Source organism: Lactuca serriola, chromosome 1 (genome assembly GCF_051521515.1).
Source record: "Lactuca serriola cultivar US96UC23 chromosome 1, Lser_US96UC23_V15, whole genome shotgun sequence".
NCBI classification, from domain to species: domain Eukaryota; kingdom Viridiplantae; phylum Streptophyta; class Magnoliopsida; order Asterales; family Asteraceae; genus Lactuca; species Lactuca serriola.
In genome coordinates this window covers 22,253,331-22,325,419 of record NC_136408.1, presented here as the reverse complement: position 1 = coordinate 22,325,419, position 72,089 = coordinate 22,253,331, and the positions used below count along the sequence as shown (strand labels likewise).

At 36.5% G+C, this 72,089-nt stretch overlaps 2 protein-coding genes across 4 annotated transcripts; one reads left to right on the top strand and one right to left on the bottom strand.

Moving 5' to 3' along the window:
• Positions 1 to 31,283: 31,283 nt before the first annotated feature.
• On the top strand, positions 31,284 to 42,189 carry LOC145069918 (uncharacterized). Of its 2 annotated transcripts, none has more exons than XM_079016935.1 (15): positions 31,284 to 31,422; positions 32,069 to 32,377; positions 32,457 to 32,534; positions 35,312 to 35,532; positions 36,775 to 36,867; positions 39,963 to 40,046; positions 40,294 to 40,410; positions 40,542 to 40,647; positions 40,750 to 40,863; positions 40,953 to 41,010; positions 41,090 to 41,166; positions 41,254 to 41,324; positions 41,408 to 41,528; positions 41,602 to 41,664; positions 41,841 to 42,189. In XM_079016935.1, exons 2-15 carry the CDS (start codon positions 32,096 to 32,098, stop codon positions 41,955 to 41,957), a joined length of 1,602 nt encoding a protein of 533 aa, XP_078873061.1. In that variant the 5' UTR covers positions 31,284 to 31,422; positions 32,069 to 32,095; the 3' UTR covers positions 41,958 to 42,189. The 2 variants fall into 2 exon arrangements, with proteins under 2 accessions (XP_078873061.1, XP_078873012.1); XM_079016886.1 differs by having other exon boundaries at positions 31,321 to 31,459.
• Positions 42,190 to 44,018: 1,829 nt separating this feature from the next.
• Positions 44,019 to 46,382, bottom strand: LOC145069755 (Maf-like protein). Of its 2 annotated transcripts, XM_079016735.1 has the most exons (10): positions 46,226 to 46,382; positions 45,897 to 45,968; positions 45,727 to 45,801; positions 45,546 to 45,629; positions 45,276 to 45,350; positions 44,933 to 45,002; positions 44,767 to 44,858; positions 44,617 to 44,658; positions 44,437 to 44,517; positions 44,019 to 44,337 (listed from the first exon to the last, which is right to left on the bottom strand). In XM_079016735.1, the coding sequence occupies exons 1-10, from the start codon at positions 46,250 to 46,252 to the stop codon at positions 44,260 to 44,262; spliced, it is 696 nt and encodes a 231-aa protein (XP_078872861.1). In that variant the 5' UTR covers positions 46,253 to 46,382; the 3' UTR covers positions 44,019 to 44,259. The 2 variants fall into 2 exon arrangements, with proteins under 2 accessions (XP_078872861.1, XP_078872925.1); XM_079016799.1 differs by lacking the exon at positions 45,276 to 45,350.
• Positions 46,383 to 72,089: the final 25,707 nt, after the last annotated feature.

Here is a 72,089-nt window from a genome sequence, read left to right as displayed (position 1 = left end):
TGACTTTCTTACCAAAGTTCATATTTCTGATACGAGATGCTTCGATAAGCCTTTATCTAAGCTTCTCAAAGTCATACACCTTTTCTTAGATAGCACACATGTGTGTCTAAACTATTTCAGAGCTTACAGCAATAAGTTCTGAATGTTTAGACCTTTTGCCATTTCTCACAATTCGAACTATGAAGAGGGATGTCATAATCATAATCAAATTTGAGAATGCAAATATCACAAATGCTATCTCCTTAAAAACTACTTAGCGAAAGCATTTCCTCACAATCATTTTCATGAATTGGAGAGAAACCTTATGACACTTAGATTTTATGGCGTATATGTTCCTATCCATGTGAAATTGTCATAACCATAATCATAAGACAAGGCTAGTGACAAATCCAAACTCATATTAATTCCTTGCCACTCGATAGCACAAGGGCCTACCATGTCTTCCAAGTTGTTATGCAAATAATTAAGAACTCATAGAACTCACATGCATAGTCAACTTTAACTAGAACGGGCACAAAAATAAGAATATGTCAACAAGATAGGTTACAAACCTCAAGTCGTGTGCTAGTGATTCACAATAGGTTAAATCATGATTAGTTCTTAAAACTTTTCAAGATCTTTAAGACTCCCACTGACCTCTTGACATATAAGTTTCTCTATGTCAAGAAACATTACTTGACAAACAAATATTCAAGAGTTGGTGCGATTTCTTATCAAGACAAACACCATTGACAATCGGTCTTAGTTGATCTTTATTTTATCCAAAACATTACAACTTACCAGTTTCAAATGTATAAGAGTAAGAAAACGTTTTACTCTACATTTGTTGATCTGTCACTCAATATACAATCTTGGAGAATGACTCTAAGATTTGATTTTGGAACGAAGTATGATTCATCTTAATTGATTTAACAGTTTCAACAATTCTTGATTCCTCTTCTTATCCAAACAAATGCACTAAGGCGTCTTTAGAGGATCAAGTTGTGATATGGTATTCATAATCATTAAGATGATCATAAAACATGATACTCAAGTATTCTACCATCTTTTCAGATTGGAGAAACTTTTATCTTTCTGCCTAATTTGATTCTTCTTATTCATTCTGCTACACATTGAAACTTTTCCAATGATTCAGAATTATACTTAATCTTGTAAGCATGACCATATTTACTAACTTTAGTAAACCATAACAAATAGTCTTATCGTTCTTTGTGGTGGACCTGACCAACGCACAACCAAGTGTACCTGATCCCATAGTCCTTCACTTAACTTACCTTTGTATGTGAACAAGGAATTAGTCCTAATTTCCTAAAGATGAAGGTTCTCATTCATCATACAATACAAGTTGCATGCTTCCAAGTTTCTGTCCAATTGAAACTTGGGTGATGAGAATCTTTCTTTATTTGGTAAATTTAGACACTACCACAAACGAAAGAATCAAATCCATATTGCTAAAATAGAAACATACAAACATCAATTTTCACAAATGCCATTGCAAGGAAATATAAATAAGATAAAAAAAATCAAATTTTTATTTATTTATAAAAGGTGCGGAAAAACTTTTCCTTACAATACAATTACATATGAAAACTATGTTATTACAAATTTCTAAGCAATTTATCATAACTCTTAAGCAGCAGCTCAAAAATCCGATCATCGAATCAGGCGATCAAAATCCATCTTTTCATGATCAAATTTAGCTCACTCTTCTTTTAAGCTTCCTTTCTTTTCTTTGATCCTACAAAACATCAAAATGTGACCCTGTTACATCATGTATTAAGAATCTCCAAATAGGAACTTAATAGAGTTAAATAGTGGACTTACCTGAAGTAGAGTCATACATTTTGACTTTACCATCCTTATGGTCCTTCAAGTAGATACGGCAGCTTCATAGCCAATGCCCCTTCTCTTGGCAATAGAAACATATGGACTCTTTGGGAATGGTACACGTGACAATCTCAGACTTAGCCTTTCCTTTTCCCTTGGAAAGAGAAATATTTTTTGGACTTCCAATGCTTCCATTGTCAATGTCCATGATAGTATGGGAAGTAGATCTTCTAATCAAATTTGCTTTACCAGTGTGCCAAATCATTGCTGATTCAGCAACAATTAGCAAATATGTAAGATCGATAAGGGACATGTCGCGGTCTTTCATATAGTAGTCTTTAACAAACTGACTATACAACTCAGAAAGTGACTAAAGAACCAAGTCAACAGCTAACTTTCTTGAGACATCGACTCCTAACATTCCCAGACTGGCGATGTGTGACTTCCTCTCCAAGACATGTGCACACACAGACCTTCCATCTTAGTGTTTGCTAGCCAATAGGCTCGAGTGACCTTGAACTTTTCAAGTCTTTGAACTTGTGGGTTAGGGAGAATAATTGGAGGAGGAAGTGAAGTATGATATTATGGAATAACATCTTCATGTGGAAAACCTTTTCCAACAGATTCGGGAAGACCATAATTGTCTGACCTAGACATCTATAAAGGGAGAAATTCAAGTTAGTTGATTTAAGTCCTTAATATAACACCCAAAACGAAATATTAAGGCTAGGACCCAACACAATATTTTACAATTGCAAAGAGGGATGTCGTAATCCAATTGTAAAATAATTGAAGGTAGGTAAATGATGATTTTCTAATTTCCACCATGAAAAACGAAATAGATTATTAAGTTTTAATTGGTTTGAAATTCCTAGATCTTTGAGATTCATTGAACTTTTCAATGGCATGTTTAAATCTCGATTGTGCCCTTCAAGTTTGTGACTGGGATGTCGAGGATCACAAACAAGGTGTGAATAACCATGCAAATTAGCTTGGTACACCCAATGTTACATATCACCTAATCAATGTGTCGGTTAACCACACACGCTCCATTGATGTATGATTAACACCAAGTTACCCTTTTCCACAGATTGTCAGTTCTGGATTAGTGTGTTGGTTAACCACACACGCTCCACTAACGACTTAACAAGGTGCAAAGTGTAATTTCATGGATTAGCACCATTTTCACATTTTTCCTAAAGTAATTAAGATTGGGAGTTTAATAAAATTTAGTTACTTTATATTTATCATTATACTTTTAATGAGGGAGAATTAATGTCTTATCTTACCCGTTCGGCTAACGACCCTCCACCAGTCAAGGAAGCGGTAGGTGAGAGTGGACACCCATTAAATCACCATTTTATAGGCAATAACCTTATACCTCCCTTATAGACCGGCTTCGTGAATGAGACCTACCAACGGTAAGACTGACTTGTCTTATATATATATATATATATATATATATATATATATATATATATATATATATATATATATATATATATATATATATATATATATATAAGTATTAACTTTTAATATTATAATTTTTAAGGGTTGAATTTTAAACTTTTAAAATTCTAAGGTTTGGAATTTAAATGTTTTAAAAGTGAGACTTTACAAATTCCAAAACTTGAGGGTAAGTTTTGAAACTTGTCAAAACTCTCTTCATATCCATAACTTATGAGTTTAATGTGTGTTTTATGAAAAGACTTTTCATGTTCCAAAACTTGAGGACAAGTTATGGAACTCATTAAAGAATATTTAGATCAATTCTAACATGGAAAAATTATCATATAATATTTTATTGATCCAATCTAACTCATGTAGCAAGGCAATTCATATCAAATAATACAAATAATTAACCTGTTATCTTAATATTAGACAGTTGTCCTTTCATTTTCATAACATATGAGTTTAGTGTCATTTTAATGTATGAGACTTTTCATTTTCCATAACTTGAGGACAACTATGGAGGTCATTAAAATTCATTTAGATCATTTTCTAACAACTAAAATTATCACATAATTTATGATCTAACTAAACTCATAATCAAGATAATTTCAAGTCAACAATTTGAAAGCAATTTTGTTTATCATATAAACACAACAATTATTTTAAAACTTTGACAATTATCTTATGGTTGGATGAGTGCAAGCACTACCATATCATAAAAAACATTTCCAATGATCCAAAACAGTTTGTGGTAGTGTTCCTAATCCAAACCAGACCAAGAAACTCAAAATTCTACAAACAGAGCCTTCAACTTGTCGAGTGCATGAATTGGAATTAGCGAGTTGCTTTGTTACTAAGTGGACTCGTCGAGTCTATTCATGGACTCGTCGAGTCTGTTCATGGACTCGGCGAGTTCACCAATCAGAGGCCAAAATTTTGACTTTTTCAGCTTTGAAAAAACTAGTAAGCATCAAATATAATAGAAAACAATCATATGCTCTGATACCACTGTTGGGTTTTGAGCATTATAACACTCCTATGGTGCACATGCAACCCTAAATGCTTTGGATCTATGTTTTCTCTAATTATACATGCATTTTGTTTTTCCAAAGCATTCACCTTAGCTAACATACAATTGAAGCTATATAATAAAAACTTAGTTTGGATGCTTACCTCTTGAGTAGGGTAGAGTTCTTGACCTTTGAAAGCTTGAGCACCTCAAGTGTGATGCCTTTATTGGTTCACAAACACCCTATGCAAAAGGAGGCTTGAGAGAATAGGTTAGCAAGCTCAAAATCATGTATCACTCTCTTGGAATGATGGGGCAACCAATTTTGGCTCTAGGGGGCTCTATTTATAGTGTTTCACATGTTAGGGTTACACTTTGTAAACCCTAATGACCCATGACTTTCCACATTCTCATGCTCCATGGATTTAACCTCCATGGACTATCCATGGATTAGTATAGCCCATCTACATAATCATGGATCATTGGCCCACACTACAAGAATCATTGATTTACATAATCAATCCCCATATATTTAATTAGTCTCTTTTGACCACAAAATTAATTCCAAATTAATTCTTGATCAATACTAATTAAATAATATGATTTCATATTAATATATTATACTTGTAATATATTAATAAACCATAAATAACCTTATTCTCAAAGTCCATCCTATCAAATTGCACTGGTGAAGGCAACCCAAAAAGGACCATGCTACAATCGGGTCAAGTACATCCCGGTTATAGTTATGGGCTTAGACACTAAATCCAACACAACTTATGACTGGCTTGCCTCTTTCAGTCCTATGACTAAAATATAACTAATCAGCCCTCAGTGCGAGTCTGGCATGCTTCCCTGGCCCTCAACTCGCAACTGGAATGCTCAAATACCCTCAAGCCCTCAGTACGAGTCTGGAATACAACTCGGTCCTCAAATGGTATCTGGTATGCTAATGAGTCCTCAGTATGAGTCTGGTATGCCTTCCCGGCCCTCAGCTCGCAACTAGAATGCTCCAATACCCTCAAGCCCTCAGTACGAGTCTGGCATACCACTTGGTCCTCAGCTTGTATCTGGTATGCTAATGAGTCCTCAGTATGAGTCAGGTATGCCTTCACGACCCTCTACTCATATCTGGCATACTCCATGATTTGTTGGTCACTGCACGAAGCAATGCAACCTCAACCCTACCCACACAACATGTATACATATACAGCTAATTGCACATATAGATAATCAAGCAGTAACATAGGTAGTCCTACAGGTCTACCAAACTGGCATAGCAAACTAGCATGTATAACTATCTCATACTCACCACATCATCGACTACTGGGATATCAAATCCGATGGGACGGCATTGGTGCCTTCGACCCTTTAGTATAGTAAGGATAACTCACCTTGCGAGTAGTGTTGAAATGAAATGGAAGTCTCCGATCACCATCTCACTGAAAATCCCGAACTATCCAAAATAATAAATACTAAGTCAATACATGGGATATCAATCTTGACTAAGGGTCTACATAATCCATTTTGTCTTTTCTCTCTATTGGGCCAGGGCCCAAATGCCCAATTCATGCTCTTAAAAGTCTATATATCCAAAGCCCATTAATGACCCAATTTTCCCAATTTGGCCAACTTCCTAATTAGGCCTTATTTTAGGATCCCTAATCAAAACTGTCCCAACCTCAATTATTCAGAGAGCCCAGCAAGGCCCATGTCCAATTAGTCCAAAAGCAGCCCAATTTATCCAAAGTCCAATAGAGGGCGTACGCGGGGCGTACTCCTCTGGTACGTTGGTCGTACTTCCATTTTGCGTTGACCACCATCATGGTGGTTGACTTAGTACTCTGGGAGTATAGAAACTACGCGGGGCGTACTCGAGTTTTACCAAAACAACAATAAGTGCTTAATAGCTAAGCACTTAAGCCCAAACTTCAAATCCATTGACCAAATATGACTAAGAATCATAAAGTCTCGAAATTTAACACTTTGGACGTCCAGAAAGTTCTTAATACATTGTCTTAATCCATTAAGACCTTCCTACTCCATGCATGAGACACATTTAGCTATTGGGACGTCATTTTTATCACTTAGGACCTCTTCAAGCGTCTAAAAGGACAACTTATCTCATCCAAATCATATCATGCACCAACTTGGGGACTTTTGGGACAAGAAAATGGCTCCATCAAGCTAGCATGGCAAGATCTACCTAATACAAGCATAAAGTTTGAAGCTTTTTACCTTCTAGAGCTTCTAGGGCACAAAGCAACTTCAGATCTACAAGCTTGTTCTCCTTGTCCAACTTCTTGATGCAAAACTTTCTTCTCTAATTACTCAAAACACACTCTATAATCTCACACACTCAAAATAGAGGCTAGGGTTTGGGGAAAATGGCTCAAAACTATGGAGGCTGGAAGGATAGAGGATAATGAGCTCATAAGGTGATAAGGACACTTATATACCACCCAAAACCTAAATATTAAGTTTTCATCCTGGTACTCATATGCCTAGCATACATATGTGTACGCCCAGCATACTAGGGCACACCCTAGTACGCTTAGCGTACTCACATGTACGCCCAGCGTACAACTCAAGTTTCCAAAATCACAATTTTGCCACTTCTTTCCAAACCAAAGGCCAAGCATGACATAATTCAAAGTCCAAGGGATGAACTTGAAGTTACTTGAAAGATGGGTTGTTACATAAAAAAACTTTACTCAAACAAAAAGGAGAAAGAATGTCACTAAACATCGCCAAAAATAATTCAACCCAAAAAATTGAACTTGGTATGTTCTCTTCTCTCCTTTCCTTTTTATACACTTTTAAACATCGCCAAAAATAATTCTACCCAAAAAATTGAACTTGGTATGTTCTCTGCATGAATGTTGCTTACTTTGTGCTTTGTGGGACCCTTAATGATGTGAATGAACTATAAAGTGAATATGTTAAGTCACATGTGGCAAAGGTTAAATAATATCATAGTAATTGATTTGGCCCTATTCCACAACTCTCGTTTGAATCTAACCATTGTAGGGTTGAGTCTTTTAGTTGAAGTATTATCTAATCTTTGTTACATGTAATTCTATTCAAGAAGTAGTTAGCTGACATTAGTGAGAGTTCTTCAGTAACTGATGGCATGGTGAGGAACCTAGGAACTGTTTTAGTAGGTTTGGATGCACTGTTTAGCGAGTACTTGGAGTACCAGGTTGAGAAGGTAACTTAGAGGATTCAGGATAATCTCGAGGAAAGTATGGATGGGTGTGGAAGGTAGTATTGGGCATGTACTACTGAAAGCATAGGATCTACACTTGAATCAAGAAAGCCATGAAGATTCTAGAAAGCCTGTAGAATGAGGAATTTTGTGGGTATGTTCTGATTATTGTACGGTTTCTTTTCAAAATGGTGATGAGCACTCATGGAGGAGGATCTGGTTTAGGCTCATGTGTTGGTGTTCAGCTGATTGATAAGAAAATGAGGGAGTTCATCTCATCGGATATCACCCACGGTATTTTGGAGCTGGCTCTTGTGATCTTCGGTACAGTCAAGGATGGGATCATGCAAATTTTGGATGAGCATCTGGGCACATTTCGAATTGAGATTATGGTGATTGTGGGAGCTCCCACTCTTACCATCCTTGAGTTTTGTGCTTGTGGGGCTCCCGATTTCTTTGGGGATAAGAACCCCATTGCTAGTAGGAGGTGGTTAGTGAAAATGGTGAACACTTTCCGAACGAGCTTCTGCCCCGAGGGGTCAAAGGCCATATTCACACCCTATCTTCTGAAAGACAGAGTTCATGACTGGTGTGAGAAGGTAGATTTTTCTTTTGGAGGCGAGGTCATTGAGATGATGAAATTGGATAAGTTGGTGACTCGGTTTAGGGCGGAGTTTGCACCAGCTATCGAGATGCAGCAGTCAGCGAGGGAGTTTTAGGACCTTCTCCAAACGATTGAGACTCTAGCAAATATCACCTCCAAATTCAATGAGAGGGCCTTATTGGTTCCACAGTATGCTACGGATGAGGATATGAAGAAGACAATGTACAATGATACATTGTAAGATGATATTAGGGAATTTGTGAGCATGTCTAGCTACAAGACCCTGGAGGACATGATTGTTATAGCCTGGGAATGGGATATTGAGTTGCAGCTTCGGTTGAAGCGCTAGCCATTAGCAGGTTCAAACTGTAGTGGGTCATGCGAAGAGGCCCAAGTCTCAGGATTCATGATTGTGAGGCCATCAGGGTAGGGGGCCATTGTGCCAGGTATGGGAGGACTCACTAGGGGAATTATCGTGAGAAAGGAAGGGGTTGTTTCAGTTGCAGTTAGACAAGTCATTTTAGCAGGGATTGTCCTCAAAGGCTCTATTCCAATGTGTTTTCACTATAATCTGGTGGGCTATAAGAAGGCCAATTGTCTGATGTTGATGAGTAGAGTAGTGATAGCACATGTTCCATCTACATTGAGGATTACCGACGGCTGTGATGGCAAGGTGGAGACTCCAACAAAGAGGAGTCAAGCATTGTAGTTGCAAGTAGGGGAGATCTAAGTTTCATAAGATGCTATCTCAGGTATGTTTCATTTTCACTTTCTTTGTGCTTTATTATATTATTGCTTTTAGTCATATGTTTGTATATGTGAGACGTTATGTTCGGTTTAGTTAAGTCCCCACTTAAGGATCGTAATTCTTTATGACTAACTGATTATTATTATTATCGAATGATCGTCATATACCATTTTTCATACCGCAGGTGTCTGGTTGATCTGAAGATAGGCGTCAGTTTGGGACGCGGCGAGCAGCGATGGTGTGAGTGATGCTTCATTTGTGCGAGTTTGTTTAGCCGTTGAAATGGTCAAGAGGATTCGAACTGTATCTATTGGAAGCAATCCAAGTGCATCAAACTTTCTGTAGGTGAGTTTTTGGATTGCTGATTAGTCCGATTCAATCAAGAGTTTATTTGTCTTTTGTCATCAGTTAAAGTTACTCAAGGATTTGGAATTGTATCAAGGGAAGGTACTTGAGTGTAGTGATGTTTGTCCTGCAAGGGTAGTAAAGTTTCTGATCCAGATCGGGGGTGGATACCCTAGGCTATTTTGAATTAGAATCTTTTCTCTTGCAAGCTCAGGAGGATAGTAGTGAAGTGATAAGGTTGCGAGATGGTTCGGAAATCTAGCGATTTCATTTTTGGAAGAGAGCAGTTGAATCTAAGTGGGGAGAACCATTTGGACTAAGGTTTCCACAAGGAATAAGGATTCAAGCTATCTTTCCTAATATGTGATGCATCAATAGTGACGCATGTCAGATATGTGATTAGGTTTAGGTTAAGGGTTGTGTTAGGGCCTCTCTGCCTGTTCTTATTTGATAAAGAGCTTTGAGATTCAAAGCATGACCTAAACACCTGATTGGGGTATAACCGGATGAGGTTTCAGCTCATGATTGATTATGGTTATTATGGTAGATTGAGGGCAAGACCATGGGTTGGGCCTATGGTTGTTATGGAAGTTTTGTAAGACTATGGGTAGACGTAGCATACACAAGGTTGATAAGCTATTGTGGAAGTATTGTAAGTCTATGATGGAGTCATAACATTCACCAGGAAGAGATAAACCATTGTAGGAGTGGTTGATGAAATGTAAGAGTGTATTCATGGGTCAAGTCAGCCCGTTATTGTTGGTTGACCACTCCTTGTTGGGAATGAGGATTTTTGGAGTTGTGACGGTGTTTTAGGCTTGTATAGCCCTAAGTTAGGTGATACCCATAGGCAAGGCCTGTTTGGTTATGTTAGAATGGGTAAGACCCATGGGCGAGGCCCATTCGACTATATAGATTTGATGAGAACCATAGGTGAGGCCCGTTTGGTTATGATAGATTAAGTGAAATCCATGGGTGAGGCTCGGTTGGTTATGATAGTTTGGGTGAGACTCGTAGGCAGAGCCAGGTTGGTTAGGTTATCTTAGGTGATCAGACCATCGAGATGTTCATGAATGTGCATAGGACAGTAAGTGATGGCCGTAAGTCTTCGTACTGGTGTTGAAAGGATGGCAAGATCAGGGTGATCTACGAACTTGAGCATCCTAGCGGATTAAATGGTATCAAGGTTGATCATAAAGCAGTAGGTGAGTGACTCCTAAGGGTGGAACCCGGTAGTAGTTGGCTTAGTTAAGGTGTTAGATCACGTTTAGAGTAGCAAGACTCTGTGACCAACGGATTCAATCCATGTGGTAATTAGGCTAGGGTGTCCTTTATCAATTAGACTCTTGGGCGGAGTTTTGTTATGCGACCATACGTGAGATTGTCGGTCTTAGCGGTCGGTTAGGGATTCTACATCCCAGTTTAGTGGAAGGTCAACATGGATGCAAGAGATTTCGGATAGATCAGATATGCAAACCTTGATTATCAGGATGCGATTGATATTTAGGTTTGACACCTATGGGTGAGACTCACGTTGGAAGTCGCCTTGTTTTCAAATGAAATGTTTCAACCGCGATGAAAGGTCAAGGATTCTGTTTTTCCAATTGTCAGCAATATAATTCAGGTACGTAATGGTTTCGTTCGGTTTGAGACAATTAGAATCTTTATGGATATGGGGTGAGATAGTTATGTATACTGGTAAGTCAGACACTATTTATGGTTTTAAGTTTTCGGGTAGGATAGTTAGAATATTGCTTAGTTGTTTTGGGAGGATGATTGAATTTTGATTTTCCATCAGGATGTGTGATATCTGCTAAGATTGGGTCTTTGATAGAAGAATTAGAAGGTGGTCATCTGCACAAGAAGACTTCTTAGTCCAAATGGGTATCCGGGAAGTTCTGGCAAGGTTGTCGTGCATGGCAGAGTGAGTCTTAAGGAATGATTTCGAGGACGAAATCTGATTTAAGTGGGGGAGATTAGTAACACCTATGTTCTAGATTGGTTTAGCTTTATATTCTTAGGGGCTAAAGAAGAAGTTTTTAGGAAAAACTTTGTGTCACGACGTGGGGCAAGGATGCTCACTGCATGGCATTGAATAAAAGGCACACACATTTTATTGAGCCGCCACGGCATGACCAGGGATTGTCACGACACGACACCTGTTCTGGCCCAATCCCATGATTCTTTTATGGTTTCCTTCATGTTTAAATCACTCTAAGCCATTTCTAGGGTCCGTTACAAGCCTCCAACGCCCTTATACCTCAGAGAAACCCTATGCCTCATTCCCTTGGTGATTTGTGGCTTTTTGGAGCATCGATAGCTTGGAGAATAAGAGAAGAATGAAAAGAAGGAACTTTATTGTTGGATCTTGCAAGGAGACAACACCATCAACATCTCACATTGCTTCTGGACCTTTGTAAGTGTCAAAGGCTCAAACTTTATGGCTTGAAGTGGTTAGTTCTAGGATATTGTCCCATGTTCTTCATGTTTAAGCAAGTTTGAAAGGAAGGAACACATAAAGTTAGCAACTTTATAACTCTCTTGAGTCCCATGAGCAACATATGTTTTACATCTAGACTTTGGTTGGAGATTTTTTTTATTTGCATGAGTATTGGTTATTTTAGCTCATTTTGACCTAAAATGAATTCTAGACATGTATTTCTATAAAGCTTTCATCTTTTGCATAAATATGGTATTAGAAACTTTTTTTCTGGAGTGGTTACGTTAAGGACATTTTATGTTAAGGGCTTAAAGGTTAAGATATTGTGGTATTTTGCTTTATTTGAATCTAGGGTTGGATATCTTGATCTCTTTGGGTGTCTTAATGGATAAAGTTGGAAACTTTATCCATTTAGACCATAGAATGGACCAGATCTGAGCATTGGAGCTCTTGGAATCGAAGAAAGTAGCTTAATACATTAAGTTGTTGGAAACCTAGTGCCCATACCATGGTCATAGGTCGCCACTGCCTGGCGACTGGGAAATGCTCGTTTGTTCGATCATATGAGGGTCACAGTATGGACAAGGAAGGCCACTACATGGCAGTTGACAGAAGTCAATGTTGACCATTGACTTTGATTGTTGACTTTTGGTCAAGATCGATGGCTTTAATGTGTAGACTAAGGTTAGACCTTATATGATGTGATATGAGTGATGTACCAGCGGTTGCGAGGCTTTGATTTGTGGTTTAGTTGATTTGTGAGTCAGGTGAGTCTCTTCACTGCACCCATGGGTTTAAGGCCCCAATGTCGGCCCACTATAATATGTTATGTAGGATACTAGTTGTCTTTGTGACTCTCGTTTTGTATGTTGGGTTCGGCCCATTAGCATGCATGTAGAGTTTGGCCCATTAGCATGTATGTAGAGTTGGGCCCATTTGCATGAGTGGGCAAGGCCTATTGTATGTTATGGTAAGCCCATTGTATGTTGGGCTAGGCCTATTTGAATGTTGTGTTTGGCCCATCAATTAGAAAAGGCTAAGCCAATTATTATGGGTTGGGCCCAATGTGTGTGTTAGGCTCGATGTCATGTATGGTATGTGGTATTTTGTGGAACTCGCTAAACTTTGTGTTTATGGTTTAATGTTTATTGGTTTCAGGTACTTCCAGTACGAAAGGAAAGGGCCCAGCGTGACTACACAACATATCCCAGGGTTTTTCGCATTGGCTAATCATGATTTTTACTCTGATGTTTAAATGATATAATCATTTTGATTTGTTTTGGAACAACCTATTTTTATGGTTTAAGTGCTTTTAGAGTTAAAATTCTACTATGAATTTTTGGGACGTTACACACTCCTTCGTACAGTATAAAAAATAAAGTCATTTATGTTGGTCATAGTTGGTTCCTAGATGCTAATCCATCAAGAATGAGTTTGGAATTTAACAGGCAACACGAGACAAGACTCGCTCCTGGATGCTAATTATGCTATACAAGAGCAACTACGTCTTCTATTACTTCGTCTACCATGTAAACATCCTAAGGTTGGAGATGTTATGATAATTCAGGAAGGATGTGACTTGAACTAGTCGAAAGGTAGCATATTTTTTGAACTCTAGTATTAGTCTTTTCTGTAGCTGAAGCACAACATAGATGTGATACATGTCGAAAAAATTATGTGTGACAGTGTGTTGGGTATTGTTGTAATGAATAATAAGAGTAAAGACACATCAAATGCATGGGATGACTTGAGAAATCTGAATATTCGACATAGTCATTGGTTGCAAAGAGGGGGTAACAAGTTAACTAAACCCCAGGAAAGATACTCATTCAAGAAACTTGACCAAAAACTCTTTTGTTAATTTACTAGAGATGTTAAACTGCCAAATGGGTTTGGATCTAACATCAATAAGAAATGGTAGATAATGATACTATCATTATTGGGCTAAAATCTCATGATTGTCACATTCTTATGCAATGTTTGATACTTATTGGAGGTAGAGTGTTATTGGAAAAAGATACTTTATACACCAATTGTAGAGTTTATTTATCCTCCAATGTTTTTTGACATTATGGTTCATTTAGCTTTGCATTTACCTGATGAAGCGATTGTTGAAGGCCCGATATGTATGAGATGAATGTATCCACTTGAAAGGTATATGCAAAACCATGTCAGAAATAAGGCGAGGTTAGAAGGTCGTATAGTTGAAGGTTATGTTGTTGAAGAAGCTTTATCATTTTATTCGATGTACCTTCGAGATGTGCGGACTCAAATCAATCGACATGAAAGAAACGAGGATGTTATCGTTGAAAATACAAAGTTTTGTATATTTGAGTCTAAGTGTCGACCGGCCAGTACAACGCAAATCAAATATCTTAATCTTAAGGAAAAACAAAATATATAATGATTTATACTGAAGTGTTCTTATCAGTCAGACAATATATCAACTAAGTGTTCTTATCTTTATCTTTTGTTATATAATGTTACTTTCTTCCATTCATTAATTCTATATATTTTTGTCATCAATATAGAAAATTCAAATCTGAGCATACCGAAAGTAACGAAAAGACCAAATTTCTTAATTGTTTTCTTTAAAAGGTAATACTAATTAGCATACTGTAGATAACTTTTCTGTTGTACAGAGACAATTAATCTTGATGAAAATGATGAGTTTCATGATCTAAATGATAACTTTTCTGTTGCAGGATCTGAAAATGAAGATATGTATGAAGATGCACCATTAGAATTTGATCCTAATTTTCCACCACTTGAGAAATGGACAAGAAATCATCCAAAAGAACAGGTAATTGGCAATCCACAAGAAGGTGTGTTGACTAGAGCTCAAATTCGTGCGAAAAATGAGGTACTGAATGCGAACCAAGAACTATGTATGTTTAATGTCTTTATTTCGAAAATAGAGCCAAAGACAGTAAAAGATGCTATGGAACACTCAGATTGGGTTGTTGCTATGCAATCTAAACTGGCTGAATTTGAACGAAACAAGGTTTGGAGATTAGTTTCTAAACCTTCTGATGTTTCAATTGTCGAATTAAAATGGATTTTTTAAAAACAAAACCGACAAAGATGGCAATATTATTCAAAATAAAGCTAGACTAGTGGTTAAAGGTTATTCGCAACAAGAAGGGATAGACTATGAAGAAACATTTGCACCTGTTGCAAAACTTGAAGCAGTTCGCATATTTTTAGCCTATGCAGCTCACAAAGACTTTGATGTTTATCAAATGGATGTTAAATGTGCATTCTTAAATGGAGAACTAGAAGAAACAGTGTATGTTGAACAACCACCAGGATTTATAAACAATGAACATCCTAATCATGTTTATATTCTAGACAAAGCTGTATATGGATTAAAACAAGCACCAAGAGCCTGGTACGCAACACTTACAAATTTCTTGAAACAATCTAAATTTAAACAAGGATCAGTTGACCCCACATTATTTCGCAAGAAAGTTGGGTGTCATCTAATGCTTTTTCAAATTTATGTTGATGATATTATCTTTGGCTCTTTGAAATGAGCATGATGGGAAAAATTAATAATTTTCTTGGCTTAAACATAAGACAGAACAGGGATGGAATCTTAATCAATCAAGAAAAATATACGAAGAACTTGCTTGAAAAGTTTGGAATGTCTAATAGCACGAAACTCAGAGTACCAATGGCAGTAGGAACCAGACTAACTCCTTCGTTAGATGCTCCTGCTGTTGATTTAACACTTTATCGAAGCATGATAGGGTCTTTATTGTACTTAACTGCAAGTAGACCTGATATTATGTTTTCGGTTTGCAATTGTGCTAGATATCAAGCTAATCCCAGAGAACCTCATTTGACTGCAGTGAAAAATATTTTTCGCTATCTTAAAGGAACAACTTCTTTAGGACTTTGGTATCCTACGAAAATGGGGTTTTTCATTCAAGCTTTTTCAGATTCTGATCTAGGAGGATGTACTTTGGATAGGAAAAGTACAAGTGGTGGATGTCAACTATTGGATGGGAAGTTGGTGAGTTGGCAATCAAAGAAACAAACTTGTGTGGCTATATCAACTGCTAAGGCAGAATACATTGCTGCTGCTGCTTGCACTTCGCAAATTATTTGGATTCAGAGTCAACTTCGTGACTATGCAATAAACATGAAAAAGATTCCTTTGTATTGTGATTCGCAAAGTGCAATTCGTATTTGTCATAATCCAGTACAACATTCAAAGACAAAACACATTGCTCTTCGATATCATTTTATCAAAGATCATGTGGAAGATGGGAATATTGAAATTCATTTTGTTAAAACAACTGAACAACTTGCTGATATTTTTACAAAACCTCTTGATGAAAAATCATTTGTTAGAATTTTAGCAGGTTTGGGGATGATTAATGGGAATTCAATTTCAACAACACATGCCTCAAAGTCTTGTTCAACGGTTAAGAGTCAAATTTGTTCAGATGTTATTGTTCATTCAGAGGCTTCGCATGGCTTCGCATCCACATCTTTTCGCATCTGAGACATAACAACTAAGGTAAGGTATACGACTAATTTTTTTTTAATTTTTGAAAAATCAAAAATCCAAAAAGATTTTATTTTGTTATGTTTTTAATTTTGAAAAATTAAAAATCCAAAAAGATTTTATTTTGTTATGTTTTTAATTTTGAAAAATTAAAACACCAAAAAGATTTTATTTTGTTATGTTTTTAATTTTGAAAAATTAAAAATCCACAAAGATTTTTTTTTTTTTTTTTGTTCTTTAATTTTGAAAAATTCAAAAATCACAAAAATATTTTTGTTTTCTTTGTTCTTTAAACTTTGTGTGCTAAGAATTTAATACATGGCTAAAATGCGAAGAGGTCATACTTATTTGTTTTTATGGGAAGGTATTAAATTTCTTTTAAAAACTAGTTAGGATGTCCCTAGAAGCATGCTGTTGTATGTAGATCAAAAGCCTCAACACGACTCTATGTGTGAAAAGAAAGCCTTAATGAAATTATCACATGAAAATTTCTTCCCAAAAAGGCTTATATTCGCATAAGTCAAAAATAGCTACCTTACTCTTCTCAAATGAGTTAAGAGTTTTCTGTTTTGTCCATTATAACAGAGGTACATTTCGATTCTTATCCAATCTTTTTATACCAAACAATTCTTTTAATCCAAATTTTTTTTGAAAAGATTTGTCCTTGAGGTCTTAGATCAAACCAATCAAAACTTAGACAAATCACAAGTATGTGTTTATGATCTAACATCATGAGTCCGTGATGGTGGTGAAACCCAAATATCATAAACCTTAAGGAATTGACGGGGAACTATGTTCCAGAAATTACGAAACATTTGTTTCAGTACCTTTTATACTCAAAATCATATTCATTATTTTTTTAGTGATCTTAATCAAACATTCGAGACCCACGATGTTTGTTCCCAACAAGATCCAGCATAAAAAATTTTTTATGAATATGATTTATGTGTGAGTATATTTCGCAAATCCTAGTCATGATAAATATTTTCACAAGCCAACTTGTCACTGACTACACTGGTCAAACAAGTAATTTCATTTACAATTTCTCACCTTATGTTAAGGCCGATATGTAATGAAATTTCAAACCAATCCAAAATGTCTTTTAAAAGAAGCCCTTCGATACTTCTCTACAAGTATTCGATTGTAATTCACGGGAAACTACACAAGCTGTTGATTATCTCTCTTGATGATTAACGAAGCAACCTTTGCCTGGGGTTTTACTGCATTCATGTCAAATTAAATTTTTGACATCGCAACATTCCAAATTTTCTTGTTTCTCATCTTATTCTATTGACACAATGCACACACGAAATCCTTGAGGTTCTGAGTAAAACCAACTCAGACTGATGATTTCGCAAATCTGGCATATGACTTCACTTTATATCCCAAAAGTGAAAGAGCCTTGACTCCATGTGAAGGGTTTTAACGGTTCAGATTCTATAACGGGAAACTTGACAGGCTGTATACTCAATATGGTTGGTATTCTATCCGGTTTTCAAGGAGATGTGACAGTTACTTTTTGAAGCATGGTTATCTTTTGCAGTCATGATCTGATTTTCAAGGTGCCACATCAGATAACATTAAATGTATCCCGCTTTAATTTCAAATCAATTTGAGTAACCTATAAAAGGGGGATCAAGAACACTATATACGGTTACGCAAACAGAACTCTCACAAACCTTCAAAGTTTCAATCTTGATCAAAACTTCATCTTTTTCAAACCCTAAAAATGGCAGCCACTCAATCCAACACTGATGAAGTTCTTTCTCAATCCATGATGAAAATCCAAAGCACAAACTATCAAGTTGATCCAAATGTATCTTCTTATCCTGAAGGCTTGAAGATGCTCATCGTTGCCCTGAAACGATCACCTCTGTCAACTGCTATGTTTAGTTCCTTCTCTGTTCCGATGACATGGCTATCCTTGGCAGCTTCAACGACATCATACAATCATACATCAGATGTGATCACATTCAGCTTGATCAATAACAAACGGGTCAAACTTTCCAAGAAGATGTTTGTTGAATTCTTGCAGATTCCAAACAACCCTCCATTTGTCAAACCTGTTAACTCTCAAATTATCCACATGTTCAATGAGATGGGCCATCAACCAGAGATTGAGAAGATCAGTGACTTTCGAAAGTCTGGGTTGCCGTGCATATGAAATTTCTTATTTGGAATTTTTCTTAGATGCCTAACAGGAAGATCAGTTGGACTGCATAGAGGGCGAAAGGAAGTATATGCCATGGTTATGGGCCTATACTATGATGTAAATGTTGATTATGCAACCCAATTATGGAAGGAATTTGTTAAGAGTCTTGAAAACACAAATTCGGAAAAGGGGATTTCGTGTGCAAGATATTGGAGCTTGATTCTGGAGAAGGTCTATGAAAAAGAAGCAATTCCAGTAATGGAGGATGTTGAAGTTGCTACATTTTCTTTGTATCAGTTTCCAAAGGCAGTAGAAGATGATGAGGAAATTTTCACTCATGTGGCTCGCATTCCAGATGCGATGCTTCGCAAAGTATCTCAAACTCACAAAGTCTTGGTGAGATATTTGCGAACAATTGATCAATCAGAGCAGACTGGAGTATTATTGGATGTTGCTGCTTCGTCAAAGAAGAAGAAGCTCATAAAGAAGGATGCGAAGGGTTCATCCTCACAACAAGTTCAAGATGAAGATATTCAGATTAAAGGAACTTCATCTAAGTCAAAGAAAGAAATAATACCTTCTAAGTCTGGGGTATTGAAGAAAATTCGCAAGGCTGAGGTGAGCAATAAAGGCGTTACTATTCGCAGTATTCCAGCTCTGGTTTCTCCAGGAAAGAAAAGACAAAGAGCTGAAGATGTTGCCAAAAACATGCAACATACTCTTATCAAAAGAAGAAAGATGATGATTCGCAATGAATCATCTGATGAAGAAATTGTACCAGAAACTCCACCAATGACATCTACGGTAACTGTTTCATTACCTATCATCCATACTTCGCAAATTTCTACCACCTTACCACTCACCAAACCACTCGAAATAGTCACTACCAAATCAGTTTCTGAGGAGGTACCTATTTCTGATACGGTTGTCAACGTATCTGATACGGGGGCACCTATCCTGAGTGTTACAACCACAATCTCAATCTCCTTACCTAATTCATTACCAATTGTTTCAATTCCAATTACAACTTCTTCCACCACATCAATTTTTGATTATGCTCTTCAAAACCCATTTACAACACTTTTTCCATCTCAATCACCCGAAAATCCTCAACATTCGCAACCTTTATCTAATGATGAAAATGAAGGAGGTGCCTTTGGAGGGATAATTGAAGACATTCATTTTGATTCAGAGGAGGAGGATATTCCTGATCATATGCTTATGACAGGAAAACAATTTACAATCCTGAATCAGAAATTGAATGCTATTATTCAGTCGCAAGCTGATTCTGGTAGGATGTCTTCTATTTCAGCTATGGAGGTTGATGTAATGATCAAAGGTGCTGAGAAACGTATTATGGAGAAGGTTGATCAATCCGACAAGAATAATGAGCTTCGCATTCAAGCACAAGGGAGAAATTTTTCTTCAGTAGTCAAGGATTTGAAAGTTGTTGCAAAAGAACGTCATGTTCTTTTTGTACAAGATGTGAAGAAAGTCCGGGAAGATGTCAAGTTTAAGCTTCAAGAGTTGAAATCTGAAATTGCGAAGGAGCTTCAGGATATTCATGCTCAAAATGATGAAGTTCAAAAACAGATTGCGGAGGTTTCTTCAAGAGTACAAATGTTTGTTGATGTTCCTGTTCGTGAAGACCATAATGAAGAAACAAAGGAGAAGCTTGATCAGCTAACCAAGTTGGTGTCTGAGCTTAAAAAGGTGGTTTCGCAATCTTCAACTTCACAAGTTCTTACTCCTGAGTTCTTGTCTCTAAAGATCAATACTTTAGAACAGGCAATTCAGAAAGCTCTTGCTCCACTCGTCAATTTTACTTCTTTACTACCAAGGAGTATCCCACCTGCTTTCACAGGGGTGCAAGGGGGAGAGAAAAGCTTAAGTAAATAAGAGGATGCGAAGACTGTGGAAAGTTTATATCTACTCAGCTTATAACTACTCTTCCCATACTTACGAAGCCAATTTCCTCAACCACAGTAACCACAAAAACGATTGCCAAAGGACTCGTTATTGGAGAAAACGAAGGAGGTTCAAGTTCAAAACCTCAAACAGATATGGTGGGAAAAGGAAAAGGGATTTTATATGAAAAATCAAAGGAGGAGAAGAAAGATGAGGCTAAAGCCAAGTTGGAAAGAATGAGGCAAGTACAGAGCATTATGAGGCAGAGGGCAAGTGATCCTCCCACGATGAACAAAGGAGATCCTGCGAAACTTTACTCTTACGAAACTATAGAGTCAAAAGTGGTCGGAAGGGAAATGTACGAATTTGAGAAGAAGCCAAAGAGAAGTTACGACATTCCGAATTCAGACAATTATCAGCTGGATTTTCCAATCAATGAGATGTTATTCATTACGACTCAGTACAAGATCAGTGAGAAGTTTGATAATCATGATGATTATATACACATGAAAATCAGATTTCATGTTGTCTTGGGGAAGAATCCAGATGAAGTTTGGTCTTTAATGAAGATCAAAAAGGTGCTGACAATCAAGAAAGATGTATTGTTTGAAGACATGCTTCAAAATTTTCGTTATTTTGTTATCCGAGCTGACAACAAACAGTATGATTTCACGGTAGTTGATTTTCCTCTGATGAACTGCAATGATTTAATTCAAGTGGCTCTGATTTTGAAGCATATGGAAGAAAATAATCTCAAAGGCTCTGAGACTGAAGTGTTCAAGATAGGCTTCGCACATGTGAAGACATTCATCGACAACTACTTCGATTGTTTGGCCCTTACAGATGAAGAACTGGCTCATGTGTTGGGAAGAGAAGTAAATGTTCCTTGGGAAGAAACTTTATCTCAATCAGCATTATCGAAATATGTTGTTGGAGAAATATGTCTGAAACCGTTCGGCATGGTGTTCTCTGGAAGAGATACAAAAGGGAAACCTAAGAAGTTCTTGTTTAAAGTCTCAGAGATTGAAAGATATAATTCTTCGCAATATATGCACTTTATTGTTCGTATGAACAATTGCAAGAAGAATAGTGAAGGGGACAAGAAAGATCTCAAGAAAGTGATCTCCTGGTATGGAGAAGTGCGAAGGACAATCCACTTAGCTATTCAAAAGCTTATGGGATGAATAGCTTCGACTGTTTACAAAGGGGGAGAATGTAGATGTAAAATTGTAAAAGTCGAATATAGTGTCTTGTATAGTTTCGCATTTTATGTTATTTTACTAAGTCATCTGTATGCGAAGTGAAAATGTCTAGACTTAGTCTATTTTTTGTACACTCATGTTCCCTATAAATAGGGACTGAGGTTAGAAGTAGTGAGAGACTTTTCGTAACAAATATCTCTTTTTTGCTTATGTTGTAATCAGTCTTTATCAATATGAGATCTGATTAATATTTACTCTTCGTGTTTTTAATCTTCAATTACTCAAATCTAACTTTGCTTTCTCAAATCTCGATAACAATTCTCATCACATACAAATATGTTTGATCAATATAACAAATCAAGACTACATAACACATTAATTTATATTTAATAGGTTTTTTAGATATAAAAAGAAAACTCTTCAGAATTCCACAAAGAGTTTTCAGCCGTTTCAATGGGTTCACAAATGAATGTTTATACTTATCTTGCGTGCATAGTCAACGGTGTTAGCAGTGAGTGAGAAATGAGAGAAATATTATGGTCAGTTAGAAGAGATTATAGCGGTGCAATATCCACATGATTATTCGACTATTTTATTTCGGTACAAGTGGTTCAATACGAGAGTTATTCCCGATGATAATTTCACATGTATCATCACATAACACGAAGAGTACCAAGATGATCAAATTGTATATCATTCGTAAGCCAAACAAGTGTTCTACATCTAAGAGCCTTTTCAAAGAAACTAAAACAATAACCATCGGTGTGTCATGGAGCTTGTTCATCATCGAAGTATTTGGGATCCACCATCGAACGATGCTCGTGTTCAAAATGTTTACAATGATTTTCCAAAATGTTGACAATGGCTCGGTAGAAAATGTTAACAATGTGGATGTAGTTCAAACAACTCTTCATCCAGTGCTACACTTGTTGTCGACTTCACACAGTACTTTCAAAACAATGTTGATGTAGATGATATAGACCACACTGAAGTACCTCTACCAACAGGTAGAGACTATAGTGTTTCTAAGGGGAAGATTGGTTATGATGAGAACGATTCTAATTACAATACTAAAGAAGACATTGAAGTATATGAGGGAGAGTATGATTAAAACAAGTTATATGTAATGAAAAACTTTATATGTATATAGTTATTTGTAATAGAAACTTTATTTGGATTCCTAATTCAAATTTTAACTTTTATTCATATTGTGTTTCTATATTATATATATCTTATAATGTTTTTTTTCATTTGGAAAGAACAGTTTCAAAAAAAAAAAAAAAAAAAAAAAAAAAAAAAAAAAAAAAACTTAAAAAAGAGTAACTACAGTTGGTGGTGACAACTTTAGTGGTGACGGATGACATTAGTGACGACGGTTCATTAGTGGCAATGAATGGAATTAGTGGCGACGACAGACATTATCGGCGACCATTGGAGCATTAGAGATAAAAAAACAGTGGCGACATTTTGCACCTTTAACGGCGACGTCCATTGCCACTAAAGATAGATATTCTTGTAGTGTGAAAATCTAGTAAGCAACTTGGGAAACCTTGAAGAGGTTTGTTTCTCTCCATGCTCCTTTATAGAAATATTTTGATATTGATTCTAAAATGTGAATCTTTTTTTTCTTTTTTTATACAAATGGCCTTTTAATCGGGCATAAATGGTGAGAGGGCTGGTTCTTGATAAAAAGAGAGGAAATATATTGAAGGTATTTGCCTATTTACATCGCTATGAGAATAGCACCATCTAAAGTAATTAGTTTTTTCATTGTTTGGGTTTTCACGATTATTGAGAATTGTTCATATAAAAGAAAAATGGGAGGAATAGGGTTATGGAGCAGACATGCATGATATAAGCAATTTTCCATATATATTGAAATTTAATTTAGGTGTATAAAAGAAAATTACCAATATACCCTTATCTAGGTGTTTGAATTGATTGATCCACAATTATTCCTACATCCACACAATAGATGGTTAGAAAAAATGAACTTATATATATATATATATATATATATATATATATATATATATATATATATATATGTTCAGGTTCATTTGAGACCATTCTAATTTTGTGAGACCGTGAGACCAAATCTAAAAATAATTTTAAAATGCAAAATAAATGGAAAAATCCAAAAATTCTTTTTTTAAATATTATTTTCGGAACTTGAATTAACTTAAAAAAAATATAAAAAATCCCATTTTTTTTTAAATACGTGAAATATTCTAATAGAATATTACACTGTACATATTCTAAAAAATAATTTTAAAATGCAAAGTAAATGGAAAAATATAAAAAAAAATTAATATTATTTTCGGAACTTGAATTAACTAAAAAAAATAAAAAAAAAATGCGTCTCACGATCTCACAAAATTAGGTCGTCTCACATGAACCTAATCCTATATATATATATATATATATATATATATATATATATATATATATATATATATATATATATATATATATATATATATATATATATATAGAGAGAGAGAGAGAGAGAGAGAGAGAGAAGAGGGTTCAATTGAGAAAAAAAAGTTGAGAATGGGGGAATCATTCTTAGCCACTCATTTATTTTTGCCGCAAAAGCCTCCGTCGTACCAGCAGAAATAGGAAAGGAATAGACATGTGTTTTCCAACAAAACATGTTTCCTTAAACTATGCTAATCATTACCTTAATATATACAAAAACATAGTTTTTTCGTTTTTTTTTTTAACTTTTAAGAAGCTATTTTTATCGAAAAATGATTTTAAATATACTAAAATTCATGATTTTTTATTCTCTATAAATAGACATCCATATTGATATAGTTTTAAGATAAAATAAAAAATTTATTTTTTTTATATTTTCAGCTATCGTTATTCATAAGTGAATAAAAATGAATCAGGTTTTTACTACAGTACATTCGTTATTCAGTTATGAATAAAAATTATGATTAATTTTTTTTTTTACAATTTAAGTATCATTCATATATGAATATAACATATAATAAATATAGTATATTCATATTTAAATATTAGACGATGCATTCACTTATGAATATTACATAGTATATTCACTTGTGAATATTAGATGATATATTCACTTATGAATATTAGATAATATTTTCATATCTGAATATTACATAGTATTACATGGTATATCACATGTAAATATTACATAGTATATTCATTTGTGAATATTAGATGATATATTCACTTATGAATATTACACAATATATTCAAATATGAATATTACACAGTATATTCACATATGAATATTACACAGTATATTCACATACGAATATTACAAGGTATTTTCACAAATATATATAATTTTTATATGTTATTCACATATGAATAACATACAGACTTGTATATTTGTTTTTTTTTTGTTTTAATAATCATATACTGAGAAAACATATTCATATATGAATATAACGTGGTAATTTAGTTTATGCATTTCATCAAACAGTTGGAGTGCATACAATGTAACTTTTTTTAAAAATGTTAAAAATATGATATTTTGACTATTTAAATCTTACAAAAGAGTAGATTGATAGAGAATTATATGAAATTTTTCAAAAAAAAACGATTTGATCTTTTTCTAACCTCAGTTTTGAAGTTTTATTTGATAATCGATGTTGAATGAATGATATGAAGTGGATTTTTGTTGATTATCGATGATGTTGATCTAATAACGCTGTGAGTATAATTAATCATAGATGTTGAAGATCTGATCGTATTCAAGCACAATTGAAGGTTGAATTAAAAGAACCAAAAACGATTTTTTGTTGTTAACTATTGAATCGTGTTGATTATTGACGAAGATCGATGATTGATTAGCACTGGATGATGTTGATGATGATTTAATTGAAGAAATCTGAATGATTGTTGAAAGTTGGAGAAGAAATTTGGATGATGAACGATGAATGAGTTTGAACTGTAATCTAATTCTCTACAGATACGTATTTGAGATTGAAGGTTGTTATCATATTTACAAGTTTGCCACCGTGTGTTTTTATGCTTATATAAAATGAGTGGCTGAGAATGATTCCCCCATTCTCAACCTTTTTTATTTTCTCAATTGAACCCACCTATATATATATATATATATATATATATATATATATATATATATATATATATATATATATATATATATATATATATATATATACTAGCCGTCTACCCGCGCAAAGCGGCGGGCGGCGAATAATTTGATCTCTTTAGAGTTAAAACCATTTTGCGTTCACTTCGAGAAATGAATATTAAATGACATCTATTTTTCAAGAGCATTACCATACCATATTAAGGGGGTGTTTGGCTAAGCTTTTTTAAAACAACTTAATAGGTTCCACATCACTATAAGTTAAAAAATGTTTGGGTTAAAATAACTTATTCTGGTGGGGAACCTCTAACACGTCATTTTTTCATAAGTTACCTTACACTTACTTATTAACTTATAAGCTAATAAACTAATAAGCAATAAGTTATTTTGCCAAACACCCCCTAAATGGTTATTACTTCCATTTATACATACCCAAACCACTTGTACTGTTTATCGTCCTCTTTTTTTTCGTTTTCCTTAATTCCTTTATTAATTTAATGTCATACTAAGTAAAATGCTAAAATATATAAATAATAGTTTATAAAAATAAACCTTTAAATTTCAGGTGTTGTGATTCAAAAGTCAGTAAATAGGCATTTGAGAAAGCCAAAATACTCAGGTGTCAACTTGTTCATTGTGATTTTAAACCAAGTTTGGTCACAAATTAAAACATTTTCAACGATGGTATGTAATTCAAGGATTCATATTGATTTAGGTTCTCGAAACCTTAAAATATTGAACAAAATCTATATAGAACCTTATAATAAGGACAATAATCACCGTAATCAGGAAGTCCATGTGATGAAACTTGATAGTATAAAGACCAATGATGAAAAATGTTTCATTTTTAGACTAAACAAGATGAAAAATATACAAACTACCTTAATCATGTCAAATCGTGTGTTTAACCATTCTTTATTGCAAAAGTAAGATGCCAAAATATACAAACTAATGATAATACAATGCTCTAACTGGCCCTCTTGGTTGAGTTCTTTGAACCTGCAAAGCCAACACATTAAAGAAACATAGTAAAAACCTTTTTAGGAACAAACCTGATATAATAAAGCCTTCACCCAATATATTTATAAGATAAAAATACAAAAAGTTAAAAATGATGAAATCAATTACAAGTAAGGATTAAAATAAAAACCTGTTAAGAAAGAGTCATCTGCAGGAGGGATATTTGAATCAACATGTATTTTCTGATGGTTTCAAATTTTGAATTATCCAAAATTCAGGGAAGGAGATAGAATTTGTTGAGAAATATAAGGATTCAAAACACAAGTTAAAATTTAATATTATTTTATTGATGACTACTTGTACTATTAGCTTAATGATTTGAATGTCTTATAAAAATAATATTATTATATTCAATCTATTTTTAGAAATAGTAGGATTTCTTTTATAAGATAGTATATATATATATATATATATATATATATATATATATATATATATATATATATATATATATATATATATATATATATATATATATATAAAAGATGACATGAAATTTGACCTTAGAGTTGAGACTGGTCTATAGACCCTTATCTCGACCCATTGCCATTTGCTCTAGTACTGTTCAAGTTTACACGATAATATTTCTTCATGTGAACGACTTTATGTGACCACCCACAAACCATTTTTTCTGTTTATTGTTGTAGCAAACGTGATGTCCAAATTTTTGTTTCTTGTTCTTGGTGTTATACTTGTTAGAATTAGCTTTTTCTTCCACCATGTGAACATACGTAAATGCACCATCCTTGGGCTTTGCATTCTCTTATGCACAAATAGATTCTTTTATTGCAAGTGATCGACTAATTGAACTGTTTACACTTCTTTTTTATGTTTTAACAAAAGTCTTTCCAAATTAGGGGTAATGAATGTATCATTAACACTAGAAACCAAAATGGATTATCCATTTTCATATTGTGTTGAGCAAATTGTCTAAGAAGTTGAGCAATTCATTGTACCACTCCATCACTAGTCAAGAATCGACCATATTATAATTCATTAAAATTATATATCATGAATTTCTTTGTTAAAGCATCTTCCGCCATTTTATTTTGCTCCAAATTGATCCGACAGTTCTTTTGATGATTCCACTTTCTGGTACACATCGAAAGGGCATCAGACATCCCATTCAAGATATTTGTCCCAAACATATGTAATCCTTACTCTCCTACTTGATCCTTTTGTGGATTTATTCCAGCTTTTCATCATCCATAACTTCTAGAATTTGGGTGCTCAAAACATACACAACTTTTTGTAGTATTCAAAAGAAAATGCTTCTACTTTTGCCACCTAAGAAAATCATTGCCTTTAAATTTATCTAATTTTCCAAACTTATAAATCCTCTCTTTAACATATAATTTGTTTGGCATGATAAACAAAAAAGAAAATAGTTTTCAAGATCGTTCGTGGTGGAGGAGTTTAGAAATGTAATGTAAAATTAAGTGAAATGATCGAATATTTGGTTTAAATATGGGGATATCTTTTTGGACTTTTGTATTTTGCAACTGGCCCACCTGCTCAAAAATGAATACGTTTTGGATATTTTATGACAAAATATAATTCATAATAGTTAAATTTGTCAATATCTCTAGATAAAGATAATCAAATTTACATAAGGGATCAAGTATATTCTGATGAGAGGCCTTCGAGCCCCTGACAACCTGGCAGTTTTTAGTTAACAAACTTGCTACCTTCCAAGATAATTTCTTGACACCCCCTTATTTTCAGTAGATTATAAGTTAAAGTCCTTTATGATAAAAATATTGCAAATATAGTACTTGTAGTTATGATGCTCCACCAAAGTTAGATATGTGCAACCAAGTTCCTTGTAACTTTATGTTTTATATATTCTTTTATATTAAAAGATCGAAACCAGAATAGTAAATAGTGTCATAGTTGTTTAAAATTTTTAGAAGTTCATAGTATGTTTCTAGGATTTGTGATCGAACAATACCAATTTGATTAACTGATTTCATAATTTATAAAACTCGATTATAAATAAAAATACATGCTAATTTACAAAAAGTCATGTTTGAAGGCATCATAAGACGTCTTAGGATCAATATACACACAACCATATTTGTTACAAAATCAAGATTTTTAAAGAACTTAAATATAAAAAAACAAAATCACCATTTAAGGATAAAAAAAACATGTGCATCCCTATTCTTACCTTTGTAAATACAATCCAAATAAGAAAAAAGTTCACTCTTTCATCCTCATCCTCATAAAGACATAAACCCAAAAGGAAAAATTCAACTTTAAATAACAAAAATAAATAACTATCAGTGTTATATTATATAAAGAATCAATGCACTAGTTAAAAAAGACGAATCTTCATATTGAAAAAAAGAGTGAAATTTAGCACTTGAAATCTCAAATAACTTTCAATATTGAGTTACTAGAGAAAAAAGTTAATATTTGAAAATTTGAATTAGTTTGAAATTTTTATGTTTGGTTTTCGTTTGTTTTTTAGTTGTTGAAATAGTGTCAATTGTATCTTCATTTTCCTTTTATTATGATTTTTTTTTCTTTAAAGAAAAATCAAAGATATTTTATTGTCTATATAGATATCACCAAATGAAGTTGAAATCAATCAAATTTATTTATTAGACTGCCTTGTATATTTTCCACACCAAGACACCTAAAGAGCTTCCAGGTCAACAAGCAACAAAAATACATACGGTCCCGATTATACTTCTATGGTGAAGAAGAGAGAGAGAAGAAAAAAGAAAAAAAAACATAAAAAAAACGATTGGTTGTCAGCCTTCATTATCATGATCACAATCAACCACGCACAACCATCACGATGTACACACGATGGTGTGCATGATTGTGGTGGCGAGTCATGGTGGTAACAAACTACCCTCATAATGTGTATATAAAAAGGCCTTATTTAAGTTGAACTTTAATATCCACATGGAACATCCTTTAATTTCTACAAAATAAAAAAAATAAAAATAAAAAGATCTACATATTACCATTTTCTCTTTTCATCACATAAATATTGGAGAAAATGACAAAAATAGTCATTTACACTAATTGCATTACAAAAATAGCCAAAAAAATCAAAATTACAAAATTAGCCAACGATTTCGCAGATGGAGATGCCCCATCTGCGAAATGAGCTTCTCATCTGCGAAAGTACAAGCACCTAAAACACAGTTGTGCTTTAGGTGCTTGTACTTTCGCAGGTGGTTTTAATTTCTTTTTTTTAATATTTTTGTTGTATATATAGGGGTAATTTCGCAGATGGAATAGGTCCATCTGCGAAATACTCTCATTCTATCTGCGAAATCGTGGTATTTTTTGTATATATATATATATATATATATATATATATATATATATATATATATATATATATATTTTAAGTTTGACTATGAAATTATAATTTTTGTATAATTTCTACAAAACTTTTTATATAGCAACATGATTTCATAGTCAAACCAATTCATTTCATAGTCAAACTTAAAAAAAAAAAGAAAAAAAAAATTATACAAAAAATACCACGATTTCGCAGATAGAGTGAGAGTATTTCGCAGATGGACCTATTCCATCTGCAAAATTACCCCTATATATACAGCAAAAATATTAAAAAAAAAAATTAAAACCACCTGCGAAACTATAAACACCTAAAGCACAGCTGTGCTTTAGGTGCTTGTACTTTCGCAGATGAGAAGCTCATTTCGCAGATGGGGCATCTCCATCTGCGAAATCGTTGGCTATTTTTGTAATTTCGATTTTTTTTAACTATTTTTGTAATGTTATTAGTGTAAGTGACTATTTTTGTAAATTTCTTTAAATATTGCTGGTGTAAGTATTGGAAACGTGACTTGGATAAAAACTATCTCCACAAAGTACATTTAAACGTTTTTGGACTCTTTTGAATTGAAAGGGCTTGATTAAGATATGTTAACAAATTGATCAAATAACCAGATTTGTTTAGTTTATAGATGTACAATTTTTTTGGCAAATATCATTTAATGTTTTTTTTTAAAAAAAACCATGACTATAAAACGACATAATATTACTGTTATAATGATTAGCTAGTACTTATATATAATCACAATTATGTTTACATTTCAACTCTAATTTTTCAAGCTGTGGACATTTAAAGTCCATCTACATTTGGACAAGCATCAATGGATGCACTTATTTGTGCTTCATTGTCTTGTACCCACTTTTAGTGAGACAAAAATGTACATGCTTTAAAGCGTGGGCCATAAAAGTCAATATGTCAAATCACATGGGACCATACTGAAACACTAGAAAACTACAAGGGGTTAATGTTTTATATCATCCAAAAATCCAGTTTCCCCCGCCCAGCTTCACTCCTCCTCCGTGAGTTCATCAACAAACCACCACCCGCAAAAAGCATAAAACCACCTCCACCCTCCGCTTACCACCATCATCCGCCACGGCCGCGACTCACTGTGGTAACGTCCTCCGAACAACCGCCCATACACGTGTGCCACCCCGCCATTTTCACACAAACCCTTCTCAAATACTATTCCCCTGAAAACGAAGCGTGTTTTCAGGGGAATCCGGTTCCGTCCAGAAATGAACTATCATCAAATTTCAATTACGAATCCTGCTATTAATCGCTAAATTCCAACTGATGTGCGTAAGCGCATTTTGTTGAAGCGGTATCTTGCATCATCATCATTAACAACACTGCCAGGTTGCAATCGAACGTCAACACGAATTGACACGACGATGCTGCGATATCGGATTCCACTTGTCACGTTGATCCACCGCCCCAGAATGCCTTTATTAGACAAGTGATAAGATGCGTCTACCCAAAACCCCCACCTCTTTAATCTGTTTATATCTTCTCTACCCTTCGCATTCCAGTTTTCCCCAATTTGGTTCTTCGATTGCCGATTTAGGTTTTTCTCCTTCTCAAAACTTCCGCACTGCCAAAAGGTCTCAACGTTTGTTCGAATTATTATTATTATTGATCTACTTCAAATGCTCTGATTTTGTATCTGTTTTGAAGTGTCTTTTCTAGTAATTTTTGAATTCGCTTATTTCTGTACGGTTTAGTGTCGAATTCTACTTTGCATGCAAGGTTTTTGTGTTGATCGGCTGAATAATTCGAGGTTTTGTGTTAGTTCGATAGACATTACTCGAATTCTACTGTTTTGTTGCTCCTCTTCTTTGATCTGAAAGGACTTTTACCCGGTTACTGTTGAATTTGCTTTAGGCGCGTGTTATCTTTTTGTATTTCGTATTTCTTTAGGTGATGGTATGAAAATTTGGCCTGCTAGTTAATCGATTCCAGGTTTCAGCTCTCCTGTTTTGCAATTTTACTACAATGCTCTCTTTGCTTGTTCAAATTTAGGCCTAACATGTGTCTAATGTTGAAATTTGCTTCAAATGCATGTTGATGTTTCTTCTTTCTTTCTCTTTTGGTTGTATCCAGGTTTGATGAATTTTGTGTCATTTTTACTTATCCTTACAAGTAGTATTCTCTTCAGTGAAGTTGCTTTCATCAACCATCAGAAAGATACTCACTATTCTTCTATTAAACAGGATCTGTAACTAGGAGCAAGTTGTGAAATGGATGGCTACAGCGCAGATGGAGTTATGTCAGGGATACAAGGAACTAATGGCTGTGGAGATGCTCAGTTTCCAGGCTTATGGTCATCGCCTGAAGGAAGGCAAAACATTGACATAGGCAAACAGATTTTCTGTAACAGTGCTGTGAATATGAAAAATATAGTTGCTGTTGGCTTTGATATGGACTATACCTTGGCACAGTACAAGGCTGACACTTTTGAGTCCCTTGCATATGATGGTACAGTTGAAAAGCTAGTAAGCAACTTGGGATACCCTGCAGAGGTTTGTTATCTTCATCCTGCTTTATACAAATATTTTGGTTTTGGTTCTCAAATATGATTTTTTTTTTCTTTTGATGCAGTTACTGAAATGGTCTTTTGATTGGACATACATGGTCAGAGGACTGGTTCTTGATAAAAAGAGAGGAAATATACTGAAGGTTTTATTCCTAATTACATAGATACGAGAATAGCATATTTTGAACTAATTGCCTTGGGATGCGTTTGGTTGGAGAGAAGTTTCTAGTTTTTTCAGAAAAAATTTTCAAGCAAAATGAAAATTTTGAAAACTTGTTCGGTTGATTTTCAAAAAAAGAGAAGTTTCTAGTTTTTCAGAAAAAATTTCCAAGCAAAATGAAAATTTTGAAAACTTGTTCGGTTGATTTTCAAAAAAAGAGAAGTTTCTAGTTTTTCAGAAAAAATTTCCAAGCAAAATGAAAAATTTGAAAACTTGTTCGGCTGATTTTCAAAAAAAAAAAAAATTCATGATTTTTTGTTTCACTTTTCAACTTGTATCTAAATTAGAAAAAGTGGTTTTTATTGTTTTCCAAAGTTTTATGTTTTTTTAATTTTCTTCTAAAATGTAATTCCTACACAAACACCAACACTCATATCCATCCCACCCCACTCCCATACCACCCCACACCCACCCCACCCTCATACCCACCTAACCACCACCCTCATACCCACTTAACCCCTACCCCCACCCACACCAACACCCTACCTATACCCTACCCCACTCCACACCCACCTAAACCCACCCCACCCTATCCCTACCCCCCAACCCCAAATCCCCATCCCCACCTACAAACACACACACACACACACACGCGGTAATCCCCACATCAACCTACCCCACACCCCACTCCCATCCCACCCTACACCCACCTAACCCATCCCCCTAAACACCAACACCCTACCCCACCCCCACCCTATCCTAAATCCTCACATCCATCCATCCACCCCCACCCCCACCTCACACCCCTTATACCCCCATTTTCCCACACCCCTACCCCTTCCCTCACTCCCATCCCACCCCAGACCCACCCTATCCCAAATCCCTACATCCATCCATGCCCACTCCCACCTTACACCCTTATACCTCCATTTGTCCACACCCCTAACCCTACCCCTACGCCCATCCCACCCTACACCCACCTAAACCCACCCCACCCTATCCCAAAATCCCCACATCCACCTCACACCCCTATACTTCCATTTGTCCACACCCCTACCCCTACCCCCACTCCCATCCCACCCCACACCCACCTAACCCCACCCTACCCTATCCCAAATCTCCACATCTACCTCACACTACCCCCCACTCCCATTCTACCTTACACCCACCTAAACCCACCCCACTTTATCCCAAATCCCCGTATCCACCTCACACCCATATACCTCCATTTTTCCACACCCTACCCCTAACCCTACCCCCACTACCATCCCACCCCACACCCGCCTAACCCTACTCCCACCTCATACCCCTATACCTCCATTTGTCCACACCCCTACCCCTACCCCCACTCCCATCCCACCCTACACCCACCTAAACCCACTACCATCCCACCCCACACCCACCTAACCCTACTCCCACCTCATACCCCTATACCTCCATTTCTCCACACCCCTACCCCTACCCTCACTCCCATCCCACCCTAAACCCACCCACCCTATCCCAAATCCCCACATCCACCTAACACCCCTATACCTTTCTTTGTCCACACCCCTACCCCTACCCGCACTCCCATCCACCTAACACCCCTATACCTCCATTTGTCCACACCCCTACCCTTACCCCCACTCCCATCCCACCCATCCACCCTACACCCACCTAACCCTACCCTACCTTATCCCAAATCCCCATATCCACCACACCCCTATACCTCTATTTGTCCACACCCCTACCCGTACCCCCCATTCCCATCCCACCTACACCCACCTAACCCCACCTTACCCTATCCCAAATCCCTACATCCACCCACACCCACCTACACCTCACACCCCTATCCCTTCATTTTCCCACACCCTTACCCCTACCCCTACCCTTACTTCCATCCCACCCCACACCCACCTAACCACACCCCACCCTATCCTAAATCCCCACATCCACCCACCCCACCCCTATACCTACAATTGTCTACACACCTACCCCTACCCCTACCCCTACTCCTATCCCACCCCACACCCACCTAACCCTACCACCCTTTCCCAAATCCTCATATCTACCTACCCCCACTCCCACCTCACACCCCTCTACCTTCATTTGCCTACACCCCTACCCCTACTCCCACCCACCCAACCCGTCGCACCCTATTCCAAATCCCACACCCCACCCCTACTTCATGCCCTTATACCCCCTATTTTCCCACACCCTTACCCATACCCTTACTGCTACCCTCACACCCTCCCAAATCTCCACACCCACCCTACCCACTTCTAAGTGTGTGGGGGGGTGGATGGTGTAGGGGTGGGTGGATGTAGGTATGTGGGTGGGTGTGTGGATATGGGTAGGGGTGGGTGTGGGTATGGGTATGGGTGTAGGTGGGGTGGGGGTGAGGGGTGAGATGGGTGGGTGTTGGCATGTTGAATTACACATTAAATTTTATGTTGATTGTTATATTATTTTTTTGTTTCATTTTATTTTCGAATATGTTAAATATTTTAATGATTGAAGTTACAAAATTTGGAAAATGAATAGTGGTAGAAAATACACAACCAAACGCGTTTGTTAATTTTTCTAAAATAGAAAATGAAAACTCCACCACTTTTAACCAAACATTTTTTTTTTAATTTTCACTGAAAACTGAAAATGAGAACTTGACTCCATTTTCTGAAAATGTTTTCTAAAAAATTGAAAACATTCCACAACCAAACACGCCCTTAGATTATTGATTTTTCCCAATTTCTAATTCTTTTGTTATCTTGTCTCTTTTAGATGGACAGGCACAAATATGTGAAAGTAGCCTATCATGGATTTAGGCTGATATCAAAGAATGAAAAGGTTTCTACATATGGGAATAGCTTTGTCCGAGATGCATTTGATGGGCCTGACTATGCACATATTGATACCCTTTTCTCTCTAGCTGAAGCTTATTTATTTGCTCAGCTGGTTGACTTCAAGGATAATAACCCAGGGAAAATACCAGAAGAAAAAGAGTAAGGGGTGCAGCTAACTTAAAACTTTTTTATTTTCTTAATTGCAAATATAACCAACTAAACATATTTCCAGTATCTGCTTGATGCTGCAGTTGTAATTGGCTTAAAAACATTCATTCAATATGTGGTGGGATTCACTTGATTGCTATTAACTTTCTTGTATTAACTCTTGCTTTTCAAATTCAAGTATGGTAACTTGTAAGAATGATTTGGATGTAATTAATATAATTGATAACCACCTATAATTTATAAAAGGTCTTACAAAAAAATCTTTTTGGAACAGCATATCTACAAATGTAAATTCAGAGTTTAAAAAAACACTAGCCTGATTTTCCATATTTGAAGTGGACTGAAGTTCTCTTCTGTAATGTGATGATCATTTCAACTTAGATGACCTTGAAAAAGAAAATACTCCTTTAAAAAAGACGCATTTTGTACATTTGTATCAGCATTTCTTCTATATCAGACCGTAAATCTTTTACATTTGTACGTGCATTTCTATATCGGCTTAATTGCAAAATATAGCAACATACTTTCATTGGTTTCTATATTATAGCATCCTACTTTCATTTATTGTCATTACATATTTATATATTGATAATTCTACCCACATATAGCAATATTATGCAAATACAAAGAAATTTTCACTGCTATAATTAGGTATAGTTTTGTAGTATGATGTCCTAGTAAGAAAAAAAAATGGAAGTAATAAGAAAAAAAATTGAAAGTATAATGCTGTAATAGAAAAAGAAAATGGAAGTAAGATGTTATAATACAAGTAAATGAAAGTATGATATTTTTTTCTTGCATTGATCTCTTTTATTTTCACATGCCATCTTCCTGTGGATGTGTTCTTTCTTTTGGTTTCTGTTGCTCAATCGCAACTTGTTAATGTTTCTGTTTAATCACATTAAAGGCAAATAATCTTTTCAGTTTTGAGATATCTTATGTTAATAAACAGAAGTCCGAAAGAAAATTTTGAGAAAATAAGAGTTTAAAGTAAAATTCAACAATAAAGTATGTACAAATGACAGTATAGAGGTAAGATTCAGTTTTGTCATTTGAAAGCTGAAAATAAGTGTTTAAAGTATATTCTATATGGAATGTATGTGGCTATTCATGGTAATAAATCTGAAAATCATTATTTTTGTGTTGAAAAGGGAACTAAATAAAGGGGCACACATGTTTGTTTTTTGGAATGGTATCTCAATATATGTTAACATTTCAAATAATTTGTTGCAGCTACTCTCATCTGTATAACGATGTCCGCTCTGCTGTTGATATGTGCCATCGTGATGGAACTTTGAAGACATTGGTTGCAAAAGATATAAAAAAGTATGTGTTTTTCACTTGTCAATTTATGTTTTCTGGTTTAAAAAAGTAGCTTTTGGCTTATGTTATGTGACTATAACATTGCAAGACTACAGTTTTCTTCTCAGTAGGGGTGGAACTACGAGTCTGTGATGTCCATGGTGTCACGTTACATGCGAATTTTTCTAATTATCATAATATATAAATATAACATGTTTTGAACTCTTAAATGTTGAAAATTTTGCTCAGTATTAATCAGAAGTCTAAATCAGTTCATAGTTGTTTTGATTTTCGTTATAAGTTTTGTTAAGAATTTTATAAGTGGATTATGATGATCCTGATATCTTTTTCTTTGATGATAATTTTTTAGAACTCAAACTATCTAGTGATATCCATTTGACCTTACTATTAACAGAGGTAATTTTTTCCAAATTTGAGGATGAAATTGAAGTAATTGATCTTAAAATTTAAATATAAGATGGAACAAAACGTGTCTAGTAAATACTTATGATATATTTTTTTGTGGGGATAAAAAATTCTTACATTCACAATACAACATAACAGTTGCAACACATGACAATACATGCTTTAAAACATGTACATCCAGTGTTTGCAACGAAATTTTTTTGCAATAACTATTTACCATATTTTACTTTTTAATTTACTTTTTTTGAAATATATGTATATATTTTTTTTGCTGTAGTGACACAACACCACAAAAATCCTTGTTCCACCCCTACTGATTTAATCCTTTCAGAGTAGTCAGATTAAAAGTTTAATGCGTAGTCAGGAATATGGCCTAATCTCTATCATATTAGATGTCGTGTCTCCAACTAGAACCCAGTCACAAGCAAGTCATTGACCAGCAAATAGCCCTTACATCTCTCGTTGAGGCCCTTCTAACTTCCAAGATTCCAAATTAATTTTAGACACTTCGCAACATAGCCTCTAACGCTTTCTCCCCAGTTCTATTGTATGACTAAGTTCTTATATAAGGAATGAAAATAGCTACCCTTTCCTCTAATATCCTCTATCTTTCAACCATTGCCATCCTTAATATACCTAACATTTCCTGTCTTTTTGTCTCTGTCTGGGTTTGCTAGCTTGAAGATTCCTTTGTACCCAATCTCCCATACATCTCCTTGTATGTCATGGCCTTGGCTTTGATCGCTGCTTTCTTCGCTTCTACTTTGGCTTCCCTTATATCTTTCCTATGCTATGCCTCTATCCCTGCCCTTACTACACTCAGAAGACTTCTTAAAACGAGTTTGTTTAACCTTAATCTTAGCTTGGAACCCCTTGCTCAACCACCATGATTTACTTTGTACCTCGACTTCCATGAAGTGTGTCTTTGGCAACCTCTTTGATGGAACTGATTGCTCTATTCCATACCTGGTATGCATGATCTGCATCAATCTTTGCACACACTCTCAATGTTCAGCACCTCCTCGGATGCTATCTTCAGGACCATAATCCTATTACAACATCTTCTTTCAGCTTCGGAGACAACAGAACACCTACTCCATTCCTCGCCTTCTCAGTCTCAAGTATCACTACTTAACCAATTACACTCTCTAATAACTAAGTAACTAACATGCAAATAACTGCAATGTAATATCTATAAAGCTCAATAGATAATGTAAATCTCTAACAAGATAAATATACATACAAAGGATATCAAATAAATAAAGATGGTAATATATATATATATATATATATATATATATATATATATATATATACCGCAACAACTTAATATTAGAACCGACTATCTATACAATAAATATACAGATTTATGGGCCAAAATGGCAAGACTAAATAAATGAAGAAACTGTAAGAGAAGAAGCAAGGAAAAAGAGGTGAAGTGTAAAAGGTGCTCTACATGAAATTCTACAAAGCAGAGTAGAATAGTGTATATTTATTGGAGAAACTACTACAATATATATGTGAAAGGTGCTCTACATGAAAAGAGTGAAGGAGTCTGAAGAAAGGGACTTACCGGAGGTGGAGCTTACCTGGGCTAGGAGGAAAATGAAAGTTGGGGGTGGAAGGCCTATTTAACACAGAAGGATGCGTGATGCTTATAAATTGTAAAAGAGGTGTCCACTCCAGCTGTCTAGTAATGACCGCTTATTGTGTACACGTGGAAATGAGTCTGAGTTCCTACTTAACACGGAAGGACACGTGACGTGATGCTAATAAATTCTAGAGGAGAGGTGTCCACTCCAGCTGTCTGTAATGACCGCTTATTGTATACACGTGGAAACCAATTCGAGTTCCTACTTAACACGGAAGGACACGTGATACTGCATAGCTTATCACTACTAACTCATCATTTTGACTGTTAAAGAAAACAACAAAAATATAAATAATGAAAATTTTCCAAGTTTGGTAATTCTCTTTCTCTAAGGCTGAACAACTTTCCAAGTGAGGTATAATTGTAACTGATGAAAAGTGCAAGTTTCTTAAATAAAATAGATTTGAACATATTAGATGTTGTCACTTTTACTTTTTCAATCATTAGTCTTAGATTAGTGTGTATACATAATATAAAAAACATAAAAATCAACCAATCTAATATTGAATTAATTATAACCATTTTCTGATATCTATATGAGTAAAGACTAATGGCGAACGAACATGAATCCAAAACTAATTTATTGAATGCAAGTAGTTTAAGTACTAAGTATTAGATTTGAAGTCGTTTGATAATCAGTTCCTTCCCTTACCAAAGATTGAACAACTTTGTGAATGAGTTTTGTTAAGTTTCTTTTATGCCTGTCAATTTATAGAGGTATTTATGCATGTGTTAAGAAAGATACCAAAAAGGTAATAATAATAATAGAATAAAATCTCCATAAATTAGGAACCCAAGTCTCTGCTAAATAACTAAGATTAGTTGATTACTCTGCCGCCCTCCTTGAGTTGGTACATAGATACTGCACTTGTTCAACTTGCAGGGGTGTCTTGCTAAGCTCTTTAGTGGACACATCAGCAAGGCTAAGTTACATAATAGACCCCTAAGATTAAATTGAATAGACAATGCTTAAATATGTTTCTGCATGTCAGTGGCTTTCTTTGTATATTCAATCTCCTTAAATATGTTTTTCAATTATCAGGTATATCAATGAGGACAACTCGATAGTCCCGATGCTCAAAATGCTTAAAACTTCTGGTCGTGCTGTATTCTTGGTGACAAACAGGTATATATAAAATGCTTACAACTTGCATATTATTTTAAAATATATTACCTCGAGATGTTTCATAAAACATAAATTTTCCATCAGCAGTTCCTCTTTTACAATCAAACAGTTATTATCTATAGGCAATGTTATATTCGTAATAGTTTTATTTGTTCCTTGTGAAAAACAGTTGAATGTTTCAATACCTTTACCTAGTATAATAATAATAATAATATCCATTTGACCTTTCTTTATTCATGTAATGCAGCCTCTGGGATTACACAAATGTTGTTATGAATTTTGTTTGTGGGACCCAGACGAAGAACGGTGACTCCTCTCCAAGTCTTGATTGGCTCCAGCATTTTGACTTTGTCATCACTGGCAGGTTCTGGTTTTTCTGTTTCCTTTTTTTTTTTGAAAAAAAAATCTGTACTGCAACATGCTTTTAACTTGACTATATATTTTTCAAAAAAAAAAAAAAAGTTTATTTGTAAATATTTTGCATGGTTGATGCAGTGCGAAACCAGGGTTTTTCCATGATGTAAACCGTGCTAATCTTTTTGCTGTTGAGACGGAGTCAGGGAAGCTTATCAATACTGATAATGGCACTCCACTTGCTCAGGTTGGTTAACCTTTTCCTTTTATGCCCATGTTCAGGTAAACTCCTTGTGTTTCTTCTTCATATGTAAAATGTTTTTTTTTTTTTTAAATTATGTATGAGTAGGTGGGGTGCCCTGATCTAGATCTGCCAGATCACATCCCGAAGCAATGCAAGGTTTTTCAGGGAGGCAATGTGGGGCATCTCCATAAACTACTCAATGTTGGCTCAAGCTCACAGGTGTTTGTATTTTCCTCTCTTTCTTCATATGTTTTCAAATAATTTTTTAGTTTGTTACAATTAAGATATGGTATTGAAATTATTGTTAGGTTCTTTATGTTGGAGATCATATCTATGGGGATATCTTACGCAGCAAAAAAGTTCTTGGTAATAGCTATGGATTTGTTTGGTTTTTTATTTATAGAATTATTAATTAACATGTGATGTGGTTGATTGTGGGGGATAGGCTGGAGGACAATGCTTGTTGTTCCAGAACTTGAAAAGGAGGTTCAAGTTCTGGCATCCTCACGTGACACTCGAAAGGTAAACTTTTTTTCTTTTTTTCTTTTTTTGTTGTGAGATATTAAATATCTATTTATTTATTTATTTATATATGCTATGTTTGTGCAGAAACTGCAACTGCTTAGGAGTGAGAGAGATCAGATTGAAGACCAGACTCATCATTTGAAGTGGTCCCTCGAGTATGTTAATGTATCCTACCCTACTATTTTATTTTATTTTCTTGAAATTTTATGATTATATTTTTGGTTTGGTTTGGTTTCAGGCATGAGAATCTGGATGTTGGTGAAAAGGAAAAGATCAGTGCAAAGCTTGAGGTGCTTGAGGGGCAGCGGGCACGTGTCCGGGCAGCTCATCAAGAGTCTCAAAGGATCTTCCACCAGAAGGTAAACTACAAATTAACAAGTAATTGTATTACATCTATAGATACTTATGTATGTGTGTATACATTCAATACAGTTTCATCCGGTGTGGGGCCAGCTGATGAAAACAGGGTACCAAAACTCCCGCTTTGCACACCAGGTCACCTTTTCTTTTTAATCTTTTACAGTTTCAACACAAAACCAAATCATACAACCTAACCACACCTTCATAACTGAACATGTCATGTGTGGTTAGGTTGTATAATTTGGTTTTGTGTAAAAAAAAAAAGTTAGTTCTATTGATTGATTGGTTATTTTGGTTGTGAATTGTGATAGGTGGAGCGTTTTGCTTGTCTGTACACAAGTCAGGTGGGAAATCTGGGGCTGTACTCCCCTGCAAAATACTATAGGCCTAGTGAGGACTTTATGCCTCATGAGGCCGACATTCTCTGATGCTTTTTCAGTTTCATGTTTGATGAATAAGTAAAGTCTGTTTGTTGGGGTGTTTATGTTTATGATGTTAAGTAAGTATGGTTGTTGTAGCAACCGAGACGATGGATGATATGTTGTTGTGTTGTGTCTTTTTGGAGGTTTTACGTACTCTTATGTTATGTTGTGAAATAATAATACTCGCAGACTTTCTCATGGTTGCTGGCATTAGAAATGAGATTACAAATTTAATATCTGTCGTGGGATACAATTCTTGCATTTTAGGCTTGCTAAGTTATAAATTGATTTAAGGCCTACAAAAGACTATCTTTTTTTTTTTTTTACAAAACTTAAAAATTTGTACTTGTATATTTTGTTTGACCTGCTCACATGAATATGCTCCCTTTGACTTGAATACATTTCACATGGGGTTTGTTTCTTTAAGAGCGTGTTTGGAATTTCATTTTAAAGTTAAAAATGACTTTTATCCAAAAAAAACTTATTGACTTATGAATGTGGAAAAAAAAAAATTTTAAAAAGTGTTTGGATTAATTTTTTAGTGGCAAAAGTCAATAAGTTAGTAAGGTAAGAAGTGTTTGGCTAACTTAATGACTTTTGCTTGTTTTTTTATTCTAATAAGTCGTAAGTCATTTCAAGAAGTCACAAATTATAACTTCTTTAAAACTTCTTTTCAAAGGCTAAACCAAAAATTGTTTTAAAAGTCCTTATTAAGTATCCAAACATTTTTTTTAACTTATTGACTTTTCAAAAAGTAGTAAATTAAAAAGGAGTTTTTAGATGAAATTTCAAATACCTTTTAAAAGTTTTATACATGTTTATCATCTTCTTTGTCATGTGGTTTGTAAGACTTCACCTCTTTCAAAAAAAAAAAAAAAAAAAAAAAAAAAAAAAAAAAAAAAAAAGACTTTACCTTATGTTTATCAAATAAGATTTCCGTACCTTACACATTTTAGATTTTCACTATTCATACATATATTATAGGAATGTCATTCATAAATAATCTGTCTTTTATAAGTAGGAATTTCATAAAATTTCATCTTGAAAAATATCATCTTTTGAGGATCTTCTAATGTATTATTTCGGTATATATAGGGTTAGGTTCATATGAAAATTTTCGTTATCATCAGAATGTTAGAACGATTTTAGATCGTTGGATTCTAAACTCGTAAATTAATAAAAATCATTTATCTATTTACCATAATGTTATATTAGTCCATACATTAAAAAAAATGCAACTGTTTGGGAGAAGCTCTTTGTGACAATCTCAATAATCCCGCAAAACATGGTCTACAACAATTATTAAATAGAATATTAATCCCACATTTCGAATCATAGTTATTAGCAAATGCCAACAACGAAGTTTGGAAATACATGCCCGAGCAGCCCAAGTGAGCCCAACTGCTTGTTCAATGGATTGAATCTCATCTAATGTGATTGCTAAGTCTTCTAAATTTTTGTTGAATGGAACTTTGTTAAAAACCATATCCATGTCTCCCCACTCTCTATCTTGCCCACAACATAGGCTAGGGTGAAAGATTTCATTCTATCCACCCATGACTACTGCAAGGAACATGAACATGGTTCCCACTTCCCTTGGTATTTCTTTTTGATGGCAACCTCTATGAGGATTAACCAGCACAAACTTGTAATAAACATCTAACGCTGCAATGAGATGCGTTAAAAAAACTCTATTATGAAGAAACATTTGATGCTATATGTTGTAATGAAATTAAATCTTAACAAACAATCAATGACAGAAAAAAAAAAAAAAAAAAAAAAAAAAAAAAAAAAAAACTCATCCATCTTGATGTGTGTTATGGTGCATTCATTCGCATTGTGACAATAAAAGAGAAGTTGTGCAAATGACTTTTCCAATGTACCCCACAAAAGTTCCAAGTCCAACAATCGATATCTCAACATGTATACTTTTAATAAATGGCCCAACATTTTTTTGTTGGGATTTCCTTCCTTTCTATTACATTTAAAATACAAGTATACAGTTATATTAACTCGAAACACAAAAACTCAATTAAAATAATTATAAACTACAACTCCAACTAAAAATTTTAACACAAATGCATACTTCCTTCAGATAAATCTTTCAATCCATGTGCATATATGCCATCATCAAACAAACAATAATGTTTGAATAGAAAGTTTTCACCAATCACCATTAAATACAGGTACACCACATCATATATAGAAACATTACAATACAACCCTGATTTCTTGTCTGGAATAATATGGTGTCATCCATGGAGGAAAGTTGCATATAATCAATCATGTCAAAAAGTTGCTAATATCCTCATGAATTCACAGCCTCCTTTAGCAACTTCTCAGTGAGCGCTTTAGGAAGTCCCATTACACTATCACTTGTGCCTATCTGCACACACACACACACACACACCATTCTCAATATCATAAACAATACTATTTATAACAATCATTATCTTTTTTTTGGTCAAACTGAGGTGAGACAAACCAGATTTTTAACATATGGAGCAACCAATGGATGTTCAATGATCAACGCCCCAGCAACCCTAAGCACAAGCCCCTCCTCAATCTGTTTAAAATAGAGGGACAACACAAATATATTTATATAAATTATTAAATTCCAAATATTAATTAAAAACAAGAAATTTCAATGGTCATGTTCTTTTACCAGCTTCTCAACAACATCATCCGGTATGTCATGGAAATAAATCTGCAACCATTAAAAAATGACTTCACATTAAGGAATGATTTTATGACTAATAATTATACTATAGAATTTTTTTTAAAAAAATGCATTAGTTTATAAAATAAATAGTACCTCTGCTTTGTCACAATCCACTTTTGTGAATCCAGTCTTGAGATTTGTAACAAAAACAGAGCTAAGAGTGGCTGCATGCTTGCCAGAATAATCTGTCACCACTGCTTATAAGAACCACAAAAACCAAGAAGCATGCAATTCAATTCAAATAATAAAAAATCAAAACCTTTGATAAATTGGCGTGCTTCTTCTTCACTCGAGGGTTTTTCCCTTATTGTGCCATCATAGACCACCACCTATAAATAATTGATTATTTTAGCAAAACTTTCTTTCAGTTTATGAAAAAAAGAAATCTACTAGGCATTAACAGCTAATAGCAATGCATACTTGATAGTTTATGCATTAATCTAACATTTTTGGATAGAGGGATTCAAAGTTTATATATTAATTCATTGGGTTTGTAGAATAAATAGCTAGCTAGATATGGATAATGGATGTCCCTTCACATTGCTTCATTTGAACATGTAATAACATTTGAAGCATAAGGAAAATAGGGAATTGATTTATACTTGGTCACAAGTAATTAGTAGTGTTGGCTCAGCATCCTTGTCTTCACCACTATGGAGCTTTGGTTTACCTTCTGCCTAATAACAACTATTAATTAACACAGATGAAGAACAATAAACTGAAATTTAGAATGATAATATCCCCAACATTACTTATTACAAAAACTATAGCTCTATAAACTTGAAAATGTAGTTTATCATAGAAAAAGAAGGCAAGAGGTGAATGGAGGACTTTGATACTTTCAGGTGATTATGTTTGACAGAAAAACATACCGTATCAGATGCTATTAGAATACTTGGTATCACATCCTTCTTCTGATCATCACTTGTTTGAAGCTTGGACACAATGGCATCAGCCTGTTACATCACATGAGAATTTATAATAAAAGGACTGGATTTGAAGATACATATGAGAACAATATGTCATTGTAATGGTGTTCAAACAATAACCTACCTTTGCCTTTGCTAGAGCCATCACCAACTCCTCTGGCTTTTCAGTTCTGATACTTTTCTCATCTATATCTGCAGACTAAATAGTGGAAAAGAGTTGAACAATTGACCTTATATATGCACACAAATATAGATATACGTAATAAATGTGTGTGTAACATGAACAGACAATACCATGAGTGCGAATTCGTATCCCATTTCAGCTAATATTTTCCGACGGGCAATGGAAGACGATCCCAGGATTATCTGCAGAGCATCAGAATCACTTATGTTATCAAAGGGAGTACTGATTATTACTCTTTTCCAAAATTCATGCCATCTTCAACAACTACCCCAAAAAAATGATGCTTCGAAACGCTATAATCAAGTTCTAGAACGTCCATAAGATTGGAGTAAATTTAGGGGAAGTAACAGGAATCGGAATGCAAACTCTATCGAAAAAAACCCTAAGCAAATTGAATAATTAGTTGATAAAAATGAGAAGGGGAAAAGAAGAACATTACCCTAAACGGAGACTCAGCTGGCTCCATGTCTGGAGTGATTGCAGCAAAAGGGATAGTACACGAGTACAAGAGTACAAGACCTGGAGATTGAGAGTTGGCGGAAACGAGTTGCAAAGTATTTTAGGGCTAGTCAACCGGAGGACTCGCTAAATTGCACCCAACAATTTTGTCAATCAGAAGTCAAAACTAATAAAGAATTTGCCCTTTTCTATTTCAATTCAATAATAAAATGGTGTTACTTTTCTATTTCAAATCAATAATAAAATGGTATTCTAAAAATTATTCATTAACTTTTTAAAAGGCAATTAGTTAAAATAATGTTTGGATATCTAATAAATCACTTTCAAAACAATTTTTTGTTTATCTTTTAAAAATGAGTTTTTAAGAAGTAAGTGACTTATAACTTAGGGAAAATAAGGTTTCGTTTGATAGTTTCTGTCTGATAAAATATTGTCTGGGAAAGTTTTCTGACTGGGAAAGAAACCATATTGTTTGATTATACATCTGATTGACTGTGTTGAATGATAAAAAATAAATTAAAAAAAAAGTTATTTAAAAAAATTAATAATCCAATAAAGAAAGAAAGAGACGGGATTTGGTGTATAATTATCTTTCCAGCCCATTCAACTAGAAAGATATGATTTTGGGGCTTTCTGGGAAATACATATCTTACCGGGAAAGACCCCTTCTTTTATGCAAATCAAACAGTCTTTCCGGTCCATTCAGCCAGAAAGATCTGTTTGGACCTGGAAAGATGTGTATCAAACGGGACTTGACCTATGAACTTTTTAGGGTTTACACTTTTAGTCACTTAACTTTTTAAGTGGCTTTATGAGGGAACAAACTTTATTTTGGCGGGTCGATTACGTCATTATTTTATTTATGGAGGGGTTAGTCGGTCATATTTATGTCACATGTGTTACTTAAACCCATTGGCTTGCTGATTGTATATGTCATGTCATTTAATAATGCTACATATTAATTTGTTCACTCATTTTTCATTATATAGCTTTACTTAAACAAGATATTTTCCCGTCGACTATTCACCACTTCCATATCTTTCGATAAACCATTACTTGCTTTCGTCTCCTCAAACCTCAAACATGGATCCCGTGTTCATCCAAGTGGATGTGTATTTCCAATGAATCTTCACAAAATACCCCATATGCTACACCGAGGGGATTACTCAGAGGTTGTCGGACATTGATTTCGCAGACATGGACAAGAACAGGTGTTATGAGTTTATCGAAAGGTTCACTAGAGAAAAGTGTGAGAAACTCTATTACTGCTAGCCATATATTGATTTTCCCAAAGGTTAGACCTTAATTTCCAACGAGATGGATTATGCCGGTTTTATAGCAATAGCTTATGAATGTGGTGTTATACTCCCTATGTATGTAGACCATTTTGGTAATAGTAACATGCATGAATGGTTGGATGAACACAAAAAAGAGGTTATTGATAACATAATGGAAGAAGTGATTGATGGTGCAGGACTAATTAAGGAAATTGAGACATGCCATTTGGATGAGGATGAGGACAAAGATGAAAATGAAGATAAAGATGAGGATGAGGATGACCATGGGGTTAAGGATGTTGATGCTGATGAAGATGAGGATGACCATAGCAACCCTCATTTTTTCAAAAAGGATAATGGCCTGAGCCTAAGCAGGTTCAGAGCACACCTGACCTTCTGGTCAGCAGGACACGAGCACGTGAAGAAACAACCATCCATGTCAGACAACCACCGCATAGCCCTGATCGTATCTTGTGTACCATCAAATATCGGGGGCTTCGTATTATCGAAGTCCCGGTACTGGAAAGCCCTGTCGGCTCCTCTTCCAACCCTTGTCGCAGTTACAGCCGAGGTGGCTATAGCGGCTGCTATCTCTGCCAGAGCTGCATATCGCTCATCAAAATACTCAATCATCGCGGTCTTGATCAACCCAAACATCTCTGGTAGTTGCGCTCGGAAAGCTGCAGCGATCTCCTCGTGTAGAATCTCCCGGATCCTGGCATCTAGCTCCTCAGTCCCTATCTGAACCACGGGCTCAGGTGCTACCGGCACCTCTGACCCTCTGTCTCCCGACCCTGATCTGGATCCCGATCCTGATCCGAACCCAGCAACAAAACATCTTGTCACCACCATACTAAAAAGTACACTCAAGACATCAGATAAACAACATAATATCGGGAGACCAAAACCCACAAATCCTAGGGGTTGTGACTTCCTTACTACGCGTATGGGTCCTGTGCTTCCAGTAGTACGGGCCCATACTACCTTCCATACTTACCCATATTTGTCTCAAGTATCACCACAACGCCTTAAAACTATACTCAACATAATGCACGCTCAACCCTCACTACTAGGGGACATCGCCTATCTCACAACTGATCCCACAACTCTGCACAACTCACACCTTCATGGAACTTCCATCAACCCCTGCAATGCTAGTGTATGCTAGTCGCACATAACGCTGGACCCGATATACTTTCAAATATCCCATCCTACCCTAAGGTCGAATCAGACATTCTCAGGCTATAAGATCTTGACTATACACAGCCGTGATGCATATACTAAACATCTACAGTTATGATGTCAATTCCATATGCAAGAAACCCTAGGCTAATAGCTATCATATAATCAGGCAAATCTATCATGCGATTCCTGAGGATCCCTAGCCTAGCACTAGCATGTTGTTCTAACATATCAGAATATCAAATAATTGTATGGTATTTTGGGGTTTACTTACAGGCTCCGGCTGATCGTACCCTCTGCATCCTCCATCCTTTATTTTGAAAACCGTTTTTAAAACTTACTTTCCGAAAATCTCCTTGATTTGAGACTGGATTCACACGAGTGTTCCTCCAATTCACTCAAACCAAGGTTATGATACCAACTTGTAAAATCCATAAATTTTACACCAAATTTAAACTTTTTCGATCATAATAAAAATCAAATAGCATTGTTTACAAAAATGTTTTCAAATCAATATCCATTAGAGTGTCCCAAAATCATAACATAAGGATGAGGAGTAGTACGGTCACGCCTTCGCCTTGCCATGATCTCCTGAAGTACCTGAAACAATAAACTGAAAACTATAAGCCTGAGGGCTTAGTGAGCTACCCCCAAAATACCAATACCACACTGACAATGCCATATCAGTAACAATCAATCAATCAACATGCATACTGGCCATCGGCATGACTGGACCGCCCTACTGGGCCTACAGTCTATCTGAATCTATCTCGAGCCTTCGGCATGACTAGTCCGCCTCGTGGGCCTGCAGTCTCCCCGAACCGCTCATAAGGTATGTTGGACTTCAGCACAAAGCAGGACCACCTCAACCCAACCAATCAAGCAAATAACCATGTGCGCATATCTATCATATACTTGCATATACAAACATCAAACATATCTATCACACTGATCATCAATCATAGAATTCTCTCGTAACTAGAGTACCGACAGGTCACTAACATACCAATCCTTACGGATCATAAGAGCATAACATACTGTCTACCCTGATTCCGATCTAACAAATCATAACCACAGGTAGCATACCATAATAGTAACAACTAAAAGGGTCGGCCTTAGTACGGTAGACCCTATCGATATAGTGAGGATAACTCACCTTGCAAATGTCGACTTAGAGCATAAACTCCAACTCCCGGATCACTCGACATAGGCTCCACCACCTATGATCATAGTACAATATACTCATAAGTACTTAACCTTATAAGGTACTCCATAACCCACCAGTCAACCCGTGGTCAAAGTCAAAGTCCTCAGTCAAGGTCAACAGTCCATGTTGACCCCGACTCATCGAGTACCCTCGGCTACTCGCTGAGTTCCTTGAAGTATAATCCAACTCGCCGAGTCATCGGGGTGACTCGTCGAGTTCCTTCGATCCTCGTTCAAACTTTAAGGCCACCCGTCGAGTTCCCTCCTTGCAACTCGGCGGATACACACGCACACATAATCCAGGGAGAACTCATCCAACTCGTCGAGTTGTTCTTCAACTCGTCGAGTCTTATGGTAATCTTCATCAGACTCGCCGAGTTGTTCATCCAACTCATCGAGTTCACGACCATCTTCATGTGACTCGCCGAGTCAACCTTGCGACTCGCCGAGTCTATTCAGTCCTCTTTCCATACATACTTGTTTTGAGCCATGCAGCGGCTCCAAATCACGAATCCAAGCTTCTAGGGCATGCAAACTTTACGTGCATGCATGGCTTTAAAGGCTCTAAATGCCTATTTTAAGTTCTTAATGGAACTTCATGCTCAAGAGGGACCTTAATCATGACCAAAACTGAAACTTTATGCTTCTAGAATCCAAGGAGGGCCCAGATCTGAAGTTACAACCTCAGATCTAGCCCTTAGCTCATCTTTCCAACTTAAGATCTCACCAAAAACCCTAAAACTCAACCAAAAGAAGAGATGCACAGGGGAAAAGGTGATGAGGTTACCTCCAGAAGATGATAACTGAGATAGGAGTTGATTCCCACACTCTACTTGCTCCAATCTCCTTCTCCTCCAAGCCTTCTCCCTCCAAAGATCCTCTTTTCAAGCTTCAAACACACAATGGGCACACACACACGCGTATTAGGGTTTTAAGGGGCTCTCAAAGACTGCAAAGAGGCCAAAGGAGGCTGAGGCTCCTTTAAATAGAGTTGCAAACCCTAGGATTTAGGGTTTCATCTGCCAACTCCTACTCGCCGAGTCCCAATATGGACTCGTCGAGTAGGTCACTTAACACGCGATTCCACCCTACTGCTACTCGACGAGTAGGTCAACCAACTCGTCGAGTAGAGCTTAACCCAAAAATTCTTATTTAAACAATACCTGAGAATCGGGGCGTTACACAAGATTCACATATGATTTGCTGCAGTCAGAGAAGTGTAGAGCGGAGGGTGTAGAAGGATCATTAACTTGGATGGTTGATGTGTGTTAGACGAACTAGTTTTAATCCTAACAAACTCAAATAAAAACAAACACACGCAGGCAGTGTACCTATCGATAGTAGTTTAGTTTAAGCAAGCAGGGTATCGAACACAGGAACGGTAACAGCTAAATTAAATACTAAAATTACCTAATTAAAACAAACAATTAAAATAAGGGGTTTTCTCTAGTTTTTCAATACTAGAAACTTAACAATTAACTAATACTTTAAACAAAAATGTACAAATAGCAGCTAAGGTAATTGAAGATAACTAGATTCAATATTAAAAGAGACTTCTATTTAGGTTCGACTCACTTGTTTCTATAGTTGATTTTATGGTACGTGCAATGGATTATTTTGTCATTGGCTACCAATAAATGTGATTAGACTCGTGTTCACTATTACTAATCCTTAGAAAACAAATTAATTTAAACAGTGACCAATTGGTTAAACTAATGAATTTCCTAGTATTTTTTATTCGGGTTAAGTAAGACTTGTAGTTAGCTAATAAAATTATTAATTTAATCAACATCTTGTATGGTTGTTCATCATACAAGCTTACACATTAACTTACATGTTTTCTATTAATCATAGGTTCATATTCACTAATACTACGCATATAATGTTGTTTTCACATAAATCATATGAAGCAAGTCATTAAGAGGATGTTCATGCAACTTAATAGGCTTGGTAATTAACAGAAAAATAGTTATTGTCAACACATAAGGATCGATAACAAGCTTAGCAAAACAGTTTTCACCAAATTAGATAATCCAAACCATAAAATCAAACTATATTAGCAATTTCATCTACCCTAAACAGAAGATACGAGTTTTAGCTCATAATTACAGCAAAAAATAACTCAAAAACTAAATCTAGAAGTAAAAGCATGGTTTTGTTCAATAGATTACGAATAAATAGAGATATGTTGCCTTTGATCACTTTCAAATTGAACTCTAGGGTGAAATCTTCAAACTCCAGAGCTTCAATAAACCTCCAATCACAGCTAAGTCTCTAGAGATAAGTCTTTGTCTCATGATTTTATGCCCTTTATATAGTTTTATGAAAACAGGGGCGACTCGATGAGTCCATAGACCAACTCGGCGAGTCCATCACTTAAAATTCGTGCGTGGTAAGGTACTTGATGGTTCGCGAAGATTCGTGTCTACTCGGCGAGTAGAAGGCCAACCCGTCAAGTCCTTCATTCTTTTGACTCCATTTTCTTCTTTGTTTGTTCCCCGAGCTTCCATTTGCTATTTATGCTTCCTTTTTAACTCGAGCATGTCTTTTAGGCTAAAAATACAATTTAAACTAAATTAAGTACCTTTTGTGCAATAATTAGGAAAAATTAGGCAAAAAGTATTAAGATTTTAGACAAAATATGTAAATAAATATGCACATATCAAAATACCCCACACTTGACTTTTGCTTGCCCCTAAGCAAAACTGAATTTTAACATACTAATATCACATAAAACAATCCTAATCATACCCATCCATTATGACAAGACCGCAACGCATGCATTTGTTTTTAAAATTTTTCCTAAGGACCCCCTCAATTCTAAATACTTACAATCCTCATAAACATTCACTCACTTCTTTTGAACAATGCTCATTTTATGCATATCTCCGAATCCATCCGCAGAAAACTCTCTTAACCTCAAGGTATTTTTGGTTAAACTACCCAAGCACACATAATCTAGAAAAATTACACTTTTGATACCACAATGGAGCTCTTTGAATTCTTTACTTTCTTTAACATTTGATCTTTGATTTCTTTGAATTCCCCACCTTTTTGTTTGATTTTTGGTATCTTCAACTTTTTGAATTCTTCAGAATTTTGATCTTCAATTTTTTTCTTTTATGGCTCCAAAACTCTTCCAACTTTTTTGGTAATTTCTCTCTCTCTCTTTTTTTTTTAATTTCTCACTTTTTTTTTCACTTAATCCCTACATGCTTAAGCAAGGAAGCTTAACTTTAACCCTTATTGGTTAAAGGTACTAGTCCTCTTGGATACATTTCAAGTACACGATGCTAAACATGTTGCGTACCTTAAACTAAGCGAGGTTGTGTTTTTGTCCCATGATTGCACAAGAATAAAGGGGGCCACAAATGCATTATAATGTGTATAGGTTCAACTAAACATTTAGGTCCTCGAAGAATAATTAAACATAATACTGACATGAACCCTAATTGCTTTTACCAAAATTTCTAAATTAACAAGATTGAATATTCTTCAAAATGAGCAAAGGTTTGCACACTTATTATTCATACATACCTTACCTCTCTCAACTCTAAACCTTAATCAGTCATGTCGTGATATTAATTAAGTGTCATATAACTTAATTTATGGTATTGACATTCATCGTTTCGAATCAAAAACTATCCCACTAGATACAGTCTCTTCCAACTAGTGTGAGTGAACAAAAACCCCATATAAACCCAATATCAATCTTATACGGTAACAAGGCAAATTTGGGATCTATAATGAGCTCATAATCGAACTGTGACGAACACATCTGCACCAAAACTGAAAGGTTGTGTTGAAAGACCACACCACGTATTTGATGACGTGATGAAAAAATTAGTGAAGGAAACGCCAACGCCCAAGCTCGACTCGTCAGCCGATGGTTGTAGCTAGCAACCGATGGCGGGATGTCAACCCATATAAGTATGTGATCCAAAACATATACTCGACGTTCCTCGTTCCGTACGAATTAACGGTTATGATACAAAGGAATTTTGCTAAGATGTATGGTCTTAGTGTGATTACAAAACATAGCACATGCGACTTAGGAAATGATCCTAACTCATAAAGCTTTTAGAGCAAACATAACTCATTTAGAACGTCCCGTGGGTATGATGGGTCCTAACAATGTTTCTAAGCATCCTAATCCTAAACCCTCAGGTATAATATTGTTGATTAGTTATAGTTTTATTGTTTAGGAATAATATCTGATTGAAGTCTTTTAGTATTTAGGATTTATAAGACTTAATGGATTTCCAAATTTCCTATTGTCTGTTCTGACGAAATTTGGGCAGCATAACGGCTTCTCATATGATATTTTCCAGGTTTCAACCAACATGAACCCAATAATTTCCATAATATTTATAATTTACATGATTAATTTTATACAATATTTCGCAAATAACGACTCTTAAGTCATGAAGTCGATTCATGTTATTTATTGCAATACAAATCTATAACTTAGTAAACCGAGTTATATTTTTATAATTAATATAAAAATATATTAATACATGTTCCATTCATCGTTACACAACCTTATATATTAAAAGTTAAATTTGATAATTTTAACTAATAATTAAATAATTTCATAAACTTAGTCTTTCCAAAATTTATGACACTATACTTTCATTTTATATGCGAATAATATTTCGGGTCATTTTTATATCTTTTCATACTTCCACGAGATACTTTAACTTATACATATGAAATCATCATTTTTATGAATTATAATGTCAACTTGTATTATTATAGCAATCTAATTATAATCTTGTGATTTTTCTTAATAATTATATGGGATAATGACATAAAAGCCCTTAGGTTTTCAAGAAATGTTTGGTTTTACCCTTTGGCTATTTTTAGGTTCAATAAAACCGAAAGTTTTGTTTAATTTTTGCATTTATGCCCCTTTAACCGGTTTGAGGGTCATCAGTCAGTTACCTTGCACAACTGTCGTGCCATGTTGGCACTGATTGTGCATTTGTGGCTGACGTGGCACTAAGAATCATTTCCTTAAAAATAAAGATTGTTGCGAATAAACAAGGCAGGAGGGACTCGAACCCCGGTCTTCGGTATAGCTAACCAACGCTATTAATATTAGGCTGTAATGCTATTTGTGTCTTCTCTGCTGGCATTTTAAATATATCAACTAACACTGAAATATTGTTATTATTATTTAAATAACTTAGATTATTTTGATTATTATAATAATAATTATTTATTCTTATCAGATATTTTTATTAATGTAGACATATATTTTTATACACAGAAGTATTTTTTAAATATAGATTTTGTTTTTAAATATGGAAATACTTTTTTAAAGCTAAAACATACGTTTTTAAATATATAAAAATACGTATTATACTTTTTTAAAGCTAAAAAATACGTTTTTAAATATATAAAAATGCGTATTATACTTTTTTAAAGCTAAAAAATACGTTTTTAAATCTAAAAAATATATTTTAAAGGTACTAATACGTTTAAAAACAAATTTATATATTTAAATACGTATTTATATATTTACAAAATATAATAATGTATTAAAAAATTATATTTATTTGTATTTTACATGTTTGAATTTATATTTATTCCGCATAAAAATAATAACATAAATATAAATATGAAAGTACCTATTAATATGGTTTAATCTGGTTTATATTGTATAAACCATATATATATATATATATATATATATATATATATATATATATATAAATTATATAAATACCTTTAATACATGTTAATACCTTTAAAATATGTTAATACCTTTAAAAACGTATTTTTTTCTATAAAAATTTATTTATGCATTTAACATGTATAAATATGTTTTTATACAAAATACATACATATTTAGACATATAAATACAACTTTATAATACATAAATATATTTTAAAGGTATATATACGTGCTTTAAAATATATAAATGCGTACTTAAGTATTTATATGTATAAATAAAACTTTAAAATAATAATAATAATAATAATAATAATAATAATAATAATAAAAGTAACGATAATAGTAATATAAGGGTTATATAATATAAGTAAGCAATCAGGAGCAATTACATAAAAGGTGGATCAGCCTAGTGGTAAAGCAGGATTATATTGTCTGTGAGGCCGGTTGTTTGAAACCCGTTGTCCCCATGTTCGCTTCTTTTTTTAAAATAAGCAAAACGAAATTAATTAATAGTCAGAGCCATGTCATATGAATTGTCCCAGTCATCGCAGATGTGGCGTGCCATGCAACCGGTTACCCAAACCGGGTAACCTGCCAAAAGGGTAAAATCACAAAAAATAGACAAATTTTCGGCTTTATTAACCCAAAAACTTCTTAAAGGGTAAAATGAACAGTTTTTAGATAACTTAAGGGCTTTTATGTTATTTTCCCTAATTATATTCATATTTCACATAAGGTATAAAGATATCGTTTTTTAACAATCTACTTTAACTTAATAGATTTACTGGTGATTTATCACAATTTTAAATTGTTATTTCATAAACATTTGACCAATAATGAAGTACGGTGCTATTTTCTACATAAAACTTGAAAATCATCAAACTTTAATAGACACGCATGTATTCTTCCCAAAATATTAAAACGGTAAAAGAGGGGTCGTCGAAACTCACCCTTGAAGCGTGAGTTCCATTTGTTCGAATTTGATTTCTTTTGAGAAACCTGTTGTGTGAAATCGCAAATCTACAATTCTTGAACTTTGAAATACTCTCGGGACCGATTCGTAATGAATTTAACTATTGGGGGCTGTTTTGAATAAAGTAAACTAAAGCTTGGGGAATGGACTGATTTTGCATAAATGGTTCAAGTGAGGGTGTATTTTGTTCATTTTAAATGCAAGTTTGATTTTTTTTTACTTTGACCAGGTCAAAATCAAAACCCATTTCGTATACGTTCGACTGATCTACGCCAAATGGATCCAACAAAGGGAAAGGGGCGTTCGTCCACTTATAATTAGGTTGAGCAAAACAAATGCATCAATCAAATGGGGATGATCTATGGAATCCTAACTGAATTCAAGAAAGTTGTGAGAAAGGGGAAGCGTCAGCCTCCGATGCCCCCATGTGGGTTAAATCTCCAACTGATCGGGAAAGAAAAGTACAACCGGAAGCACCAGCGCTTGCCGATACCACAGAGGGTACCACCAATACTCGACCGGTCTGAAGAAGGAGGGAGAACGGAAGTAGAAAAGGTCGAAGGTAGGGAAAGGGATCAGGATTTTCGATCCTTAATTTTGTCTGATCAGGAACGAATGGAACAAACGGAGGCAGGTGGTTAATATGTGTTTTTATATATATTTTAATTATTCAATTTTTAAATTTATAAAACTGATTTTATCTCAACCGAACTAATAAACACACTAGGTAGTGTCCTTAGTCATGCAATAGTATAGTTGTGGTAAGACCAGGTATCGAACACATGGGGAATGATGGTGAATTAATTTTAGAATGCTTGATTATAAGTTACACAAAACACATAAGCATTAAGAAGAGTTTTATTAAATACTTTAAATACCACTTAACATCAAATATCAATAAACTGACTGGAAGACAAATTTCTTTAGGTACTTTGGTCTAGATAAATTATATCTCAAATTAATGGCTAACTACTAATACAATGGATATTTATTCATATTCACTGAATCCTAATATGACTAGTGTCATGGCCACAACTAGTAATCATTTGATTTCAACACAACTATTAATTCATTGATCAAGTGAACAAACAATCATGCAAAACAGTATTTAGTTCGTATTAAACAATATTTGATCTTATTTAACCTTAATGATCATAGGAGTTAAATCATGTAGAGAATGGTCATTCTACTTATGCACACACATTAAAGTTCATTACTTTATTTCCTAACATAGATTTTGGTCAAAACTCTAGTCATCACCAATTGTCACTGGGCAACTATGATTCAAATTAACACAGTCAGATGGTCATCTAAACTCTATTAATTCAGCAATAGGGAACAATCTTTAACACATATGGATCTTCAATCAAACTTGACAAAATAAATTAAATAAGAATAAACAATCCAAATAGCAGTGAAACCATAAATTCAAAGATTCATTCAATCATAAACACAAAGTAAAAGGTTTTAATACCCAAATCAGAAAGTAAACACATAAAGGAATCACAGAGGAATGCTATACATGGTCACGATAATAAACCAAATGATCTTCATCATGAATCCATTCTCCAATCCTTCAGATCTTCGCTCCTGTCAGCTTAACGGTCTTTTGGTCGCCTTCTAGACCCTCAAAACAGCTTCTCTGAGGTTTCTTGTCGACCAAGGATCAATAAAAGTCATAAATCCCCCCTAAAATCGTCTAGATGCTTGAAATATATAGATTCCTGAAAATATGATCACCACGTCGTGGTCCTCATGTATATCTCGTATTCTCCAAGTCAATCTCAACGATCGCGAAGTTTCGATTTACTACGTCCTGGTAATTAGGAATCATGTGACAACTAGAAAATTTTGGAGCAAGCAAGGTCTAGGGCGTATCAATGTATAACATAAAACCACAATGTAACCTTGCTATAATAAAACTTGAAAGCCAAAAAGGGCATTGTTTGTATAAGTGTATATATATATATATATATATATATATATGTATATATGCATACTTTAAATATCATGTTGATAGTAAACACTTAAAGGGTAAGTAAAGCCAAATGATTGGAACATAAATCATAGAATTAAAACAATGTTTTATAATTTTTGGCCTATGTACCTCACCCCTTAAGATTTCGGTTTTCTTAGGACCACTCAAGGCCGAAATTTCACACCTAGAACACCCTAGGCCAAAAACACAAGCTAGGGAGGATTCAAAACCAAAATCACGAGCTAAAAAGGGGCTAAAACCGAAACCAAACAAGTCTAGGCCGAAGTCACTTGGGATTTCGGCCATATTAAGGGAATTTCAAAGGGATTTTGGTTAAAAGGGTAGGATTTGCCCTAGTGACTTGATGTTTCCACTTTGCCACCTTTTATCCAACACATATCCATGCAACCCAAGCCTTTATCCAACAAGTAACCATGAAACTCATGTTGTTATTCCCCAAACAACCAATCAAACATCCCATCACCCTACCTTCCCCCTCCCCCGTAAATTTCATCCAACCCCCTCCCCCTCTTATTTCACCATCTTCATCTTCTTCATTCTCTCAAGAACACTCCATTTTTCTCAAGGTTACTTCTCCATAAATTGGTTCTTCAAATTTTGGTAAGCTTTCCTCCATAGATATAGTGTTTTTACACACATTCATACTAGTTTTGTTGCATTTACACACATTTATATATGTTATTATATGTAGGGTAATACCATCTTCAAGTGTTCTAAGCTTGAGGATCTTCATCTTCATCCCTTTAACCAACTACAAACATACTCAAGGTGAGTTCATACCCCTCATTTTCATTTTTAGTCAAGTTTTAGAGGGGGGGGGGGGTATACAAGTAAACAAATCATATTTGGATGATATAAAGGTGTTACAAACTAAAAATACAAATTATGTCACTAAAACATATCGAAACTTAAAAATCAGCTTATTATAGAAAAATTGTGGTCTGTTCACCGACTATTTTGCCCTGCTTAAACTTTGTATATTTCAAAATTGTTCGATATGAAAATGGTTCAGGTCTATACCTTTTTAAGGACTACTTGCACACGTTCATACAATTTTTGTAACACCGAAATTTTCAAAACAAAATTTTCATTTAAATTCGCTTATCTCTTTAACATTTTTCATAAAAATCTCATTTTTATTTAAATTACAATACACGACTCTTTTGTTCAATCAATTAATAAACCAGGATCCTCCAAAACAAACGCTTCCTCTGGTGTGTACAATCGAGCCGGTGTCGTCCTGTGATCCTGAGAAAACCTGAAACATATAACACAAAACACTGTAAGCACGAAGCTTAGTGAGTTCCCCAAAATACCACGCATAACACATACTAGCCACTCGATGCTATAACTCTGCGGGCCCTTGGGCCCTAACTCTGTGGACCCTCTGGTCCTAGCTCTGTGAACCTTCCGGTTCTAACTCTGATATACACACGACATAAATCACATAGAAATAATGCGGTGCAACACATCACATAAATAACATACAATAACTCTGTCACATAACTCTAATTACCACTCAAGGTAAAGTATAGTGAGAAGACTCACCTCTAACGAAGTCGGATGAAATCTCGTGCTCAACGTCCCGGCCCGGGAGTTGGCTGCTCGATCATCTTCTATCTACCCCAAAAGGGGCATATACAATCCATACTTCGACTCAGAAGTTCTCAACTGCCCATACCATCCTTACGAGCCTTCCACTTGAAAAGACCCTAACCACCACCAGGTTCCTGATCATTGACCACCTGCCGTGGAGACTCTCATCCTTTCTCAGACACGTACCACATGCATTATCTCGCTCTGCACCTCTCCTTGATCACCAATGACCCTGGTCTCATGAATTCGAGCCGTAGGTCTCTGTATCCAACCCCTAACCGCTCTTGCACAAATCTCTGGTTCCCTCAATAAAATACCCGGTTCTCCCCCACTTAGGGTTCGAACCATCACCAATTGACACATCAAAAATCTGCCCCACATACGGGTTCCACCAGAAACATCGCACCTACGCTTGGAAGGTGCCACCCAACGCCCAATGATCTCCCCGCGAAGGGATCAAGAAACCTCAAATACCCTAACTCTCCGATGAAATCCTCAGGAACTTCTCATCACGACTGCCTCTAGTCATTCGAAGCCTCATACCATCCCAATACCGAACATCTCAATTTTCCAGTACTATCTCTGACTCTTAGACTGAAACAATAAATCATCATACTCCTCATCCTCGACTTCTCAACCCCCGTCCCAACACGTGAATCATCACAAGAACAGGGACTCCACTACCATACTCAATACCCATCATAGACAGAAGAGCCACCGCTCTGATATACTCGTCTGGATTACCCGCTGATACCGCTACCACACGCCCTACTATACTCAATTAGGGTGTAATGTGGTCCTTGACCATCTCAGTCCCCACTAACTACCTGCTCATGGTAGATCATTTCCTTGCGGCAGACATGCTGCCTAATACTCTGGTGGAAAAACTCGTCATCAATGTCAACCCGTAGGGTTTACTCCTAAACCCAAAACTGAAATCTCACGCCTCTCCTACTTCCCATAGGAAACATAAATAGCACCCAACAAGTCACAAAAGGTGACATCTCCTCCATCGGCTGATTACTCACACAGACCGCAATCCCCCATAAATGCCTTCTCTACTGATCCCTGAGTCTTGCGACTACATCTGACATCTTACCAAGGTACTCTGAAATGCTCTTGACCTCCCTCTCAAGGGATGCCTCTTCGGACTCAATCATGGCGCTCAGGCCTAAAACCCCATCGCGTCCAAAGTCCATCAATCAATCCTGATCGGACAACCAAAGAATCACAAGCATCATTTGCTAAGAACCATGGTACTCAGCCCCTGACATCTCTTCTCAATCTACTATAATGCATGGTGCTCGAACTATAACATCACCCCTCAATCTGCTAAGATGCATGGTACTCGAATCATGGCATCACTTCCCACTCTGATCTGATGTATGGTACTCGAACCATAACATCACTACTCAATTTGCTCCGATGTATGGTACTCGAACCATAACATCACTCCTCAATCTGCTACGATGCATGGTACACGAACCATAACATCGCTCCTCAATCTGCTACTTAGAACCTTCAGAATACTCCCTGTATCGAGTATGGGTCCTCTTCTTTCGGTAGTACGGGCCCATACTACCTGCCACATCTACCCATACTTTCCACACGGACCATTCCAGAGCTCCTAAGTAGCTGCTCAACCTTCTCGTTCACTAATTCCGCCACGCGTGCTCGCTCCTTAGCGAAATGCTCTACTCCGCCATCGTACTCATCTGGCTAAGGTTACTCTCTAGGCTCTTCCTTCGTCCTCCCACTTTTCCACCATCATCTACTGAAGAGATCCTAATGATGCCAACCATCTACCTCCTGAATATCGTCATATTCACTTGGTAGCTGACTCCTATCATCGAGAGTTCCATAAAGCACGAAGCAAGCAGCATTCGGGCATCGAAGAATACATAGAACTCACTGTGGGTGATAACTCCGCTTACTCTGCTCATTCTCAAAAGTACCACCGAACTCTGCAACTCTACCCCTTGCGGGTTCTAACTATTCTTTCGATGAGCACCATAATACTCATCTAGGCGTCTCTCCTAGATTACTCCTCTACTAAAATCCCCTAAAAGGATTCCAACTGAATACTCTCACTCATACTCAAAAGTACATCACATATAACAGAAACTCCTAGGCTAAGGCATCACAAATAGGGCCACTCTAGTCCTAGGATATAAAATACCTACCCTGTCTCTAGCATGCATAATATCTCATAAAATGCATCATAAATATCTCATCACACAAAAGTAAGGGTATTTTGGGAAATCACCTTTCGGGCTCTGGCTGATTGTACACACTGCTCTTTCTCGCTTTCTCTTTGAACTATTATTCACTTTTAGAAAATCATTTCTTTGAAAACTTTTCTTACTTCCTCAGTTTGAGTCCAGATTTACCCGAAGGTGCATCTAAATCCCTCAAACCAAGGCTCTGATACCAACTTGTAAAACCGAAATTTTCAAAACAAATGTTTCATTTAAATTTGCTTATCTCTTTAAAACTTTTCATAAAAATCTCATTTTTATTTAAATTACAATACATGACTCTTTTGTTCAATCAATTAATAAACCAGGATCCTCCAAAACAAACGCTTCCTCTGGTGTGTACAATCGAGCCGGTGTCGTCCCGTGATCCTGAGAAAACCTGAAACATATAACACAAAACACTGTAAGCACGAAGTTTAGTGAGTTCCCCAAAATACCATGCATAACACATACTAGCCACTCGAGGCTACAACTCTGCGGGCCCTTGGGCCCTAACTCTGTGGACCCTCTGGTCCTAGCTCTGTGAACCTTCCGGTTCTAACTCTAATATACTCTTATATACATACGGCATAAATCACATAGAAATAATGCAGTGCAACACATCACATAAATAGCATACAATAATTGTGTCACATAACTCTAATTACCACTCAAGGTAAAGTATAGTGAGAAGACTCACCTCAAACGAAGTTGGATGAACTCTCGTGCTCAACGTCCCGACCTGGCCTCCTATTATTCAAATAACATCCCCGATCAATACTCTCTCAATGTATCAGCTCTAAAGATTAGGTAGAAGACCATTCTACCCTTCCCTGAACTCTCTTAAGTCAGTCTTGACCAAAACCCTAAAGTCAACGAAAGTCAACGGTCAAACTTTGACCCGACTCGTCGAGTGCACATGGGCGACTCGACGAGTCCACACGTGTCCACGGAATCCTCCTTTTAGCCTCGCTTGACACGTCGAGCCAACCCCTTTTTCGATGAGTTACACCTGGTATGAATCGCGGGGCAACCCCGACTCGACTCGTCGAGTCCTCTCATGAACTCGGCAAGTTGCTTCCATGACAACACTCATCTGAACTTCTGAGGTCAGATCCATTCCTCTAATCCATAGATTTGACTTCCCTATGACCAATAACCACGTAAAGGTCAAATCTTGGCACACATGCAAGGCTCTCTATGCTTATTTTGGTGAAATCCTTCATATCATGACAACCCTAGCACATAACTCCAAGGAAAAGGCATAAAGCAGAATGGAAGGGACTCTTTGGACCTCTTAAGGTCCATATCTAGGAATCATTTCACCATGGGACCTCTCATACTCTAGATTCAAGCTAAATAAAGCATGAATAAACCCTAGATTCATGAAATCAAACGAAGATGGACATGAATCCTTACCTCTCACAACAGCTCTGAATGAAATGATGGAAGATTTGAGTCCTACAAGACATCCCAACTCGAAATCCTTCCTTCCCTTTGCTAAGACACACCAAAGGATGATGAATTAGCCCTCCTCTTGTGCTACAAGCTTCCTCTCTGCTCTCTATGGTTTCTCAGTGTGTAGTGGCTGTAAATGAAGGCCATAAGGACCTTTAAATAGGTCCCAAACCCGATAAATTCGGGTTTCTCTGCCCAGCACCTACTCGGCGAGTCCCTCATTTCAGAACATTTTCGGACTAGTCTGTAAAAATGAACGTTTTCACTCTGGTTAGGAACCACTTAAAAAATAAACTTATGAATTTAGTAATAGTGACTCAACCTAAAGCTTGTGTTCTGCTCTGTGCCTGATCCACTCCTAAAATTCACTCGACGTACGCCAGTTGCATGTAATTAAGTTTTGATAAACCATTGAACCTAATGAGTCTGTCCTAAATCCACAACCAAACAAGGAACATGTCCTAAGGCGGACTCATCATTTGTAAGTCGATCGCCCCTTAGTTACACATAACTTCGAGGTACACCTTAAGAATTTTAGAGTTATCATTTGCAAATCGTTTGTATTATCAAGTTATGAGATCCAATGTCAAACACTGAATAAAATGCAAGTTAATTTCATTGATGTAAATTGGGTACATAATGCTTAGGAAAATTTGACCTCATAGGAGATCTACATTACATCAATGTAGAAGAAAAATTTTGACAGCATAACGACCCCTCAAACAGTGTAATCACTTAGTCGTAGGGTCGAACCTACATGCAATAAAGAATAGAACCAACACATACTCGAAATCCTAGTTTTATAACAAAATGTACCCGAGGCGGGTGGCATCTGGTCCATTATGGCCTTGAGACACGGTCGAGGCTCCCTGAAGCTCCGCAATCCGGCGTTCGGTCACGATCACTCTCTCCTTGAGAGCTGCGTGCCTCACCTGGTACTCCCTTACCTCCGCTCGAGCGGCGGTAAGGTCCTCGATAAGTTGGTCCATGGGATAGAAGTCCCTTTCCAACTCCCTGGTGCGTGCATTGGTGGCTTCTGCAACAACGTTGAGATCCCGAACTTAATCTGCCATTTCCCTATTTTGGTTTCCCAGGTTCGTGATTTGTTGGACCATGACGGGGAGGGCTCTGTCAGCAGGTCCCCCGTGACTGAGGTCGCAGTAACCTCGTTGATCGCCCTATGGTGATCGTTGTCATTGTTGATGGCTCCACCTCTCGATCACTGTTGCCCAATGGGGCTCATGCCCGTTGTAGCCGAAACGGTTCTCAGGCACCCTGGCGATGTAAGGAGGATTGATGACTTCTTCCTCCGGTTCCTCCTCTTCTTCTTCGTCCTCCATTTCTTCTTCTTCCTAGGGTTCTTCTTCTTCTTCTTTGGCCTCTTCGGGGTCTTCCTCAGGATCCTCCTCGATCATATCCTCGGGTTTTTCCTCGAGCCATCCAGCGTTGCCCTCATTAGGGAAGTAAGGGTCTCCAGGTAGATGGAATCCCGCCATGTCGTCTGTACGAGAATAGGGGAGGGGGGGGGGGGGGTAAGAGGCACAAAATGAATTTAAAATAAAATTGAACTTTTAGTAATATAAAATACTCCTATAGTATTTTAAATAGTTGTTTGACTCTAATTGTAGTTCTTGTACGAGTGTTGGTAGGTTAATAGACTTGATGCCCACTACTACTATCCCCTAGCATATGTTAGTCACTTCTTGGACGAATATAGTTGATCAAGATATATTCCTCCTAGACTTGATTACATATCCCAAGGCATAATGTTAGTGTACAACTCATCCATTTTTATTTCTTGTGATTTCTCCTAGGTGTACCACTATACCGGCATGCATGGATGTACTTATACCTTATATACATACATACATACATATATATATATATATATATATATATATATTATAAAAGTATAATTGTATGGAAAATGGTTTGAATCAGAGAGTCTTAGTCCCATTGTGTTTATAGTTTGTATATCTTATATGGTTTGATATATTAAGTTCACTATAAACTATGCTCTGATACCAATCTGTCACACCCCCAAACCAAGGATGGCGGAAACGTCCGGGGGTGGAGGAATTCATGTACAATATCATAACAACGAGTATAATAGTGACCATAGAAAACAAAACCAACATGAATATAATTGAAAAAGTTACATCATAGTATAAGTTTACATGTTTCTAAATCAATTACATTATGTTGACAAAAATGAAATCTTAGACGCCTTAGCGTCCCATCCTCAAAAGCAGCTGTTTACCTCATTTACTGATTTCCTGAGAATACAAGTACTTTTGAAAAAGTGTCAACAATTAAGTTGGTGAGTTCATAAGCTTTTGAATGAAATGTTGAAATCATTTCGTTGTAGAAGTAATGTTTGTTTCAAAAAATCCAATATTTTCCTTTTAAAAATGTATTGTAGCCTTAAATGCCAAGACCAATAATGTACTAGTATTTTCCATATAAGTTGTAAATTATGCAAGTTTAAATCGACATAAACTCGTTTAATTGAAGGAAAATCCCGTAAATCTTATGTTTTGTTAATACCCCATGTGAGTTATTATAACCATGCTATGACTCAGTCGGCCTTGTATATAACGTTCTTCAGGCGTCAGAATGTTAATGACGTTTGTCACCCCAGACCTGCCGGTCTAGCTGTTGCATGCAGCTAAGGTGTGGGTTTGTCAGACCCAATATAGATCTATATACAACTATCACGCTCTCCCTACAAGAGACTTTGGTTACAATTACAGGACTTTTGATTTCGTTACTTTGGAAGTAACGTGAAGCGAATGGCTCACAAATTTATTATAGTTTATCCTATTTGTTTGTAATGTATATGAAACATAAACTATACCTATTATAGTTTATCAAAATGTTGGTAATGTGTGGAAACCTTTACTGTGTAAGTAGAATGTATAGCAAAACCATAACTATGTTTATTATGTCTCATCTTGTAATAATTATAATAATAAAGGATTCTTACAATTTAGTGAACATTTTTCTGTTATATAATTTTATCACAACAGAAAACACATGCAAAATATGAATTCCTCAAGGATTAACACTTTGCTCAACATGTTACAAAGTGTTATGAAAGCTGTAAACTGTAAATTCGTTTTTTTACCATTTCACTGATTTAGAAAAATCACAGAAAAATCATACGATACATTTTTATGGCTATAGAAAATGTGTCTACTTTGTTCATAATTTTTATTGTGATTTTTAGAAGCCTGTAACTGGTTTGAAAACGTTCAAATTCACAGACTGGTCCGAATTCGTAGCTACAGTGATATGCAGTTTTGTAAAAATCACCCTAAATTGTAGAAAAATCATGTGAATATGTGCAAGTAGTCATTTTAAAGGTATAAACCTGAACTATTTGCACCTAATACATTTTTGAAAACTAAAAAGTTTAAGATGTTCAAAATAGTTCGTGAATGGAACTAAACTTTCCTGATGAAAGTTGATGTTTGAGTTTATGTAACATCCCAAAAATATGAGCCAAAAATTTCATTTTTAAAACATATACTTAGCAAACATTAGAAATAAAACGTTCACCGATCATATCATTTCATAAAATTTATCGCATGTCTTGAAAAACATTTTATAAAACATAATAATGTCAGAGTACAAATTCCCAGGAGGATCTCATAGCGCGGAATACAAGGCATGTGTGTGATGGGCCGTTACCGCTCCAGCTCCTTCCCCTTCGAAGAAGAGGTACCTGAAACCAAAACTGAAAACTGTAAGCACGAAGCTTAGTGAGTTCCCCCAACATACCACATACCATACAATCACATAACATACATATATTGTCAGGCATATCTGGGTGCCCGACCTACCCCTTCGGTCCTCTCGACCGGATACTGTCTAGTATATCTGGGAGCTGGCCTCCCCTTCGGTCCTCTCGACCGGATACTGACCAGTATATCTGGGAGCTTGCCTCCCCTTCGGTCCTCTCGACCGGATACTGACTAGCATATCTGGGTGCTGGTCTCCCCTTCGGTCCTCTCGACCGGGTACTGGGAGCTATTCCACCCCCTACTACTGCCACATAACACATATATCACATAATCTATCTAGCATGGTTGGGCATGACCACCCCTTCGGCCCTATCGACCGGTAATCTGGGGGACTATCTCCCCTACTGTCACTAGCACATAACATCATATTATACTAGCACAATAACATATCACAGGTAGTAGCAACCCTAGATTAATATCACAGAGACAATCATCTATCATACAACTCCTACTGGTGGGCCGACATTGTGGCCGTAGACCCACCGCTACTGGAAGGTAACTCACCTCAAGGTAGCTGTTGTTCTGCGTGGGAACTGACTGTCTTCTGCTGCTGCTTCCCCGGAAATCCTCCGGCTATAATCCCCACAAAACACTCAGTCAAATACTGCTAATCGACCTCAGGGTAAAATGACCATTTACCCCTAACCAAGCCATGAGTCAAAGTCAAAGTCAACTTCCAGTTGAGCCAATTTGCCGAGTCTCTATCCCTTTGTCTGACCATAATCCCGTCTCTACTCGTCGAGTTAGGCATTAACTCGACGAGTTTTCCTTCTAAACCAAAGTCCAATAGTCCATCATCATACTCGTCGAGTTGTATGAACAACTCGTCGAGTTCATCTTCATCCGAAGAACACTCTATGCTGAGACTCGCCGAGTTGTATGAACAACTCGCCGAGTCTGTTCTTGAGGCAAGAAGATTGCCTTGGACTCGCCGAGCCAGGGCATTGACTCGCCGAGTTCCTTCATGGGTGAGTCTGGCTTCCGACTCACTGAGTCACACCCCATGACTCACTACTCCACTCCGCAAACACGAAAAGGGGGAAAACTCGGGGACTCGCGACTCGACTCGCCGAGTCCGATGAACGACTCGCCGAGTCTTTCACATGCAAATACTATATACTCGATTTTGCTCGAATCCAGCTCATGTCATACCTAGATCTGGGTTTCTAGGGCTTGATGAACACGTAAAGTTTCCAACTTTACGTGTAAATAAACACCAATGAAGGTTTTAGGGCTCAAAATGCACTAAAAGAGTAGATCTAGGGCAATATGGCTCCATAAAGGCAGTAGATCCAAGCTCATGGAGCTCAATCATGCCTAGATCTAAGGGTTAATCAACTTATTACAAACCCTAATTCATAATCAAGCTTGGAAATGGCTCAAGAAGGACTTTAATGGAGCTATAAGGGACTATAAGCATGAAAACAGAGGGAAGCTGAGTTATACCTCAAGAAAATCACTGAAATAACACCAAGATGTCTGGCATCCATCTTCTCTTCTTGATCTACTCCCTTTTCCTCTCAAAATCTTCAAGAAAACACACCAAGGCACTTCAATCTCACAAGGAACAAGGGTTGGACGATATAGGGAGCTCTGAGGGTGAAGGGGGCGAGCTTGGGGGCGCATAAGATGACTTAAATAGGGTGCAAACCCTTGAAATTTAGGGTTTCATCAGACAGCGGGGACTCGCCGAGTCTAGAATATGGACTCGCCGAGTCTCCAACTTAAACGTGTTCCAAATCCCGTCTCTACTCGGCGAGTCGGGCCTACAACTTGCCGAGTCCAAGGATGAAAATGCAAAACACTTAGATAAATTTTACATACCATGAACCAGGTGCTACAAATCTCCCGCACTTATTTTAGACTTCGTCCTCGAAGTCTGCTGCTCGATCTTGAAACATATTGGGGTAATGCTCCATCATTTCTTCAACCGGCTCCCAAGTCCATTCCGAACCCTTTCGGTGCTGCCATTGCACCTTCACTAATTCCACCCTCTTGTTCCTCAGATCCTTCGACTTCCGGTCGAGGATTGCGACTGGGCGCTCAATGTAATTCAGGCTGTCATCAACCTGTATATCCTCTAGCGGCACCACCGCTGAATCATCCACTAGGCACTTCCGCATCTGGGATACATGGAAGGTGCTGTGGATCTGAATGAGCTCGGCTGGCAGATCCAGCCTATATGCCACCTTGCCCACCCGGGCTACAACCCTGAACGGACCAATGTGTCTCGGGCCCAACTTTCCCCGCTTCCTGAATTGAATGACTCCTTTCCAAGGCGACACTTTCAAGAGAACCATATCCCCGACCTGGAACTCCAGGTCTGATCGACGCTTGTCGGCGTAACTTTTCTGTCGACTCTACGCAGTCTGAAGCCTGCTTCGAACCTGCTGGATTCTCTCGGTCATCTTAAGCACCACCTCGGTGCTCCCCATGACCCTCTGGCCAACTTCACCCCAACATATCGGGGTCCTGCACCTCCGTCCGTACAACATCTCGAATGGGGGACGGTCAATACTCGTGTGGTTGTTGTTGTTGTACGAGAACTCAGCCAAGGGAAGATAGGTATCCCAACTAGCACCGAAGTCTAGCATGCATGCCCGCAACATATCCTCCAATGTCTGGATGGTCCGCTCGCTCTGACCATCCGTCTGCGGGTGAAAGGCGGTGCTAAAATGTAGACGAGTGCCCAACTCATCATGAAACTTCTTCCAAAACCTAAAAGTGAACCGCACATCTCGATCTGATATCACTGACACTGGCACCCCGTGCCACGCCACTATTTCCCTGATATAGATATCGGCCAACTTTTCGGCCGAGATACTCTCCTGAATCGGAATAAAATGGGCGCTCTTGGTCAACCGATCCATGATGACCCAAATCGAATCTACTCCTCGCGCCGTCCGGGGAAGCTTTGTGATAAAATCCATCGTAATATCCTCCCATTTCCACAACAGGATATCCAACGGCTGCATCTTGCTGTTCAGTCTCTGATGCTCGGCCTTGACCTTCCTGCAGGTCAAATACCGCTCAACGTACCACGCCACATCCCGCTTCATGCAGGGCCACCAATAGTCTAGACGAAGATCCCGATACATCTTCGTCGCCCCTGGATGAATAGAGAATTGGGATTTGTGCGCCTCCTCCATCAAGATCTGGCACACGCCTCCGTGATACGGCACCCACACCCTACGGTGTAGTGTCAATAACCCTCGGCTATCATAATCGAAGGAGGTGACTTGACCCACTATTCGCTCACTCTTCCGATGTTCCTCCTTCATAGCCTCCTGCTAAGCTTCCCGAATATGCTCTAACAGTGGAGTTACCACCGTCATCCTCATACACACATCCCTGATTGGTGCCGCCTTACGGCTAAGCGCATCGGTCACCACGTTGGCCTTCCCCGGGTGATAACGGATCTCGCAATCATAATCCTTCACCACGTCCAACCACCGACGCTGCCTTATGCTCATATTCGGCTGATCCATGAGGTACCTCAAACTCTTGTGGTCTGTGTAAATGATACATCGAACCCCGTAAAGGTAATGCCGCCAAATCTTGAGGGGGAAGACCACCGCCCCCAACTCCAAATCATGCGTCGGGTAGTTTGCCTCGTGAGACTGCAGCTGCCTCGAGGCATAAGCAATGACATGTCCCCTCTGCATCAATACTGCGCCTAAGCCCGAGATAGACGCATCACAGTATACCACAAAATCCTCAACACCCTCAGGAAGGGCTAAGATTGGCGCCTCGCACAATCTCTGCCTCAGAATCTCGAACGCGGCCTGCTGCTCAGCCCCCCCCCCCCCCATTGAAAGACCACGACTTTCCTAGTCAACCGTGTCAGGGGTACGGCTATCTTGGAGAAATCATGAATGAATCTCCGATAGTAGCCTGCTAATCCTAGGAAACTCCGAATCTCAGATGGAGACTTCGGAACCTCCCACCTCATTACGGCCTCCACCTTGGCCAGGTCTACTAAAATCCCATTCTGGTTGACGAGGTGCCCAAGAAATTGCACCTCGCGCAACCAAAACTCACATTTGGAGAACTTGGCGTACAAGCTCTCCTTCCTCAAGGTGTCCAAAACCTCTCTCAGATGCTCCTCGTTCTCCTCCTGCGTCTTGGAATAAACCAAGATGTCATCAATGAAAACTATCACAGACCAATCCAACATCGGTCTACACATGCGGTTCATGAGGTCCATGAATGCGTCAGGAGCATTGGTGAGCCCAAACGGCATCACCATGAACTCATAATGGCCATAACGCGTCCGAAACGCGGTCTTCTGTACATGCTCCTCTCTGACCCTCATCTAATGATAACCTGAACGCAAATCGATCTTGGAGAACCAAGATGCTCCCTGTAACTGATCAAAGAGGTCATCAATCCTCGAGAGTGTGTAACGGTTCTTCACCGTCACCTTATTC

What these genes read in the sequence shown, in the direction of transcription:
- LOC145069918 (XM_079016935.1), top strand. Translation starts at nt 32,096, where the DNA reads ATGGATGGCTACAGCGCAGATGGAGTTATGTCAGGGATACAAGGAACT. An exon ending in ACTTGGGATACCCTGCAGAG is followed by an intron (nt 32,378 to 32,456) that starts GTTTGTTATCTT and finishes CTTTTGATGCAG; the next exon opens with TTACTGAAATGGTCTTTTGA. An exon ending in ATGGCACTCCACTTGCTCAG is followed by an intron (nt 40,648 to 40,749) that starts GTTGGTTAACCT and finishes ATGTATGAGTAG; the next exon opens with GTGGGGTGCCCTGATCTAGA.
- LOC145069755 (XM_079016735.1), bottom strand. Translation starts at nt 46,252, where the DNA reads ATGGAGCCAGCTGAGTCTCCGTTTAGG. An exon ending in CAGCTGAGTCTCCGTTTAGG is followed by an intron (nt 45,969 to 46,225) that starts GTAATGTTCTTC and finishes GATGCTCTGCAG; the next exon opens with ATAATCCTGGGATCGTCTTC. An exon ending in ATGATGTTGTTGAGAAGCTG is followed by an intron (nt 44,518 to 44,616) that starts GTAAAAGAACAT and finishes TATTTTAAACAG; the next exon opens with ATTGAGGAGGGGCTTGTGCT.